Below are 72,089 nucleotides of genomic sequence, written 5' to 3'. Positions count from 1 at the left end.
TTTTTACTAGAAAATTAAATATTTGAACTTTTTTTTCAAAAAAGTTAATATTGAAATTTAATTAATTTTCAAAAAAAAAAAATCTTTTTTGCGAATAACTATAGATTTTTGAAATTTTTCACCCAAAAATTTAATAAATGAAATTTTCTGGCAAAAAATTTCATATTTCAAATATAATCATTAAAATTTTTATTCCAAAAATTTAATTTTTTGTGAAAAAATATGGATTTTTGATTTTTTTCCCCCCCAAAAAATTAATTTTTTGAGAAAGGTCATGGATTGTTGAAATTTTTTACAAAAAAAAGTATTTTATTTTTGAATGAGCGATGATTTATCTATTTTTTTTTTTTGTCAAAAAAAAAATTCATGTTGCGGATACCCCTGGGCTTCTATATCCTGTTTACTCAATATGCCGCCATATTGAAAAGTCCCAAGGATTCTTATCAGTGAACTGCAGAAAGCAAAAGTCTTTGGCTATAAATTTATTTTATCTCTCATTCAGACGCAATGGTCTACTAATTCTAGGCTTTTTAGACCCTCCACAAGCTTTCTGACATTGTTCACTGTAAGGCGATTAACCTTCAGCCTCCTAATCCATTCTCTGATAACGTTGCCCAGAAGCAGCAACTCTTCAAAAAGTATTATCTATTATCAAAAAAAGGATGACCTTTATCGGGTCAATATGTATTTTGGGATAAATATTGATGCATTTTAGCATCGGACTTTGACTATTGTTTTAATCCTTTCAGTTTCAATAACCTTTATATATTTCTGTCTATGAAATTGTAAGTAAATTATTTGTTAATAGAATAATAATATAAATGTTGTTTTATGAAATGAAATTCTTTGTAGTATTAATATTAATTAGCAATAATTTAATTTCGATCATAAATTTTAAATATGATATGTGCTTTATATACTTTCTAATGTTGTGTTAGTTTTTAACATTTTTTAAATTATATTATTTTTTTTCTTGGGATATGTTTCTTATACTCAAAAAATCGCAAAAACTTATTAGAAAATTTTATATTTCATCTATTTTTTAACTCATGAGAGAAAGGGTTCAGAATTTCATATTTGCTCTGGCCAGCGCAGACCAATGTGGGAATCTATAGCCTTTTAGCTTCCATATTCATTAATAGTTAGCATAAAACAATGTTAGATCTCTTTTTCGTTAGCAAAGAAATCCTGCTTCAGCTGATATTAATGGAGAAAAAAAAAGCTTTCATAACTTTACAAAACCTCTTAAATCGTGATCCTATAGCCCAGGGGTTCCCAAACTTTTCAGCCTGCGACCCCCAAAATAACGGTGCCAGAGACTGGCGACCCCCAACAACACTGGAGGTGGATTATAATGTTGCGCACAGCCACGCGCTCAGGTAGCCTCTCCTTCTCCGCTAGCCTGTCCTGTTCCTGTGGCCTCCTCGATTTGGTTGGTATTAACCAACGTTTCATTGTGACTGTCAATAATTTTCAGCTGCTTTCCAAAAGAGTTCTGGCCAGCTACCGTGTGACTGGTGCTGCTGTAAATGTAACTGTCGCTAACCTGTGTCATAAGATAAAAAAAGGAAATGTTCTTTTTGTGGAGGAAAAAAAGGGGAGAAAAAAGAAAAAAACTGATGGGAAATGTGTAAGCTATTTTATTTAGTGACTCTTATTTTGAAGAGGGGTTTTACCGGAAGGATGTGCTGTACTAAACGGCTGCTATGTCTCCTGTGTCTTCTTTAGGCTGAGGCCTTATTCAATACAACAACTAAACGCTCGGCTACAATTGCATGGTTTAACTCTAATATCAACTCATATGTATATGTTATACAAAAAAAAAAAATTATAATTCTTTTTTTTTTTTTTTTTTAAAAAAAAAAAAAAAATTGTATTTGTTTTTTGGAATGCATTTCGCGACCCCGCATCTGTGTCTCGACGACCCCCGGGGTCGCAACCCCCACTTTGGGAACCCCTGCTATAGCCCATGGAAGACTTTGGGACTGTTTTGTATAAGTAAACAAGGTTCATACCTCATTATCATGTTTGAATTATCTGGATCACCCAGTATTTATACCAATATAACTACATAATAATTGCAAACATACTGATTTTTTATCGTCCTTGGCTTTAATAAAGAAGAAATAAATAAAAGCCAGATTTGTCAATTTTTAACAAAAAATTATGTTTCTATTTTTATAGTATAATTGACGTAAATACCTCCTACTTAAAACGCAATAAAGGTTTATTAGGAAGTGGGGGGGGGTTCCTTCGATGTTCAAAATTCATTTTATAGATATGGGTAATTTCAAAAAGAATATTCACGAGTTTTGCTCTAAACTAATTTTTGCAATTAGAAAAAGATAAAGGATTGTCGTGAGTGTCCTTTATTCTTTTTTGCGTATTATTTGCAATGAAATAAGCAAAGACATAATCAAGAATTAGTCCGATGTTGATCCTCAATTCTACACGTAGTCCAACAAGGACTTACATTATAACTTGGCAACAGATCATCAGGGTTAGTTTCTGTCTTTTATGAGCACATACGAATATTAAATCAGGTTTTGAATATAGTAGAATGTAATAGATAAGTAAAATATTACATATCCACTGATTTTTTATTTAAAAACTTGCAATCGAATCAAATTTCTAAAAATTGTATTCCATTTTCCTATTAACTCTTGCAATCTTAGTTTCAAATAATTTATCCATCATTCATAGATAGTAATTCATATTTAAATACACTTAGTAAGGAACCACATTATTCAGGATAGCCTAAAAAATGAAACGGCTATATAAAAATATTTATCAGTATTAATTTTGATTATAAGAAAATTCAAACAGGAATATAAAAATACTATAAAAACACTTAAATTCTTTGAGGGATTATAGAAAATATTGACTGCAGTGAATTTATGTATGTACATAATTAAATCTGAGGAGTTGTTTATATGACATCAATATTTTTTTTTTCTCAACAGCAAGGTCTTTATTAATAAATATTTATATGTACATAAATAAAAATGAACTTATAAAATTTGCATTTGTATAAAAAATATAATTTAACATTAAAGTTAAAATGAATTTCCTTTTAAAATACCTAAAAGCTCAAAATAGTCAAACTAATGTATACAACATTTCATATAATCACTTATACATAATCAAATACTGTTACTCAAAGTGCTTAAAAAAATAGAGCAAAACGCCTCAAATCAATTAAAATGAAAAAGAAAATTCCGACTCACTTCCTATTTTCTTTCTTATACTTCTTAAGTCGCCGAATAATCAACCTTAGAGTATATTCATACTGAAGTGATATTCATGGAAATCTGATAAATTCGGCGCATAATTTCACAAGGAGACTTGCGAATGCGGGATCCTCAGAGGTAAAGCGATTTATCTAGCTGCAGCCGAGTTTAAGATAGTCCTTAGACTTCTTCTGTCAATCAGCTGTTGAGCAATAAAAGCCAATTACTGACAGCCACACTAATTGTTTTTTACTCATCTGAACTCTTCTTCCTGTTGAACAAGTTATTGTTAATGTCTATCCACAAATGGTTCTAATTAATTCGTTGGAAAAATTCATCGGAAGTAAAAGTTGATACATTTTATAAAATTCCATATGGGGTCAAATTAAGGGTGCATTTCATCTTTTTTTTCATCTTTTTTGTTCAATTCTTAATAGATCGTAGTGGTGCTAACTCGTCCCTCTGAAGGAAGCATTCTTGCCTATCTTTCTTATGAGTTGTTTTAAAAATAATTAATAAAAGAAATGTATAGTAATTGAAATATAATTAGAACATTTTACATGCACTAATGTTGTTTTAAATTTGAAGGCAATCCTCTCCATAGCAGTTCATTAACAATAAAGGCATATAACAGGCAGCTGATAGGTCTTAATTCAGGTGTAACATATGTTTTGTTCCATCCTTCTCTTTAAAATATTTTTTTTCATTAAAGAAATATCAAGTGTATTCATAAATTGTTAATTTAAATTAGCTTTAAATTTCGAGATGTATAGATATCTTAGAATTAATTAGATTAGTGAACTCAATAAAGATAAAAATACTCTTTTTTATAACTGCAGAATCAACAGCTGTTTGTTGTAAGCCTGAATAAACTTTCTGAAGTCCCCAAAAAAAAAAGATCAAAACAATTTCTTTAGGAAAAAAGGAAATACTTCATAGAAAAATAATTTTTCCTGATTTTCTATATATTCAAAAGGTTGGACGCATAATCCGTGGTGATAATGAGGAGTCTATCAAGGCTCCTGAAGACGTTAAGCAGTATTTAGTTTGTTTAAAACTATCACTACTAATCGAAGGCATTTAATTTATAGAATTAAATATTTCAAAAATCTTGATTTGTCGATATAATATAGGAAAATTTATCAATATGTTCTAATAATTATAAAATATCACTAATTTCTCGATCACGATCCGTACACTGCGCCTGAATGCCCTTGCTAACTCGTGCGGATTCAGATCCGTCATAGTATTGACGATGGAGGCCTTCAAAACCTCAACTGAGGCATAATTATTCTTGCAAGCAATCCTCTCTACCCTTGCCCACAAATAAAAACCAAGGGAATTTCGGGCTGTTGGCTGGACAATAAATATAGGTCCAAAATCTGGCACATTTTATACTAAGAACTCTTGGACAATCTTGGCCTTATGAGCAGGAGCTGAGTCTTGTTGGAATGTATATGGCTTCCCATCAGTAACTTCATTCATCCATGGGATGACTATGTCCTTGAAAACGTCCTTGTAGACTTCCTTGGTCACCGTCTGGCCCTTTTGGAAGAAGTGAGGCGCATAACTTATCCCTCCGCGCTGATGACCACTAAGACTATCATCGACGCTGGATTCTTTATTTTCATGACTGGTTGGACCTCATCAGGGTCCGGACAGATCCTATTTATTTTTTTACGTTTATGCTTGTCATCAATGGCGAAGATTTTCTCGTGCAAAAAAAAATCCGCACGTAACCACCTGTGCTCTTCATTTGGGTTAATAAGAATCTTGCCGTTGCTCATTCTGTCTGCCTTATTCTGCTATGTTAGCAGATGTTTTGAGGCTTTGGCCCTAGATAAGAAATGCATGTCAATCCTGAGGGTATTTTTGATTTAGTTTGGATTTCATAAGATCTTGTTGAATGAGCTTCCCTCTCCGTCTTTCCCTCCTCATCAAAGGCCTTAATCACGTCATAAACTGTTGATTTTGGATGTTTGAAGAAGGAAATTATTTCTTGTGCAGAGTGTCCCGCGCGGAATGCATCGATGATAGAAATTCTCATTACTATTTCTATGCTTGAACGACGAGATACTCAAAAAAATCTGTATTAAATTCGGCAGCTAAAAGATTCAGATTATAACAAGTATTAAATTTTTTCTCGTATAATCTCTACAATTCTCATAATTAGCCGTTAAATTATTCCGATTTCCCTTGTCCACCCTTTACATCCAATTTCAGAGTTATGACGTCAATCGTTTGATGATGTCATAAATATGTTGATTTAACAATTTCACACCGTAGGCAAGTATGAAACTTGAGAGCCTTGAGAACTTCACATTTTATAAGGATTTGCCTCCTGGATTATAAACTACAAGAGTATCTTATAAGTTTATTTAAAAACACAGAAAGTTCCTCAACCGTAAATATATTATATCTCATTATAAATATTTTTTAATCATATGTAGATGATGAGATAGATAGATAATATATATTTTTTTTTTATATCATCTTATAATATATTTGTACACATAGTAAACTCATTGTCAGAATGTGTACATTACTCATAGTATGTAAGTCAACCTTCAAGGTTACCCTTGAGGTAAAATCATGAGAAAATTCATAGTTTTGGAATAAATAAACTTATGTATGGAATTATAACATACATGTGTGCGCGTCTAAAACTGAACACTCTGAAATTTAAAAAAATAGTTAAATAATTCTGTAATTTTTAAAGGGGTCGACGAATTAACTTATTTAACATGAAAGATGATGAGAGTCTTAGCCACATGTCTATTCAATATGGCCGCCCATGTTCTCCCCTACCAACTCCAGCCTGGACCGGAACTTGCTGCATGACTTGGCGATGAAGCTCTGGTCGAGGTTGGCTCAGGCATTCTTGAGGGGAGACTTCAGCTGGCCCTTGGACTTGTATTGGACTCCCGACAGCATCCCCTTTAAACGCTCAAGCACTGCGAAGTCAAGCGGCGAACAATCAGGAGAGTGAGGCGGCCAAGAATTCCGATTGAAGAAGGCTGGATTCTCGATCTGAAGGAACTCTTGGATAAAGTTGCTAGTGTGGCAGCCGGCACCGTCCTGCTGTCACAACCACCTGTCCCCGTAAGTAGCCCTGGCCCAAGGAAACACTTTGTCCTTCAAGTATTGGCAGTACGTCTCAGAGTTAAGCCTCTCGTGGTCCTCCAAGAAGATGAGATCACATTTCTCACTTTTTCACGGCAACAACCATTTCGTCTGACCTTCGAAGCCTTGACTTAGATCTCGTTGTCGCCTTAGGAGTCCCTTGGGGTACCATGCTGTAAACGGTGGTGCGGCTGCAGTTCAGAACCTTGGCAATTTTAGTGGGAGTTTTTCCCCGCGTGGAAAGTTCCAAAATTGCGACTTGACGTCTCTCCATATTATCGGTTGTTGTTTCACTGTTACTATTTAGATTTTGCTGGAGTTTTGTTTATAACTAGTCAAGACCCTTGCCTCGAAGTATAACCCGGTTTCAACTCAATAAAATCACGAATCTGTGCATGGCGTAAAATTTAAAGGAGTGTTCAGTTTTAGACGCGCACACCTGTATAAGATATTCATTTTTGACTCGAATCCAACAATACTATACATCTTTTTCTTGACTATTTTTCCAAAATTTTGTCCATTGTGACCAATGAATTTATTTATGGGATTTTTTACATATTATTAAGGTCTACTTGGTTTTCAGCTGACTCCTTCTTCTCTCCAACGCAAATAGATTTGGTTTGAGTCCTAACCCTTCTTCAGCCACCACATGGTTTGTGAATGTCCCCTAACACAAACTACACTCAATGCAGAATACAAAAACTCGAACTTGATCGAACTTGAAATTTTTTTCGCGAATCCAACACTACACTTAATCATCTTCTTTGTCTGAGTAACTGCCATTGTTGTTGTCTTGTGAGTAAATACACTTTGCAAATGTCCATTTTGAATGATGAATACTTGAGTTCCATTTACCTTTGAGGGATATGTTCAATGTATATGTTATTTACATTTTTGTCAAATGCCAATTTGTTGGCATTTGACAAAAAATAAGACATCAATATGTAAAGCCTTTATCTAATTAAATAAGGCCTATTTTTTATGGTCAAGTAGTCGTCAAAAAGCATTTATTATTCCAATTTGTTTCATTAATGGGATTCATATTTATTCAGAAATAACGGTCCTATGTCATTTTATAGAGATTAAGGATCATTCATAAACCACGTGGCTACTTAGATAGGAGGTTCTAAGGGCTAAAATGCCGTCTATTCTCGTTGGTCAACTTAAAACAAAGTAAATATGAATAATTATAACAGTATAATTATTTCGGTTCTAATATTACAACAAAATATCAAAAAAAAAAAAAAGATTCTAGTGGAGACTGGTGGGTGATAAAATTATGCAAATGGTTTATACAGAAATATTAGAGAATTTAAATTATCTAGAAGAAGAAAAACCTAAGGGAAACTCTCTGGGAAAATCATTTATTGAATTGTTTCATTATATAAATTTCATTTAATTGTATAACTAGCAAAGGTTTACTCTGGGTTGCTCGGACCAAGGAAGGAGCGAGAAATCATATATACAATTTGCTGAATATTAGATTTTTTTAATGTTTACACCCCTTCGATGTCGGCGAGCATTATGATATATGTATTATTATGAATTTCTTAAAAAATATTGAGTTATAAGTTTATTTGTATAGATGAGAAGTTCATTTGTTATTTTTGTCAAAAAATCGGCAAATCGTAATTTTGTAGAAGAAAAAAGAAGAAGTAAAGAGAATTGATTGGAATTGTAAAGAGGTAATAAATATAACCTACAAAGAATTTTTTCGTACATAGAAAAAAAAAAGTTATGAAGAATAATGTCATGGAAAAAATAACAGTCGATAATTGGTTCATTTTTTTTTTTTTTTTTTTGAATATTTCAAAAATTATGGAATATAATGTCCTACAAATTGAAAATACAACATCATATATTAGGCTTTTTTAAAATTTTATCTTCATTATGCATCGTTTTGAGTCATTTTTTTCTTCAAAATTGACGATTGATGGAAACAAGAGAAGAAAAGAAAAAAAGATTGATAAATTATTCAGAAAATGACAGATGTTTCAGTTAAACATCAATTTATATCTAAACGAATTTCCAGACAAATTTCTACAAACTTTATTTTCATCACCTAATCCAATATTCAATTGAAAATACATTTTTTCGCTCCTGAAAAGAAAAACTAAAGTCCAATTTTCCTCAATTTCTTATTTGCACATAACTTTTTTGATTTCGAATAAATTTAGACAACTTTTTTATTCGTATAATTGTTTTGTTTTTAAAACGCCTGTCATTTTGATTTATAACGGAACTCCCTATTCTTGGCTCCAAAAAACAACTTTTGTATTTTGGTTATATAATAAGCCCCCTTACATGACATCCCTCCCCCTTAAAAAAATGTCATACAACATTTCAACCTACTAGGGCGCTCATAATGAACCTACTCACATAAACTCTATTTGAAATATACTTGATTTGTAAGCTGTTTCATGTCTACACAAAAGTTCTGCATTTGAAATATAAGGATTATATGTTTTAGAAGCAAAATTTTAGATATTTTATATACAGGGAACGGGGATCAAATTGTCGCCAAAATATTTTTCTACAAAAAACAACACAAAATATAAATTTTTTAACTTTTTTATTGAAAATCAAAATTATGACGAGCATATAGGTATAGAGTAACCATTCATTCGATATAATCACCGTTGGCATCAATAACGGCCTCAATACGGCCTCTGAACCGGCCGCAGGCTCTTCTGACCATCTCATTGTCCATGTTGCCGAAAACCTCCTTGATGGAGTCCATCAGGCTGGCCTTGGTGCTATGGGGATGTCCGGGACTATGTCTCTCGACATAACCCCAGACAAAATAGTCCAAAGGATTAAGGACGGGAGAGTTAGGAGGCCACAAATCCTTGGTTACGACGTCATAACAGTTCTCGGTTAACCACTGCATGGAGATTTTGGACACATGGCAGGGTGCTGAGTCCTGTTGCCACACCCAGGGCCTGTCTCCGGCCACCCCCGGACCAGGTAGGGTCATCCTCAACCATCTTCTTCACCTTGTCGACATAGTCGGTGTCCCTGACCTTCCTGTCGGCACCCTCCTTGGGTGCCCTCTTTATGGTGGCATCAACATCCCAGGTGTCCTCTAGCTTCTTACAGATACGCTGACCAGTCCGTAAATTCACTCCTAAGGTTGAAGCAATCGTTGAATTAGAGATTTCACCTCCATTATTAACCAATGCAATGAATACGGCGGACCTCGAAAGCTCCTCGTTCCACTTATAGCTCTTTATCTCCTCATATGAAAATGAATTTTTTGTGGGCCAATTGTGGGTGTTTTTCATGCATCTCAGTTTTCAAACGGTCCAATAACAATGAATAATATGTATTTGAAACAGTTCTAAACTTTTCCAGATATTCGATGAGGAGAATTCCTTGCAAATCAAACAGAAAGTCACCATAATCTTTCTGACCGATTCCTTGATTGAAATAAAGGCAAAACAGAAAGAAATTTACAGATCTGGCTAAAAATTAGTGTGTGTTCTTCCAAGAGATACTAAAAACTAAAGCTAACCTGTATCTGCGACAGTTGTGCCATCTATTGGACTTTTCAAACAACCATTGTATATTCGAGTGATTCACGAGAATACTTTAAACCCGTGGGTGGGGTTGTGTACTTCAACTGTAGTCCACACCCAATTTGAATAAACAATTTTAGCCTGTTTTTGTGTTGATGGGCCACATATATAAAAGAAGAAAAAATATTTTATTTTTTCAAATTAGTTGAATTTAGAATAAAGTACCTGAACCTTAAACGTTAAAATGGTTGAAAGTTATTAGAGGATAACGAATCTAATATGTTATATTTTTAAATAATTAAATTTCATTTTAATTATAACCGATAAAAACTATTTTTTTAAATTAATAAAAAGTATTATTCAATAATGGCTACTGTCTCAAATTGTATCACTTCTACAGGCTAAGTAATATGCAAAAAGGATATATTTGTGTCAACTCTCTCTCCTACCTACTAGCATTCAGTATAATATCTTTATCAAATATTTTTCATCGTTTAAAATGAGATGCATATATATTTCACGTATCATCTAATGATCAAAATTTTGGCACAATTGACCTTGGAATAAAAGGACTATAAATCATTTACTTTTATTATTATAAAAACGATGAATCTTTCAGTTTCAGCTGGGGATTTGAAGAGGAGATGTTTTTTTTTGTAAAAAAACATCGAAAACCCCCTTTCCAAACCTATATATAATCTTGCGGACGCCCTGTTCAAAGATACCTTTAATGAGGTAGATAATCCCCCGCTATAAAGAAAATTCATATTCTCTCAAAACGAAGGAACATCATGTGAAATCAATAGTCATTTAGAAGATGCCATTGTGTATCTTTTGTATCAGCTACCTTCCTTGATAATAATATTCTGTTTGATCCCATGTCCACTTTTGATCAACATCAATGCAGCGTCATCGCAGTGATACGGTCTGAAATGTAATTCTACCTATGCAGAGAAAAAAATGAAAATACAGCCCTGAACAACATTGTTGATTTTACCATCAATAACAAAAGATTAAACCTCTAATGATTGTTAGTTTGACATAGGTTAAAAGACAGAGAGATGAACGATAAGTAAAGATATGTTTATTAAAGAAGACACAAATTTCAGAAGATTAAAGTTTTTGTCAGTACTTATTAATTCGGTCACGTCCTATCTTAAGAGCGGTCCTTTTGGGGAAAATTAAGAGGCCCATATATATATATATATATATACATTTTAAAGTCCACATATATTGGATGACTTCTGTTTTTTTCAAGTATTCAAATATCACTCGATTGTTAATATTTAGGTTCTCCACATCAATAAATAAATTTTGGATATGTTTACAGAAACCATTATTTTCAGTACTTATTGGCACAAAGAAAAATTCGTCTTTGACTTAAAAAGGTCCTTTGAGAAGGGAAGGCAAAAGTGAATTTAATAAAATAAAATTGAATTTGCTTTGGCATTACCTCGATAACACAAAAACACCCTATACAAACTTGTTGTCAGCCGCCGATTCCCTCCTCTCCCTTGATACGTCATGGCTATTTCATAATGTACTATTTTCGATAAATGAACAAAGTAATAAGTTATTCTATACTTATGCTCCGTTTTCAAATAAACAGGAATAGAATTTCATATTGATCCCTCGTCGTATATATTGAGATGTGATGGCAGCATTTCAAAAAAAAATCCCGATACTCATTTCGATTCTTTACTATTTTAAATCATAGTTAAAAATTCAATTATGCTATCACAGAGGGTTTTTTTTACACATCCACAACTATTCGGATAAAAAAAATCAAAAATCCCTAACTTTTCTCAAAAATTAAATTTTTTATATAAAATTTTTTTTTCTGAAAATTAAAACTTTTAGTAAGAATTCCTTAATTTGGATGGGCGGGGGTGTGGCTATTTTTTTTCATAACCTATAAAAGTAATAAATAGTTAAATAAGGTAAAAATAAGAATCGGAATGGCAATTTAAAAATATTTTCCTGACGTCGATACTTACTTCATAAAAAACACCCGATTTTCCAATTCTGATTAATCGTCCCATAACCAATATTGATCATCTTATTATTTCTATGAAGAAATTTTGACTATTATATACAAATAAAAATGTATTGAAACGCTTATAATTAAATATTACTTGACATTATTATAATACAGTATCAAATTTAATACATTTTACGTAGGATTTTAATATTACAAAAGTTATAAAATATATTATATTTATAGTAATTTATTTTTAAAATGGTGGAGAATAATATGGCAATTATAGTCTGAGAGTACTTAAGAGATAAATAGCAGTTGGTACGATTGCCTTATTTGGCTAAATACCAGATGGGTTCGAGTCTTTCTTCTGTTTCTTTTTTATGAAAGGTTGCGTGATACAATCAATGTTATTATGTGATTAGAGTCAAAAAATGTAATGTGAGTAGGAAAGTTTGAAAAAAAAAAAAAAAAAAACACATCCCCTTCCTTAAAAGGAAAAATCATAGCACTGGCCTTTATTATAGCTTGATTTTAAGTTAACGGCCTCCAACGATACCTGAATGTATTTGCAAGTGGAGTGTCCACTTTTTTTAATGGGGGCATCATAAGGGGCGTTCACATAATAATTTAGGGGGCTGTGCTATTGGGCATTTTTGAAAGAATACTTTTCTTTTTGTTTAAATTTTGAATTTGAGAAACAAATTTTTTTGCATCAGACACAAAACTTTTTTTTTTTTTTTCATGTTCCTTTAATTTTTAAATAATGTTTTACTCATGAAGCATAATTAAACATTATAGCATTAAAATTACTACATCTTACCTAAGAATCTTCTTGGAAGTCCATATACATAGAGATACATATTTCCTTCTCTCAGGAGGAGTGAATATTGAACCTACTCAAAATTAGTTCAAGAGAATAATTTATACATAGCGTGTTGTCCATTGGGCAACGCCACTCCATCTTTTTAGAGGGTCTTAGAGTTAAAATATTTGGAAAGAGACAAATTTTGAACAAATAACTATTTATATTTTTGAAAAGGCAAACTAATTTTACATTTTACTAGAATAGACGGAATTTGTATATTGCAATAACTAAAAATTTTTTGCAAAAGTGAGTGGTTGCCCCCTTTGGCCCCGGCGTTACTACGGGCCATATATCTATGTACTCAAGACAGATTAATCTGATCATAAAAGATCAGTTGTTTTTTTTCTCTGAAGAAAATCAATAATTGGACTAATTTTTTAAGTCCTGTATATTGGTCAGTAAAATCAATTTGATCATTTCGGACACTACCTATTGTACATAGAACCTTTGCATTGTGTAATACTTGGCCTTTTGAAGTACGGATGCATTTCTATCAAGTTAAATAATACGAATCATAATTTATGGGTACTTTGAACCGTATTGGTATTTGCGTGGAGTTAGAGGCAATTTGAACATGTCACGTGCCTTAAATTAGGAGTTATTTTTAAAAGCATTGTTAAAATATAGGTATATATTATGTAGAATAGTCTGCCCCTATTCAGGGTACCTTTTACAACAGCTTTTAATTGCAGAAAATCTTCTTATTTCAAATGTTTAATTGCTTCATATTGGAGGATGAACAGACCAAACCTATAAATTAGGGTAGAATGTGTTCTTTATATGGAGTTACAATCGTTAATCGTTCTACCAGGTCCCGCCCATCTTGTCCTCTTTTTGATCCTTGAAAATTTTCCCAAATTTTAAAGTACCTTCTACAAAGATATCATATTCTCTAATAGTATAGTCAAGTATATCATTTTGCCATTTGAATTGGTTTAGTAAAGTTTAAATAACTTTACTAAACACTTATACATTGTGAGGGGTTTTAAAAGAATGTGTTTTATGAGCCTCCATTTTTATTTATTTTTTCACGATTCCCTCATACATTTTATAAATCAACGTAAACTACAAAAAAAAATTGCAAAAATTATGTGACCATTGAATGGTGATTCCCCCTATTAGCCAGATTAATTAGATAACTCATTTTATTTTGGTTAAATAATCTGTGATAAAAATATTATTATTGTCTGCAATAGAGTAGTAAAGAAATAGCGTAAGAAATCAATGCCATGGAGTCCTGGATGCTCCAAATTATTAATTATATTAATAAAACAATTAATATTTCGATGAACCATGCACAAAATATTTGCAAAAAGTGAATAGGTCAATAATTAATTAATAATTATTATTAGTAAAAACTTTCTTCAAAAAAATCCTACGACATCTAATTCATCGTGACATTTTTGTTTGAGGGTCAAACAAGATAATAAATCCAAAATGTTGAATCTCCGTATCTAAATATATACTAAACGAAAGTACACTAATAATCAAGCAATAGTTAATATATTGGACGGAAGAGGACATTAGAGTCTTCCAATATAAATATTTCTTAGGAACTTTATCATGTGATAAGGATATATGGGTACAAAAATTTTTGACACTCCATCCGGTTTTGTCCTAAATCAAGTACGCCTGTCTAAATTGCACGCAAAAGCCATTCTATTAGTATTGGATCGGTCATAGGACTGATTTACTAATCAGTACCCCCCTCTTTTTCCAGTCTCTTTTTATTTTATCTGTCCAATCTTTTTTACCATTCAAGACAAAACACCAAAACGTCGAATCCCGAGCCTCCTTTCATGAGGTAGCGTGGGGTTCTCGTGTATTATGACCATCCCAAGTCACCTTTCATGGCCCTCCTGATGGTCCTACGAGCCAAAGATAAGTTTTTACAGAGGGGATTCATCGATTTGGTGGGTTCTCCTTGATCTTCTCTAAGCTGGACAGGAACTCTGGATTCCTTTTGAAATTGTGTCCTCCACTTCCTGCTTTCCTGGATAGGTCTTCTCCATCATTCTTCATCTTGACCACCTTGAAAACCAGGCTCTTGGAGTACTTCATAATATGCATCATCCTCGCCACATTAATTTCAGCATCTAGGATATGGGCTCTCTTTTGGTTTCTTGTTCACCCATGATGGCAATATGAAGAAATGTTTATTATAGTTTGTTTATTTATAAAGGACAAGTGAACCAGAGGGTCAAAAAATAATCACTAAACCTTCCTTTATTAATGAGAAAATTAACATTAATTAACAGTCCACGCTTTGCTTCCCAATGCTGCATATGCGATGATAATATAAGACATTAAGTATCTTATAATGATAAGTTTCTTATGGATTTAATAAGTAAAACCATTTATTTAGCTCAACTTTTGATTGAATTCCCTCCATACATTTTATATACCTTGAACTTTGAAAGGAAATTATGTATTAAAATAATTGCAACTGTCAAGTCACCGCTAGTTATGATAATATGTATAACTCAAGTTACTTGGGATCTCTCTTTAAAGGGCTTCATACGGATCCTTTTTTCTCTAAATCAGGCATAAACTTTGTACTCCTTTCATGGAGGAATGTATTCCACTATTAACTATCCTTATCAGTTATCATAATACCATACTTTGAGAGGGAACTGACTCCTCTGCGTGCGCTTATTTTGAAACCATCATCATCGGGAGCGGGCATACCAAAAAAGGCACAATGAAAAAAAAAATAGAATTTTTTTTTAACATAGAAGTTTAAAACTTTTTTTTTCATTACTTTGGTTTCATAACAATTTTATTCATTGAATCGAAGAGTCATACAGAAAAAAAGGAGATATTTTATTTAATATCATTACAGAAAAAAAGAAAAAAAAGCACTAGAGCCTTGCTTATAGAATAGTGATTAAAATATATTTTATTAAATAATGTTGTGATTTGATCGACTTGTATAGAAGGACTTGGACAAGGATTGATATTCAAGTAAGTACCTAACTTATTTTTACTCCATTTAATCCCGAATTTAAATAATAATTTCCTTGCAATTCCATCATCTGCTGTGTGTTCTTTTATAAATGAAAAGTGAAATACAAATTTGTTATTTGGTTAGCATATGGTGATGAATTTTTATCCTTGTTCCCATTTGGTTTTTGATTTCTTTACCTTCGCGTATTATACCTCTCCCAGTATGTTTTCATTGTACTAATATAATATATGATGAAAATACTTATACCATTCCTTTAAAAAAAAAACCTGTTACCGGGTCCAGTTTGACAGGTTACTCCTATTGAAGCATGCGTAGAGAATATCTTTTTAAAGTTATATAAATAGTTATGAATGATGTACAAATATCCTTCTTTTTTTTTGCGTCAAAGAAGAGTACGCGAGAATCAAGGAGGTCAATCTTTACAGTATACAAAAATGCAGCATGATAATGCAGGAAACTGCATTATTAGTGATTTTTTGGGAGACATGTACTATTTTATTATATATTGACACTACTAAATATGTGGGTCCTCAACACGCAAGGAAGTAAGAATTATTTTTCTTAAAATTGAGATTATATTTGTATTTATCAAATCTTCTCAGGAATTTGAGTAAAAAGCCTATAGTTTGAAATATTGGGATATATTTAAATAAAACGTAAGAAATTAAATTGGCGTTTCTTGATTTTTGTTCAAGAATGTATTTTTGTGGTTCCTCATCTCAAATTATATTTTTCTTATTTCTGCCAATTTTTTTGCCATAAATTACATTTGTTTCCTGTACCCTTCATATATCAATTATGAGAATGAATAACCCAGGCAAAGGAGAGTCTATAGACTTTGCTTCCAAGAAAGGATTCTTTAAATAATGAATATATTTATTGTTAATACTTGTATTTGGAATAGAATGTAAATAGTATTTAATTTGGAAAATTTCACTCTCAAAATCTTCTTTTTTGAATACTTACCTATACGCAAGCAAATAATTAGGCTTTGCTTGATCTAACTGGCCCTAATACCTTGCTAATTTATAGGTACATAATAAAAATATTTTATTTTGGGAGTACAGGTTTGAAATTCAAATATTTAGCCTTTATGAATTAAAATGAAATAATTTTTTAATATTGTGAATTTTTACGAATCTTTTTGTAAGAAAATATTTGTGTTTTACAAAATTTGATTCCATTCATTTCTTTCACAAATTATATATCTAACACTGTCTAGAATTAAAGCCCAAGCTTTAGTGGATATTAAAGCTATGTATCGTAAGGACTATAGAAAAGCTATTTTTATCATTCATAATTAATATAGTTATAATATTTACTTAAAAATATGATATGATGGCCAAAAGAATTATCCTCCAGTTTTTGTTTTTTTGTTTTTTTAACAAATATAAAAAACAATCCTTTGTTGATTGACGGATTTTTGTCTTGCTTTTTCATATATTGACCTCCAGTTGTTTTGAAAAGTCCTCTACAGTACTGATATTCACTATAAAAATGATTGCTCTTAAGGGATATTTACAAAGTACATACACAGTTGGGATGCACCAACCTAAGGGGTAATGCACCCCTGCTCTTGACCTCCGGAACCCTACAAATATGTGCTCCTCCACACGTTGAGTTTTTAGCTTCTAATAAAATAGAGGTGACTAGATGGGTTGCGTGAATAAATAATATTCACTCCAATATTCGTTGTAGTTGGTTTGCAGATGTAGTAAAAGGTTTGAAATTGCGCGAATTCAAGCGATAATGTATGCTTATTTTATTAAAGAAATATGAACCAAATGAGAACATGAAGAATGGGACAAAAATGCCAAAAAATAGTCATCATACATTGTACACGACCCCTTACAAACCCTTGCTCCCAATATCGAAAAAAGTTGTTATGTGTCTCAAATGATTTTTCCTTATTGATGTTACTTTTTCCATCTATTTATTTCAATGTTCTTTTTTTGGCCTTATATAAAGGTTAAAATTGGGTTCAAGTTCAGGAAGGCATGACTTAGGAAGTGTTTATGGAGTCGTGAGTGACTCTTTTCACAGCAGGAGTGTGAACTTTTTTCCTTCTTTTTTTCTGATGCGCATCTTCAAACTTTTGTAGGAACGTTATAGCCTTTAAGTACATAGCATCATCTTATTTACATGATAAAACACTTTGAATGCACACGTATATTGTGAGAAAAAATATGTAGTAGTCAAACCATTCATCTTTATATATGTACATTTAGTATACTCATAAACAATTGTTCAATCACCTATCCAAAATGCAATAAATAGCTATCTAAGAGGCCACACCTTGAGCCTCACAAAGGAGGGGCTGCATCTTTTATGTATCTCTGTTGAATGATAGTATGGATTATAAGGGGCGTCCACAGGGGAGGGCTGAAGGGGTTGTAGCCCTCCCCCCCCCCAATTAAGAAATTTTTGAATTTTACTAGAAAATTTAACATTTGAAATTTTATTTTAGGATTTTATTGCAAAAATTTTAGTTTTTTCTGAACATTTCTAAATTTTTGAAATGTTATCCAAAAAAATTACTTTTTATGGAATAGATATGGATTTTTGAATTTTTTTCCAAAAAAATTATTATTTGAAATGTTTTTCTGAACAATTTCATTTTTTGTGAACAACTCTAGATTTTGAAATTTTTCGTGAATAATAGTGGATTTTTGAATTTTTTTTCCAAAGAATTTAATTTTCAGAAAAATTTTAACTTTTAAATTTTCTTTTTCAAAAAAATTCCAAAAACCAAGCCAAAAAAAAATATATATATAATCTTGCAGACACCCCTGATTATGTTCAATAATGACCCTATTTCAATGGAGGAACAGGAGGTAAATTTTATTTTACACAAATTTCAACTAATGGGTTAACTTTTTTAACAGTTGTATCGGTCCCGTTCAATTCCCTCTTTATGCGTCATTGAAAAAGTCTCAAATTTTAGGCACCTTTTAAAGGAACATTTTGTCACAAAATATACAACTAAACTACATCCGATCTTAATTTAATGAATATTAAAACACCCATTAAAAGGCGATATTTTCAATAACATCATACTAAAGTACCCCCTCTGACTCTAGTTTATCCATTCATGGACTGCGTAAGAGGAGTCCAGGAGAACAGTAGAGGCCTTCTTCTTTTTTGAAGAATTTAAAATCATCATATAGCAACAAAAAAATATTTGAAAAAATATACAATTATTCGCCCATTGAGAACTTACAATTGAATTAGTTTACTAAAAATTGAAGTATCTTTAATAACCAAGAAATTTTTGTCATTATTTTGAATAACTTAGCCCCCAAATGAAAGAATTTATTCTCTTTATATCAATGGGGCCTAAGCATTGTTTACTTATTTGTAGTGTTGTGTTAGTACTTCTTTATTCGGTCCAGTCGAGTCTTAGGATGGGTCCCATCAGTCCTTGGGAGCAGTTCTGAAGACCGTTGGTCCTTCGGACTGTGAGTACTATAACTGATCTAAAAAAAGAATAAATGGACAGGGCTATAGTTTTTAATCAGAAGTAGGGATCGATACAAGACTACTTATTAGTAGTTTGTTTAGATAATCAATAATAGTGGCGCCCCCTTGCGTTAATAGTTGTGTATTAATCGTTTGGATACTTATTCATTTTATGGAACTTAGTACATTTGCACCATCTTACAAATATATATTTTTTTAATTTTCTCATACTCTATTAGTAAAAATTGATGTATAATGATGTACCTGTCTATGATGATAACGTCATTTAGCAAAGATTTTCCATGCTAAGGATTTTGCGTCCAATTTGGACGCTCCTCCTTAGGATTTATGGGATGGGACATCCTACACTTTAGGAATGCTTATTCTCTCTGATTCTTTCTACATCTAATTCTTGCTTCTTTGTCCCATGTAGATTGCGATGAGCAAATAATTCACGTATATCAATACATCAAAACAAAAACAAAAAGACGTTTACGGTCCTAAAGAATCAAAATACAAAAACAACACACCATTAGAGGAGGGGAGATTACGAACCAGGAGTAAGAATGATTCAATCTCTCGTGATCATTTGTCTATTAGGTAAGTACTTCTTCACTTTACCAGTATCTTATTGTACATACTATATATATATATGTATCTTGACGTATCATTGAGCGTGCACTCTGAAGGTCAGATTTCGCAATATGTTATGTACTAACATATCCATTCAAGTAACCCTAGTACAGTTAGTATCCTTTTATTTATTTACTGTGAGATAAGAAGTGATCTGGACTCTCAACACGCCTTAGTATATCATGATAAAAGTGGAAAAATAGTTGTTAAATGTACTTTTTCCTTTTATCTTTCATTGATTGGCTCATTTTGATTTTCCCGCTTATAAAAAAGAGACACCATGACACAATCTTTTTCATACTCGTATATATATGGGTTAAACACTGCCTTTATACGTATACATCAAATCCAATTCATACAGGTCATAGAAATTATATTTTATATCTGTGTGCTTAAATTAAGTGTCCCTCAAACCCTTTTTTATATGAATTGTAATGGAAAAATTCTCTCTCTCCGGAAACGGTTTTGTTGGAGCAATTATTATATACATATGTTATACTAGTAGAATTATCAATATTTTTATTTTTTTATCATCCAAAAATCCAATTTTCCCTTTTCTCAAGGAGAAACATACAAAGTAATTAAAATAATTCACGTTCATCATTTGAAGACTTTGAAATCAGGACTTCAAGGTCTTTCTCGTGGTGGGGAAAATATTTTATATGTATTGTGTACGTTTGTATTTAGGAGAGAAAATGAATATCTAAAGGACTTTTTTGTTGATATTTACATACTATTATTTTAAAAACTTTACAATGTAGTCTCGTTATAACCTTAAAAGGTAGATATTTTTGATCTTTGGGAGTGGAGTAACGTGCAAAATAAGAAAAAATGATGCACAAAAATACATTGTTTTGTTGTTTTTTGACAAATTCGTGATGTAGGCGGTGGTTGTTTTAAATATATTTTTGATACGGGCAAAAACATTAGATAAATACAATCCATGAATGACTTATGAAAATGACCTTTTAAAAGTCAACAGGAAGTTGCATATATCAAAGCATCATGATTAATTTTGTTTTATATGCTAAAAGCATTTGTTTGTACACAAAGTCAACGTACATAAGTTACGTATCTGATCATTTTACGCTGCAATACTTCACGGACATAAAAATTTACATTGTATTTGTGATCAACTGTCAATTAGTTTCCTTATTTTCTCTTTATCAATGTTCTGAAAGTAGAGTTGTTGAGTTTGAGCGTTGTTTACTTATATTAGTTTATAAACAAGGCTCCAGAGAGTGGTTTCGTGTGACTTTAAATAATACAAGTGGTAAAATGATACCATCCAATAGAGAGATTCCTTTGATTACTTCATTGTAGCTTGACATCCACCCCTGGAAAGTTCATATATCAATTATCCCCTCCACTAATAGAAAAATAAATTATACTTTTTATAATTATTGCTTCTTTGAAAAGTTGATGATAGAGACTCCATACGATCCCGGACGTGAGTTAGAATCCGTAGCGAGGAGGAAAACTGTGAATTATATATTGAAAGAATCTAAGGAATTGATTGATCAGGACGTTGGATGCAATACATCCCGTCCCAAGGCGGAGTTGGTTTTACGGATAACGGATAAGAATCTAGAGATTTGTGTTCCGAGCTTATAAGGGAGGTTTCCCTTTCTAATTTCTATTTTAATATGGTAATTATCAAAGGGTAGCTTGACAAACAACCCTTGAACGTTCATATATCAAACATCCCCCTCCCCCCAATAGAAAAATGAATAATTACTTATTTGAAATGTTATAAAAGTTAAGACGTGTGATTGGTGAATTCAAATTAGTTTTGGTTAAGTCCTGACAGTCCAAGTTGAGTCTCAAGTCCTTGCTCATAAGTCCAATTCCAGTCCTCGAATATTTTCCTCAAGTGAAGTTCAATTCTACAGAAAATAAAAGAGACATTATCCAGGGCAATAATTCAAAGTACTTTCGAGTCCAATTCAAGTCTTGGGCCTTTGATTGTAAAGCTCAAGTCTTGTAGCAGGAATCAGTGGTGTTTGAAAGTTATACAAGGAAGCCAAGAGTTTGACATTTGTTCCAAGGGAGGGAGCAAATTATATCAATTTACTGTATGTAAAATAAATATATTTATATAATCAATCTCGAGGATCAAGGGGTGTGCCCCTCTACCTATGGTCGCAAGTATTCAAAAAATGACTCAAGTTCTAGTCAAGGCGCAATTTCGAGTCCCCATCTCTTTGTTAAGCTGATTTGAAGGATGCTCAACAATATGATTGAATACTAATTACACGGTTGAGAAGACATGGAAGACATTAGCATATGGGCCTCCTTTTTTGTTTTGTTTCTTTTGGGATGAAAGGTTGCGATATACAGTCACGGTAATGAGGTGGTTAATCTTCTGGGTATTCATAACTAATAGCTTATGTACAATGTGTATAAGATTACATGGAAAGCAATACACCTATAATGGGGTGGGAGGGCGAAAAAAGGTCAAACCTATTATTATATTTATCTTTTTATTCCTCGTCAAAAAAAAAAAACGAAAAGGAGGAGTCCTACTGCTATCAAAACCATATGGTATATTATTAAACAAATAGATCAATACATTTCTCAACTACTGATGTAAATAGATAAACTCATGCTGGGCCTTCCATGACCCTGGCCTTAATCCCTCTTCCCTTGTACATCTTAATTGAAGGAATGCAGCATCTATTAATCATGGTTCAAGACATAAGTTATTCGTTTTCTCTTCATGGATTCATGTACATTATTTTTTGCAACTATAACCTTTTATTGTTACATATTATATATAGAGCAATTGTACGTCACGTCATCTTTCTGAAAGGACGGTCAATATATAGGAGACAAACATAATTAAACGACCAACTTTTATATAAATAAAAATCCTTGATCCTTTTTAATTAAGGAAAATGATGAATTAATTATTGTTGTGTCTTTAACGTAAAACTTAATATAATCGACTAACTAATAGAATTTCACCAACGTTATCAGGGACGTCCTCTGGAGTAATTCATGTCTTTGCCCTATACGGAATGGAATTAGGTTTTTTTTCTTCCTCTCACGGCTGCTTGCAATTGATCTAATAAAGCAGCGATAATGATCTTCAAATTGTCAGGATTACCACTTTCATTTTCAGTTTCTTTTATATTTACTTACCACCAGGGCATGTATCATTGCGTATGACAGTCCTAACATTCATAACCAGGGGAGTCCACAGGGGGTGGGCTGGAGGGGCTGTAGCCACCCCCTAAAAAAATAAAGGAATTTTTGCTTTTTTCTAGAAAGTTTAATATTTGAAATTTAATTAAATTTTCAATTTTTTTCCCAAAAAAATTTTTTTTTTTTTTTTTTTCAAAACATTTAATTTTCTGAAAATAGCTATGGATTTTTGAAATTTTTCTCCAAAAAATTTAATATTGGAACTTTAAGTTTTGAAGTTTTTTGTAAACAGCTGTGGATTTTTGAATTTTTTTTTACAATAGCTATGGATTTTTGAAATATTTTTCTAAACAAATTATTGTTTCAAACTTTTTTCCCCAAAATATTGATTGTTTTTCAAAAAAAAAACATCAAAAAACCAAGCCCCTTCCCCAAAAATATATATAAATACTCTTGCAGACGCCCTTAATAATGTTCCATAGCCACCGTTTCGTTTTTTATGTCATCAAGAAGAGTAGTTAATTTTTACACTCCAAATATGCTCATTCATTAAATATTTATGCCTCGAACAGAACGTTGTTAGGTACTTTCTTATGCAATAAGTATGTAACGTCAGGTAGTACACATAATATATGAGTTGCATAAAAGGAAATCATCTTTTGTTAGCATCAGGTATCCTTGTTTTTATTCTCTCCATTTCTCAAATTGCCCTTAAGTAATGTAATTTAATTAATAAATGTGGAGCATTAAAATAATATATGAGAAAAGGTGTCTAGCCATGAAAAAGAGAGAGAGGTTTGGGGCTCTATGTCCCTCATGTACTTGTATCAAAAGAAGTGGCTCATTTCTCCACATCACCCCGTAAGACAGACATCAAAGAATTATCTAAGTAGGTAATTGTACAGTAAATTACAACTTAGTAGCAGAATAACCTTTGGACGTAGTTATGAATGAGCTTTGTTTCAACCAAAGACATGATGTTCTTTTTTTACATCTCTAGGGAGAATCAATGTTTTTAAACAGAGTGGCGAAACGCGCCTGTTACACTTGAGTAGACCCCTTCTCGTAGTGATACCTTATTCCCCACGTAAGATGTCGCTTTTTATGATACCATCGATGATGTTACTTACTCATTTCCTGTCATTGTCCCTCATGACATATGCAACTTTTCTTACCATTGCAGAATTCACCTTATTATTTCAGTTAAAAGGCTGAATTGACTAAGGTTGCAGAGTTAGTTATTGAGTAACATTGAAGTATATTTTTTACTTCCCTGGCGGAGAAAAAAGTTATCGACATAACCAACATATTTGAAGAATATTGATCCCTTAATAAATGGCTTTGAGAATTATCGTTTTATTTACATTAAGTTTCCAGAACGTTCTCCCACAAATTTTTGTTCTCTTGTCTGTTGGTCTGGCTTTGACTGGTTAAAAAAATATTCATCTGGTTTTTATTTGATATTATCTATGAAAATTATCAATCAAAATACGCATTTAACCGTCTTCAAACAATCATATTTCTCTATGCAAAGGTACCTCAAGACGGTGTCAATTTCGGAGTTAATAAGGGATTCTTTACTTATAATAGGTTGGAGAAAAAGTATTTTGTATTTCTCACTTTATTTCAATGCTTTATTAGAAGTGTTACAATCATTCGATTTAACCCAAGTGTATCCTGATCTATTCTATAACTTGTTTCCAACGAGAATCCAACTGTATTATGTCTTCTCGTAGAAGCCTTTGTCCCTAATGGGAAAAAACTCGGACAACCAATATTCACAGGCCTCTATTGAGGCCAAATTTTTATCCCAAGCCTCTTAACCATAGACAGGAGCAGGTGGTAGTCACTTGGTGCCAGGTCCAGATTGTAGGATGAATGCATAAGGACTTCTCATCCGAGCTCCCGGTGCATAATCAAAGATGATATCCTATTTCCTCCTTTTTACCAATGCTGGCCGCTTCTGCTCTATCGCCAGCTTCAAACGGTCTAGTTGTTCATAGTATAGGATAAAATTTAGCGGTAGGAAAATCGGTCAAACTATTGCTGTGCAGCACGAAACGTATCCGCCCCGTACACATCACAAATTTTCTTGGTAGCTTCGACGCGTTTTTCCCTTTCAGATAGTAAAAATGTAAAATATGGCAAATTTCTTCCTTTGAAATCTCTATACTCGAGGCATGACAAATCACGACTAAACCGGTAAAAGCAATACTGTAAAAAAAAAAAAGAGCTTGTTGTATACACTCACACCTTTACAACACCTTATCCGATCGTATGATTCGATTTGACCAATAATGAACAATATGTACATTGTTTAAAAAAACGGGCGGGAAATACGAAATTACTTTTTCTCAACTACGTGACAGAAAGTGAATGATAAAATTATTGAATATAAAGGATAGGTATATGTTACTCATATAGAGGGCGCTGTGAAACTTGTTCTCAGAATGTGCCTTGTTTATTCCTTCTTTTTTTTACGACAAGTTACAGGACAATATATTTTTTTAGTTTGATCCATGCTCTATTGGAAAAAAAAGTGTGACAGATAGACGGGCGAAGTAACATTCTGATAAATAAGTTAAATGATTAAAATGAGCCACCAAGTGACATGGAATGAAACTGCATGAATTAAGTATGTAAATGGCATGTGTAACTTGAAAGTGTGTACATTTGTCTTTCAATGTCAAGGGCATGAGAAAGAACTTCATTGAAGGTTGTGTCTTCTTCGTAGGAGACGTAGTTGATAAATAGGGCTTTATGAAATAGGCCCTTCCAAAGACAGAAAGAAGGAAAGAAAAAATAATAAAATACTTTTTGGATTTTCTCTTTCATGCACGAATGGATTTATAAAGACGGATGGGAAGTTAGAGGTTATATTGTAGTGCTCTGTCGACTCCAGCAATTATTAAACTCCCTTCGACTATAATTGAGTTGATTATTTTTGATTTTACCAACAATAACAAGAGATTAAACCTCTAATGACCACTGTTTTGACAAGGTCAAAAGTGAGAGAAAGAGGAACGATAGAGAGATATTCATTTAAGAATACACCCATCAAAGAGCTGGTTTCCTTTCCAGACATTGTAAATATCTATATCACGGTGGTACCTCTCAAAAATGTACAATGTATTTGGTTATCAACTATCGATTTTTCTGCTTGTATATCCTAGTCTGTGGTCTGAACGTTGATTGGTTGGATTAGCTTTTGTTAAGCCGTGAACAATTCCCAACAATTATAGGATAATAATTCCATTATTAGGAAGAATTGGCTGGGACGATTTTTATTTCTTTTTTTGGGAAAGGTTGCATTATACAATAAAGGTGATACACACATCAGGCTTAAGCTGTGTAGACCCCAACAATGATCAACTTTGTTTGAACCGAACTTGTTAGAGGGATTTTTCAACTCAACTCAAATAGTGCCAAGACGATTTTAAAAGTTTGAAAAATCCCAAGTAGATTTGACTTTTTATTATTGAGTCTGCTGTGTGTATTTTATCACTAAATCTCATCAAATTATGTTTGGAACTGTTGTTTCTATATGAGTTCAGAGTTACTCAAGAATCACAATCTCTGATAGGATGTTTCTAATCTCTAAAGTGACAGACTAAACTTACATATACTACGATTTGGTAACAAATTGCACGATTTTAGCATAGTTGCTAAGTAATACTAGCCCATTAGCGCTCATAAAGCTAAACAAATTTGCCGCAAAAGTACTAGATGAAAAGTGAAAAAGTAATAGACAAATTATAAACTGGAATAGCTATTAAATGGGCAGTGGACACGCGTAGCTATTTAATTTTTCTAATTTATCGGTTCGAGCTGATCCATAACAACTCGACTCAAGATGACACTACACAATTATATAGTAGGCACTTAGATAGCTTCAGTCTCATTAACACATTTCTTCCCAAACTTTTCATTTACACTGCGGATCTCTATACATTGTTTTCACGTGACATCAGTATTGTTGATGTCAGACATTTTGGGATCCTAAACAACCATTAAGGAAGATAGTGAACTATTGAAAGTCAATATGGGGTCAACTCATAATCGGAATTAAACCTTACTGTCTATTAAAAAATACGCTTATATTGCCTAGTTTTATTATTTATCTGACCCTAAAATGTATAAAGAATATGTTAGTATATTGTTATAAAATCTTATTTCGATATTGTAGATAAAAATTAAGAATTACAATGGAAAAAATGATACATTCTTCTCTAATTAACATACCTTTGTCGTCCTGGATCAATAAAAAAGAAACAAATTTAGTCATTTTTAGTATATTTGAAATAGATATAATTCAATTATCAGTCTGTATCATAGGAAACAAGAATTACTCAATGCAGATGTTAAGTTTTTATTTATTTTTAAAGCCATTTTATGAAGATTTATTGGAAATTTGTCCAATTTATGTTATAAAAATCTCCATTTTGACCCACCAAAATGACATCTCCTTTTTTATGCAATTTATGACGTCAGTAAAAATGCTCGATAGCATTTTTGTAATATCTTGCAGTATAAATGAAACATGTCAAACCAAATGTTTTATTTATAACAGATGTAATCACTTGCAGAGCCTTTGAGGATACATCGCGGAGCACAAGGGATTCGAGGAGCCCTGCTGAAGAAAATCTGCCTTAACACAATAAGAAGAGGGTAAAGACTAAATATACATGATATATATTAAAATGATTGTTGTTTTCTACTCCAATTACAAAAAAATTTACATAAATCGTGAGATGAGTGAACTTCAAAGCTCTGTTAATTACCTATTCATACAAAAGTCTATGTAGATATTAAAAACAATAATGAAGAATGGTGGGATCTACAAAGGCAGTTTTCTTTTTCTTTATCTTAATACCACTTAATATGTGTTATGGGTGTCTATACCATGACCTTGGCATCCAAAAAAATATAACCTTATTTAGTGTAACAATACTTTATATTTAAAAAAGAAGGAAATCCAAGGAACTATTTGTTTGTGAGGTTTTTTTGAAAAAATAATTATCTTTAAGGGCCTTATTAAGCTACCCATTAAAAGGTACCTACATACTTATATATGTAAGTAATTAATTCATTAAAAATGGAGTAAGTATGTTAATTATATACATATAAATGGACCATTGATGAATCCTACAATACTTAAAAACTGTACAAAGAAAATCATCGGAATAATTCATCTTCTTACGCAACCTCTTATAATTTATTTAAAACCGAGAATTACTTTATATGATATACATACAATATACATGGATAGATAAAGATGGATTCACGCCTTTTACGTGGATTATACTTTTTTTTAAACATAAAGCGAAAATGCCTTTGACCTTCTCATAAGTTCCTATGGAATGTCGTCGTCAAAAGGAGAGAAAATGTATCCCCCTCCATATTTCTACGTATTTGGAGGACATGGAGTATAATATATCTAACTTGCTAATGAATCACCGTTTATTAAATGAAATACGTGAACTGTCTTCAAAGTCGTGTTAATAATTATCATATAGCAAAGGAATGCTCTCAAAAATGTACAGTTAATGACGTTCCTTAAATACCGAATGAGCAGATTTAAGAGCCTCGTCAAAAAGAAGCATTTTATCAAATGAAGTTTCATATTATTAATTCATATTACGGGACTCTTACTCAACCAAGTACCACCCCCGCTCCCTATCCCCCATCCCATTAGGTGCTTGAATGATTATGTTTGTAAGGTCATAACCTTACAAAATTAAAACCTACACACTTGTATTATTAAATACATGAGCATTCGAGGCTTCAAAGAAAATCCTATAAATAGGTACATATTTTGAAAACCGTGATTCATTTGTTTATGTATAATACCTGAAAAGGCAAGCACAGTGCATCAGTCCTTATGTAATAACCCTTATTCATTCATTACAACAAACACAATACCTAAAAAATACACGCCATATACCTAACGAAGATAATGGGTGTTTAAACACTCTACCCATAAAACTCCAAACCATGATTAATTAAATTTGTCTTTACACAAACTAATAATAAATATTCATTTGAAAAACACCTACTTTTGGAGAGGGGAAAGATTCAATGAGCCCAAAATATGTAGTCTATTGTGGCAGGTGGACAGACTCTTCTCTATCTCGTTTTGTTGTCCTTGATCATTTTATTTTCTATTTTTATTTATTTTTTAGCAATGATAAAAAATTGAAAAAATGAGAAAGTTTGAGTCTTTTTTTTTTTTTTTTTAAATTATTGGACCTCAATGTCACTCATCATACAAAATGGATATGAGTCGCTAAGTGTTCATAGTCGTTTATTCTATTAATTATCATATAATCCTTGATTTTAACTTTGAAAAACGTTACTTTCAACATTGATTTAATTAACTCCTCGTTACTTCTCTTCAAATCCTTGATTGAGTTGTTTAGACCCTCTATCAATTAATTTTTAGCAATATAAAGCTGTACTGTGCCTCAGTAGTTTTACCTATGATACTAATTATAAGCATCAATGAACAAATTGAATTTTTTTCTCTATAATTCATAATGTGAAACAGTAGTTGGAGAATGAAATTTTGTAGATTATAGAGGATAGATCATCTTTAAATAATAGATTATTATGAAATAAAACATGTTCTTTGACATTTTGACATCTGCTTCGATTAATTTTATCGTAAAAGTAAATGAAAAATTAATAGCAACCCATAAAAAACATTATATGAAACCTCAATAATTAATGCCAAAATTTGTTAATAACTTAATAAAAACTAAGGAACTACCGTCCCATTAAAATTGAAATCAAGAAATAGATTTATTATAAATTAAGAGTTTTCATAGAAAATGGATCGAAAATATGATACCCACAAGATATTACAAGGATATTTTAGTCTTTCGGGTGTTTTAGGACTACATAAACGTAGATATTTAGTTGGTGTCATCTAATAACATGTGTATGAAGAAGCCTAATGGTTTTATTAATTCAACTAGTATTTAAAGAGTTTTGTTGCTCCTATATTATCTTGAAACTTTATTATAGTTACTCACGACTGTTCATTGGCTGTTGGACTGTTAAACAGTATGAAACAGCTTGGTCTTTTCTTAGTCTTCATATATATGTAATCACGATATGAACAGGTTTGTTGAATTAATTGTACGAATTGATTTTAAAAAACGTTTTCGAAGATAAAATCATACAAGTAAGAAGTAAGCTCCAAAATTCCTCTCTATCATTGATTATAATTAATTAATTAATAAAATAGGATGAACTCTGAACAATGAATACATTGTGATTTCGAAAAAGAGGACACTGGATAAAGTATCCGTTTTTAGGAGGGATTTTATTTTATAAAAGGTATTTTGGATCCCGTTTTATTTTGTATTCAAAAAATTTATAAAATTGAAGACTTGTTGGAATACCATCATAATGAATAAAATACACTCAACATCATTTATTTATAATACTGTAGGAAATTTTTGTATGAAGATGATTGAAATAAGGCAAACCAAACATTTTACACTTTAGTACACTTTGTACTAAAAGGCAGACATTTAAAAGACACTTACAACAAGTACTTTTTCTGTACTTTGCATTGGAGTATGAAAGATCCCCCTACGCTAAGGCCATAGTTGAAGTTAAAGCTCAATTCTGATACGGATTATGCTTGTTTTAGATAAATATTTCTACTCATATTTGTGCCTCTGAGATCAAAACGAGTAAACGAGGGTGTATATGTGTCAGATTTTGAAAAACACATTTTGAACGTTATATGGCGTGAGAAGTGGAAACTCTAATACAATGTTCCATTTCATTATTATAATTTGGGTCATAAGATAGTTAACATGGTTCAATCAAACACAAGAGGCTCGGTGGAGGTCAAGGGACACATACAACATGGGCCACAGGATGGAGGCATTAATGTTGTTAAAAACAGGATATTTTTGGATTTGTGATACAATGTGTTTAATAAAATTGGTTGCCCATTGAAAAGTTAAAATATACTATTTTTATGAAGAGTACTCTATAGAAATTGATGAAAGTATTCTTTGTATAGGGGTTCGACCTTTTTTTAATACAATACAGCTCACACCTCAGCAGTTGTGGTTGCAAAATTAATGGAAATAGGTTTCACATTCGAGATGCCCGCAGCACAAGCAATCTCCCACACCTTCATTCTTCTGTTACAAATCACCATAGCATGGATTATATCATTGATTTCAGGAGTAGTAACCTCAACAGTGCCTCCAGATCGTTCAGCTTCACTTGTGCACACATGGTCACTCCCAAAATTTTGAAACCACTTATAAACTGTTTTATTAGAAGGTGCAGAGTCCTCATAATGTTTATCAAGGTAATATACTAACTAAACATAACCTCGATACGCACCATTAGTGCCATCTCTCGGACTTTGTACGTACTTTTCGAACGACCCTCGTACGTTGCAGACATGTGTTCCAACATAATGGTAAAATAAATTAGAGAATCGAATGATAATTGTATTCAGAGGTGTACATGTCATAGTTTTGAATATTTTTGTCGTGCCCTATATGCCTAAGCACACCCTAACCTAATGCAAAGAGATTTACATATATGAATGTGTATTACTTATATTATATTTCCATGAGGAAGGAACGATAGATAAGGATTAAATAGGAAGATGATGGAGTGAGAAAAAATAAAATAGGTCTCATGAGAAGAAGGATTGAATGCGGTCGTGGTTTTCATATTCTTCCACATTCTTGATGGATCTTTATTATATCTAGTACTTCTAATAAACATTATTGTACTTTTTGATTTTTTTTTTTTTTTTTTTGGAGACTTATTCTTCCTGTCTCTTGGCCGCGTGGATACATTTGAACATACGCAAAAAAAAAAAAAAACATAATTACTAAATACATCTTAAATCTTTTTCTTCAAAATCCATGGAAGCGTATCTTTCCATTCATCAACTGGACCGAACCGTGGATAGAAGACAAACATTTTTATTTTAATAAAAGTACACATCTTTACAGTAAAGAAACATTTCAGAAAAAATATATTAAATTTGCCATAGTTTTAATCCCTTTTGTTTCTCGAAGAAACAATTGAACAGTTACAATCATGCAGTGAAGTTCATTACATTCATTATAAAGAACACAACGTCATTAAGTGATATATCAAGCACCCAACGAAATGATGGCACGTTTCTCAAAGGCCCTGTTAACTGCCGAAGGAAAGGGCTCTACGAGCCTAGATGCTCTTGCTTCCATTTCTACAATGCCCCAAATCACAGAGGAAGAAAGGAACTTTGAATCTCCAATTCTTTCGTCATCAACATCCTCCCAGCCATCCTCTACAACATCCCCATCCCCCATTGAAACCCCCACTGTCGTATCTCCATCAACGATCAAGGGTTGTTATTGCCAAATGGGATCTGTTGTAAGAGCCCTACTGATTTTGTTTGGGATTCTAAGTATTGCTGGAGGAGTAGGGTTTTGGGTCTATGATCAGCATATAGCAGATGAATCTCTTTTTAAAAGTGTGAAGCAAGATGTTTCGGATTTTAGGCACTTTAGAAATGGACGTGCAAGAGAATTCAATGTCTCAGTCTCTACCAATCCTCCTTCTTCTTCTTCACCTTTTCCCTTGACTACAACTCAAGAACCCCAGGAGTTTCTAACTCCTAAGAGTAAAACAACTCCAATGCCGTATACGATATTTGTTACTACAAATCCCTATAATGACATGTACTACCTAACAACCACAATGTCTCCTAAAGTACTCTTGACAACCACAATGTATGCTACAGGAGCCCAGACAACCACAAATATCCCTGGACACCAATCCACGACAACTCCGCCAGAGAGTACCACTTTTTTTGTAGAAGGATTAACCCTGGATATTTTCATTTGGGACTCAACTCCTCCAACAACAACAACCCTTGCAGAAACAACTCCAAGGACCTTGGATGAGTCCTTTACTGTATTAGCTACCACAGCTATACCCTTGACGGCTACAACAGAGACCACCGAAGCTAGGTTGAAAGTTGAGAGTGATTCGTTGAGCATCTCTACTCCTATGCCCCTCATATCCCCATTATACGTCCCTAACATCCCCACAACAATTAAAAATCCCTCCAACTTCCGTGATCTCAACATAACTGTTTCTATATATGATCCAATTAACTTTTATAACAATGAAGGTAAGTGTGAACACATCTGATATTTGTCTAAGTAGAGTAAAATAAAATCTTTCCTGATGAGTTAGTGTCCTGCTTGCACAATGATACACTCTCTGAATGTACATATATATTAATAATAATTATTAAGATGATATAATTTAAATGTTGAGAAATACTCGCCATCATCAAAGCTTTGTATATAGTATTTTTATTCTATAACTAATCTCTAAGTATTGTGTGATTTTTTCTCTCTGTCTTGTTCACATATATTTATTGCTTTTAAAACAGACTAATCCGACACACTTTTCTTATAGGTCATGTAACGATCGTTCCCTCGTCTGGGCATTCCAATCCTGATCCTTTATTCACACCTAAACTGAATCCCCCTAAAATTAACTATCCTACTATCCAAACCTACACTGTAGGTCACAATGGTAAGGACTAGGGCCAAAACCATTAGATTCACAAATTACCTCGTAGTTTTTTTACTCATATTTTACCGTTTCACCAACTAGTGCATAAATGCACACAGTGTTGCCATATGTACAATTATAGTATGCTGCATAACCTTGCCTCTTTTCCTGCAATCACATTCATGATTCCTTCCTCATCAGAATTATAGGGTTGTATCAGTCCTTAATATGGGGGTTAATATCGATCCCGTAGTCTCTGTTATCGGTCTTTGAAACACTTTCTAAATGACCCTCCAGAAGACATTAAACGCACTAACATTTTTTTTAGGCTTGGAGGTTTTATTGAGAATATATACGATAAACCTGTAAGCAAAGGCTTAAGTGCGGCCGCTACAAATAGGGTAGAAGAACTGAGAAGTTACTAAATGACATAACATCAGTTGAAAAGGCCAATTGTCATATTTTTATAGAAATAAAAACTAGATTTAATTGGTCAATGAAAAATTCAAGCCTGTGAAATTTATAAATCACAGATTTTACAGAATTATTCAATACCAATATGAAGCTAATCAAAGGCCTCTTTTTTAGGTATAGTTATATTTGAATCTAATGAATGTGAATTTTGCCATAAAAATAAGACAAATGATTAACAAATGGCCTTTTGAGCTTACAGGGGTTTATAAAATTATATGTGTTGAGGAGAGTGAACACACGCCTGCAGTTGCTGTCTGGTTCCTATATGTCATTCTATGATCTACTTGTTATTGGCAATATTGACTATTTGATGTACAAGAATAGCCACTCTATCCAGTCAAAACCGGATAGGAACTCAAATTTTAAACACTAAGAAGAAGTTAAATTCAAATTATTCCGTAGCATCATTTTCTTGTTATATAATCTTTGCTATTTGCTTGAATTTTTAATATTTCCATCTGTTTCAGTCATAATTATCGTTTAAAATCTGGTTGAGTTATGCCGCGATACTAGCGCCATACATCTGCAAACAAGTCGTGCCGGACATTAGACAGTCCCAATATTTAATAAGCAATACTGATCTAGATACTACTTCCAACTCAGGGGTGTCCGCAGGTGTGGGCTGGAGAGACTGTAGCCCCTCCCCAAATTAAGGAATTTTTCCTTTTTAATAGAAAATTTGATATTTGAAATTTTTTTTGAAATAAATATAATATTTGAAATTTAATTTAATTTTTCAAATTTTTTTATTCCAAAATTTAATTTTTTTTGAAAGCTTTGAACTTTTGAAAATTTTCTCCAAAAAATTTAATATTTATATTATCTTTTCAAAAAATTTTATATTTGGAATTTAATTTTAGAAATTTTTGTTGAGCTGGAGTGGATTATTGAATTTTTTTTTTTTTAAATTGAATGTTTTGAGAATAGCTCTGACTTTTTGAAATTTTTCAACAAAAAATTTTGTATAGTAAGTTTAATTTTTGAAATTTTTTGTAAACAGTTGTGGGTTTTTGAAAAAAAAATCCAAAAAATTTTTATACATGCAATTTAATTTTGAAATTATTTCCCTGACAAATTTATTTTTTGATTTTTTTAAAAACAAACTATATATATTTAAATCCCGCGGACGCCCCTGCAACTGGTTTTTCTTTCCTCAAACTTATCTTCTATCTCAACTTTTCTTGCAATCTTAATTGTAGTTAGGTATCTCAGTTTGCCAATTGAATTATATTTTTATTATAATTATTACTTCAACTTAAGAGAGCAGCATTCATTTATTATTCTTAATTTAGGACTAATTATGATATTTATATTCTTATATAAATTGATGAAAATTGATTTATGATGATATTTATGAATACATCATTTAGTAAAGAGTGTTCTATTGAACACCTATTACGTCCTTATAATTTTTGACGGAATTGAAGCGGACGCCCAATTTTAGGACTGGTACATCCTTGTTAATATTGTTGTTTATAGCCTTTGCTCGTCTTTACACATTTCTATTTGTACATAATTAATTAATTAATACATGGTGTATGTGGTCTTTTTGGGATTTTGGGATATTCTCATTTATAAATATTATTGCGTTACATTTTACCTTGGTGATTGTTCTAAAACCACATAATTACATATAATAACTAACCAATCAATTAATTACAACCTAACTTTCCCTGGACAAACACCTTAAATCCAAGCTTCCGTCTCTTCTATCAGTCTTCCATTTTGTATTCTTCCTCATCTGTCTTCTTTAACATCGCACACTTTTAAGCGTTGTTCATCAAAATCATATATATACAATTATAGACCTTGTTGATTCCAGTAGTACAACCACCATTTCAACTGATTCACCCGACATCAACACGAACGCCAAAGATGATATCCAGTCCTTCACACTCTTCTTACGTAGTTAGAGACATTACATTTGTTACTAAGACGGTTACGGGGTTTGTAAGCTTTATCACGCGGATTGGGAACACTCTATTCGTATTTACTCCAAGAGGTAAATACATTATCTCATTCATGACTAGAGTTATAAATTCTAAGCATTTCCGGTATTTCTAAAAAAAATGAATCTGTAACCCTGACAATTTGAATGGATTTCCATTAGATTAGCTACTATGGTCAATGACGAAAGGAAATTAGCATTGAAATAGGAAGGTCTGTTGATATTCCTACTACTCTCAGTACAAAAAGGAGTTAAACTTATGACTTAGGGGCGTCTGCACGATAATATAATTGTATATATAATTGGAAAATAATTTGAGAAATTAAATTTTTTACTTTATATGTAGACGTTCTCTCCTCAAGCTGATGTAAATAAAAGAATATTTTTCAAATTTCCAACTACAAAGAAAAAACTCAAATGCTAAAAAATGCTTAGGATTTACAATTCTATTAATGACCAGGAAGCAAAGTACAGGATGACGACTGCCTTGCCATGTGTATATATTGTAAATATGTATTGTAGAAAATGTTATTGCAACATTACTTTCTTATCTATCTTTCCACAAATCCATTTATCCATTTATATTTGATTTTAGGTGGAGTAAAAGCAACAAGCTCCGTCTCATCTAGTAGCAGTATTGCTTTCACAAAGCCCTCATTAATCAGACCTTCAAGACGACCCTTTGAGGATTCCAAACCTTCTATTGAAATTGAAGAATTGTTTCACACCTTCAAACGACCTTCTTTAGAACCATCATCTAATAAGCCGTTCATTCGGCCAACATCCGTGTTTAGGTAAGTCGATCATTGAAGCTCTCCATTTATTGTACTCAATTATTTATCTCTCTTTCTCTCTTAACACGATACAGAACTGGTTCCTTGGAAAGAATAACTACCTTATCGAATGGATTAATTGAAGTTGATGGAGGAATTGACGAAGTTAAATTTGACAGAGTCTCTGCTGAGCCTACTGCAGAAGCCCTTGAAACATTTAAGGTCCTACCCGGAAATCAAGGGAGTGAAGCCACAGAAACGATTGTAGGTTCCACGACCATTTCCAACAATTTTTTTGCGGATGATGAAGGAAATGTCAAGGCTACTGGGCTTGTGACGGTTGAACGAGGAACAGCGGTCGAGAATGGTATAACAACGGTACACACGTCTCGAGTATTTGGAACCTCTGTGGATGGACAATATGCTCAAATTATTCAAAGTACGTCCAAAGTATTCAAGGATGACGTTCAAGCCACGCCAGGACCAGAAGAAGGACTTTCAACTGGGAATGTGGAGCAGATAGATGAGTCTCAGAGCTCTCGACCTTATGGAGGAAGGCGTTCCTCCCGACTTTTCCGTAAGAATAACTCTGCTATCAATGACTTTAAGAACAGGCTAAAGAATAGATTTAAAAAATTCAAAAAGGAAAATGATGAAAAAGAAACGGAAACTTTTGCAGCCCCAAAAACTACTCCACAAAATGCTGATAGTAGGGAAGATAGATCATCCAGATTTGGAGGAATTAAGAATAAAAAGGAGAAGAAGACAGAGACATCCTCCCGTCCAAGCTCTTATAAACGAAGCCACTTCTCAAGTGGAAGACATAAGTTGAGAAACAGAGGGGGAACAACCATTCCCCCTACCACGACACAAAGTAGTGAAGATTTACAGGCTCAACCCAGCTCAACAAGAGAAGTATCGGTTGAAAAGAACTCATATTCTACAAGGAAAAGAATACGACCAAATCGGTTTAGAAATCGATTCTCTAGTAAATTTGGAAAGAACAAAAAGGAAACGACGACAACTACCCCCAACACCACGACAACAACTACAACCACAACAACAGAATCCTATAAACGTAAAAGTTCTTACAAGTCTAATCGAAAGAGTCTTCAAGTTGAAGATAAGACTAGTCCTCTAGGAATCAAGAAGTTTAACCGGTTCAACCGCCCCAATCTGAGAAAATCCCTCTTATCAAAGATATTGGGAAAGAATGGAGGGAAGGTTGAGAACTATGCCAATCAAGATGGTAGTGACGGGCCCGAAGGCGAGGAAATCCCTACTGAAAAGCAGGACCAAGAAGTTGAAACATACGAAGAGGAGGAAAAGAAGAATGAATATGAATCATCTGCAAAGTTATCCGAAGATATCTATGATGATGATGCATTTGTTGGAGACGAATTGGAAGAAGAGGAGTACTCATATGAGGAAGAGCCCAAGTCATTGTCTTCTTTTAAAAGAGAAAAGGACGCCAATCTCTACGAGAAAGAAGAGGAAATCAGTCCAATTGATTCAAATTCCATTTATCCTTCAGATCCTCTTCAAACTACTCTCAAGGTCTCAACGGAGTATCCAGAGGACTCTGCATATCTTTTACAAGTAGCTACTATCAGATCCCCTTATAGTTTTGACATCGATGATGGTAAAAAGAGTACAAGATTCATTACAGTGACACGCACATTCACATCCGACATGGCCTCAGAAATTGAAAGCACGACTTACTCTAAGAAAAGTATTGGTAGCAGCGTTGTTATATCCCCTTCCAAGACTCTTCCCCTCTTCCAAACAGAAACCATCCCTGCACCTGAGAACATCCTTACTTCCTCCGTTCCTCCTCCAGTACTTTCATCTCTTTCCCATTTGGATGGTTCCTTGGAAACTCTTCCTGCTGTGACATACCACTTAGCTGCTACGAATGGCCCTACGCCTCCACTCAAAACTGTCACGGAAACTTATAGCACAACAGAGTTGATGCTGAAAACGAGTATCCTTCCAATCATTATCGATGGATCTACTAAATATCATTCCTTGGTACAATCCTACTTTGTTACTCGAATGGTAGAGGCAGTTAAGACCCTTCCACCAATGGAAGCATATGAATTTATTCCTACAAAGGCATTCACTGACTTTTCAAACGTTTTGGACGAAGCCGGCTCAGAGAAGAGAGAGCACTTGCTTCCTGGTAAGTATTGACTTCCAAGATATAATAGAACGAACATTTAATTTATTTTTTTTACTACATGCTTAGGTGAGTTGGAGTTTAGTGATCAAGATCAGTATAGCTTGGAAGGACCCCAAGAGGTTCGTGTGCGTCCTCCTCCTGGTTTTAAAGATGATTTAAAACTTATTGGATCAAAATTTGACCCAGTTGAGAGTATGGAAAAGAAGAACAATCCAGAGATTTCACAACTAAAGAATGATGACGAACCCACTCTGAAGCAGCCTAGTCATCCCCTTCAATCCAGTATTAGTCAAAATCCATTTGGAGTCAATCCATTTAATCCGTTTGGTCTTCCACAAGCAAATCCCACCTCTGCCACACCCGGACTTTCTTCCTTTAATCCACTCGGATCCTTCACCCCAGATCAATTACGACAGCTTGCTCTTTTCCAATACTTTAATAATCCATTTAACTTAGCAGGCTATGGTGCTTTTAATCAACAGGCCCAACCCAGACCTCCTCAACCACAACCCAAGCCTATCATCAAAACAGAGACCATCTACGAAACCAACACTATACCAATCATCTTAGGAAACAAGCAAATATTCACGACCCTTACCCGTGCAGTCGGCGTCACAACCCTGACAGAGTATGAGAAATCCGAACAACAAGCAACAGCCCTTCCTCCCTCACCTCCAGCTATTGGAAACCCCATTTTGAACCCCTTTCAACAACCACAAGCCAATGTGGGTTTCACAGTCACAAGCTCTGCCGTCATTCAGGAAACGACAGTTCCATCCCTTGTGACTAAAGAACTTAGAATCATTTTTAGAAATACACCAACAGTCACAACGCTCACTTCCTCAACCATGGTTGCAACACAAGTTACCTCCTACGTCACGAAGACAGTTCCTATTGGAGGAGGAGCTACTCTCAATCCCCTAGCGGCCTTCTTAGGTTAAGAAATAACATAATACATATTATTCAAACAAAACAAAACAAATTTTGAAGAAACTCTATTTTGTGATATTTTCTCCTTTTTAACTTGGATTCTTCTACTGGAGAAGACCCCTGGTCGAGTACTATAAAACCTACCTTTCTGTAAAGCAAAGTATGTGGTGCTTGCTGTAGGTATATGATTGCATATTCAACGAAACCTCTTTTTTCTTCTTCTTTTTTTTTTTTGGGCGCACATTTATTTTGTGTTGTGTTTCCAATTACTGATTTTTAAAAACTTTATTGAGTTAGATTCTAAGTAATGATGTATTGATGAAGCATTGGGTAGGAAAAAAAAATAGAGTAAATTCGTGATATAAAGACTTGTAACTTTTGATTCCCTCAAACTTTTCTCTCTCTCTCAACTTTATCAATGGGATGTAGTTTTCTTTCTTTTTTCTTTTCATTTTACAACACTAAGTTTATATTATATCAAGATTTGTGCCATCCCAACTTACTACTTATAAATTCTTATATTCACTTCCCCTCCCTTCTCCTAGCCTTTAGGAGCTAGGGTATCCACTGAATCTAAATACAGGAGGCATCCTTTAAACGCCTTTGAATTTTTTACTTTTTAAATTTGTAAACAAAATATTTCCAAAAATGGCTTTAATATATTATTATGATGTTATTTGTTTTAATCATTTTAATTTTTTATATTGTGTATATTTCTATGAAGACAAAAAAATCATTTTTATATTTGAATAAATGATGTAAAATCTTCATTCAAGATTACTCATGGATTTCATTTCCCTTTTCGAGGGCGGAAATAGGAGATACAATTAAATTTAGGTGGTTAAAAAATTAATGGGTATGATTATAATCGTAAAATATGACATTCTGCTACATAAACAAACTAAAATGGTAACCCTGACAATTTGGTGAATGTTCGGGAGAAGAGCAGCATAGCTTTCATTACGTTTTATGAAATTAGCTGGGAGCAGCAATTAATACAGAAAATAAGCACAAATCCCGCTCCGTATCTAGCAATGAGATAGGTCGGAATTACTACGATATCGATCCATGATTTTACTCTCAGTCCAACAATGATATGAATGTTCTGTTAGTTTGCTCTTCTCCTACTGAATAAGGCTATCTTATATGTACAAGAATAAACTTTTGCATCTTCTTCCTCCTCCTCCGTTTTTTCTGCCTAGTAACATTTTTTGTTCTACACTCTACTATTAAAAATTAGAAGGGAAGGGGAGATCTTGGATGGCTGCAATTCAAACGAACACTTATGGGATTTACATCTGTTTAATAGTTTTTCAGGTAGTAACATGAAGGGGAGATTGCATTAACCAGTTAATTCGTCTTGTATTGCTACAATTCAAATAAACACTTATAGGAATTTAATCTGTTTAATAAAGCCAAATAATGACATTGTATAAGTGATAATTTGAAGGTCCTCTGGCACATAAGTATTCTATTGGAGCATTGGATATTACGCAGGATACTAATTTATTTGGCGGTAAAGTAATTTTAAAGCTGTTTGGTAGTTGGTGCATGTATTAAGCGATCTTCACTTTAGGTAGTTTAGGAGAATGTTAGTTTATTGACATCACATCACACTTTTATTATCATCCCCCATGCGTCCCTGGAACGGGCAGGATCATACTAGTCAATATTCATTATTTAATTTGTAATATTTTTCAAGTGATTGCAGCGTGCATTCACCGCCTTGATTATCTTTTTTGGTGAGCTTTTTACAGGATAACTAAGGGAAGCTATTTAATTTTGTACGAATCATAGTCATGTTTCATCGGTCGGTTATTCGTACCGTAGTAATGAATATTCAATAGAACATTAGTGGCTCTAGTGTTATTCCCAAAGTTTTAAAGATAGGAATGCTTTAGATCGTCTTCCACATTGATACAGATTTATTTCTCTAACGAAGATGTTTTCGTGAAATTATCCCTTCAAAAGAACAAAATATACTTATAGATACACGTTAAAGTGTCAATTTTAGCTATCAAACGATATCGGGACAAAAACTCCTGAGAACAACTCCTTGCCCCTTAAAACCACACACTGACAAAAAAGCCCATATACATGGGGAGGGGGGAATGCCTTATGGAATTAACCACTGAGCTACTTATGGTTCAGGGGAGTCTGCAGGATTTTATTAAGGTAAAATGTTTTGTAAGAGACTCAATTTTACAGAATGACATTTTTTAAATTGCAAAAAAATTTGTGAGCTTTTTAGATGTAAATTTTTTTCTGAAAAGCAATAATTTATGCAGTTTTGACGATACAACAGGCCCTCCATTCCACAACCTCTAGAACCCCCCTCCACTACGTACACGTCTAGCTTCAGACAAAGACTATAAAATTTAGTGACAAAACCATGACTGACCAGATTATCAATTATCCTCAAATTTAGTTCGCTACGAGAATACTTTTTAACTGAGTGGTGCTCGGGGGTGGGGCTGAGAGTCCAATGAATGACTCTATAAAAATGCGTATGTAACAAGAGAAATCATAAAACTCTTATGATAACTCTTTCTGTGCTATGGAAAATACATAGAGACAAAGTTTAATTTGAGGGCGCTGTTATCGCATGGTTACCTGTTGCTGTACATTGTATTTTGTTGTCAGCTGTAAATTGTTCATTTTATTTTTCATAATCAGTATTCTGAATGTTCATTGGGTGAATTAGAATAACTTCTTTTTAATAAAGAGGCGTGTTAATTTATGAAAATAAGCAGATTAAATTTTAGTCGAACTTATCTAGTGAATACATATATTGGTAGTATTTTAGTCAATAACACAAACCCCGAAAACTATTTTCCAACCATGCTACATGTTTTATTAATCTATTTTTGAATAATAAAAACGAAAGTCATGAATGTTGTGAAAATTAAATCCTTTTTATGTTTAAAGCAATAGATATAAAATATTATAAGTTAATAAAGTACAGTTTTAAGGTCATAAAAATGGTAAGAGGTAACAAAAAAGGTCAAATATTTCTAAATTTTTATTTTAGTGTGTGTAGTAGGGTGTCCCATTTTTAGGGTTACCTATTAATTCGATCTTCCAAAATTTCCAAAAGCGTAAAGAACGTTTGCTTCAGTAAATAAAATCCAACTAACTAACAGACACGTTTTGTTATTTTATATTGCCTATAACTCTGCTTTAGAAAAAAATAAATACATTTGAACAAATTTGAACTCATTCCATTAAAAATAAGTAAAAGAAGAAAGGCTAGAAATAAAAAGCTAGAAACAGCCATTTGCTTAAACGATTAAGTTTCAAAATGGTTTAACATTTTTTTAAATCATCTTTTGTTATGGGGGTGTAATTATAAGAAGTTCACTCACTTTTGAGAGAAGTAATTGAGTCTTTACTGACATTGAGTGGGTTGGAGGAACTAAACATATACATATTTTTCACTCTCTAAATAAACATCTTCAAGGTTAATGTTTCAATTAATAACAAAAAGTATCATGATGAAACTTTATTGATGAACCATCTATTTAGATTGTTATAACCATCGCTATTTTTGTTTAGTAATGAACTTTATTTGGACATTAAAGGTTCATGTATACAAAAACTATCTTATAAAATAGAAAGGATCTTGCAATGGCTTATAAAAATGTGCCGTAAAATATTTTGGTAACTTCTTGTCGATTTTGCCTCATGACATATTTACGACCTTTATGCTTATAATAACGAGTGGACCATTAAAATTTGAACACCTTGAATTTTAAATTTCAACAGGATATAATTTATTAATCAACCATAGAATTTCAACAAAATTAATACTATAAATAGACGTGTGTCTGAGCTTGCTTAATTATTAATGTAGCGGGAATGATGGCCTCCAGGCAGCGGAAGACCTGGCACCCACTACAAATGTAGTCCTCTGTCATGGTGTTATTAATAATTATTTATATCTCAACGGATGAGATATAAATAATTATTAATAATAAAGTAAATGTCAAAATCATAAAATTAGACAATAAATATACTAATAAAAAAAATGTTAGAAATAAATCCATCTTAAAGATTCAGAGCAAAAGCTAAATATGTAGTAATGTCCGGCGATATTACTCCTTATTAAGGGCATCAAAAAAGATTTCTTCCGGTTATTTATGAGTGTATAACAACATACTATTATCATGAAGGATACGCACAATTGCTAATTATAATGCTAAACCTAATGTAACTACCCCGTTGTTGTGACCATTTAAGCAGTTGTGTTTGCCTTTTATGAGTTTTTTGAACACCATTTCTTGGGGCTTATCAACTATAGCTAATCCTTAAGTGATAAAAAAGTAATATTTATTGACTATGTAATATTGGAAAACCTAATGATCATACCCAAGTCTTTAAGTGAAGAAACTAATCTCAGACAAACTAGTTGCGAACCATCCAAAGCTACTACTCCCATTGTTGTGACCATTTGCAATTGCAATTTGTATTTGCAATTTAATGAGTTATGAATCATAATTCTTGATATTTTTAGGTAAAATGGAATCATATTTTATGATTAGATTTATAAAAAAAATGAATACTTACTGTTAGATGGAACAAAATTCAGAGTTCCATTTCGTAATTTGGTGTGGATGACTCTAAACATGCTGAAAATTATCTTAACTTCACAATTTACAATGGGGGTATTTCTATAAATGACATCATTACCAACATCCTCCATTAATTAATGATATTTTCTCGGGAAGGGAAGAATTTACCCGGGTATTTCTCCATAATTTTTTGAACGTAGGATGATTAGCAATGGATAAGGTTATATTACATGTAATAAGCATCTTTGTGAGATCAAAGTTAAAGTCTGACTTATAAATGAATATCCATACTCTTGTTATGAGATGAGGATAATGAGTGGCGTGTAACTCTAGATAGGGGACTAATGGCACATTTATATAGATAAATCCGACAAGCCATCTGTTTCTCATCGGGTAAATATTTCCAAATTTCTGGGTCTCCATTTCCAGAAATCCAGACAGAAGGAGACGTTATTTTATTTTATTCTGAAACTCACCAGTAGCTTCTTGAGGTTGATGATGGCTTCGTTCTTGAGAACGTTGCTTAGACCAGTAGCAGTCTCATTGATTTGCGGCAACGTTGGAAAATCCATTGCATAGTGACTAATCTAAAACTTGCCAACGCTTTTCCCACAAAAATTCACAAATCTTAACCCTTAACATACAATATCATCACAACTCATACACTCTAAATAAAATAGACGTCAGAATATATACACATATGGTCAATTACTTAATAATTACCCACCTGTTACACCAAGGAGAGACGAGACGGGAGTGCGTTTTCGGAGAGCCTCTGTTGACATTTCTAACTCAACAGCCAACAGTGTTGTCACTATTACCTAAACTTGTTTTAAAATGCATTATATCTAATTGTTGTTATTATTTAAAAAAAAAAAAGTCTATAAATGCCTGGGAATTGATCTGATGAGAATGTACCATGCATGAAGGAGGATCTCAACATCATAGCATGCTTCAACTGCCCCCTCATGACATTCGTAGACTATGAGAGAGGCTTAAGTGTTTTCAAAGATCTCGTCACTAACAAGAGAAATACCTAGGCTGATAGAGGACCCATCTGAGGGACCAGATGATAATTCAATCTTTCAGTTCTGCGGTCTAAACTATCTTTTTATTTTTTTTACTTCTAGCTAGGATGGAAGAATATTAGTACCAAGAAAATAATTAATGATAGCTAGAACGTTTAATAATACATGTCAAACCCTTGTACATTTGACTTCAGGTATCATGTCTCCTTGAAAGAGGTTAAGAATTATGATGAAACTTCGGCTACTCAAATGACACGTTAACAAAGAGAGTTAATTTAGAGTCATGGCATCAATTCACAACAATTATTTGGTTGAATTTTTTTTTTTTTTATAAGAAGGTACAACTTTATTTAACTTGAATTGATAAATACATCCAACAAGAATAATAGAGTGTCAAAACAAAGCGGTGTTAAAATTACTTGTTTATAAGTATATTTTAATATTTTTGATCGGTTTATGATTTTCAAAACTGGAAAAAACCGTCTAAATTATGCAAAAAAATATATATAAATTATTGATAAACTTGTCAAAGAAAAATTTAGTGTTGGGTTTTGGTCTGGTTTAGGGTCGGTCGATATCCAGAAAAGGTAGAAATTTGGGCTCTCATTATATATGAGACCAAAAATAATCGGTCCAATAAGTGAGACCGAAAAAAATGGTGGTCTGAGACTCAAGTCTGGACCGAAATTTTGCTGACAATCCCTCTAGAAAAAATCATTTAAGATCAAAACCGAACAAAAAATTCGGTTCTGGACAGAGTCTCAACACTAAAAGTAATCTTGCAGATCTTCCTGATATGATTATAGAAAAATCCAAAATAATAGTTTTTACGGTGAAAAAAAGACTACAGGGATTTTCTTTTATAATTGCTCTCTAATATATAACTGCCTACGTTTTACAAAGGATTAAATCTGCTTTTGATTTAAAGTACTTTAATGAAGTACTTTTTACGTTCCCCTAATTGGATTAAAACACAAGCAAATTTACCTCATAATATCATGTTCAATAAATGAAGATTTTAATATAGCACAGATCCTTGAGAAGAAATTACAAAGAGTATGATTTTTGCTTTGTTGTTAGATTCGTCTTAGAGAAGAATGTTTAATAATCTTTTTTTTTTTTTTTTTTTTTTTTTTAAAGAGTAGACATAAATGCAATTATCGTTTTCAAGGATAACATTTATCAAAACTTATTTTATCTGATATATTACTCATTTGTATGCCATTAATTGTAATTATATACATAAGTATAAGTGGTAGGGGGGTCTAAGGGGTTCATGGCCTCCTTGTAATGAATATTTTAAGGGCGCCAAATTATACAAAAATAAATAATATGTAAATCTTAAGAAGATTCTTTATTTTTAATATACCATGACGTACACACGCTAACATAAATTTCAGCTGTTTACGTGTCTGCTTTTGTTTTTTTTTCTCCTCCTAATCAGTGTTCTGAACGTTGATTGATTGAATTAGAATTAGCTATTCTAAACTGTGAATAATTCCTAACTACAGGTGAGTAATAATTCCACCGTTGGGAAGAATTGACTAACTCTTACCAGGGGCTTCCAAAGGATTATATATATATATTTTTTTTTTTTTGGGGGGAGGGTGCTTAGTTTTTGGAATTTTTTTCAAAAAAAAAATTAAATTTTTGTTGATACATTTGCACCAAACTGACAAATCCTGATCTTCCGTTTATGGAAAAGTTTGCACGTAATATCAGTGGTGGTGAGGCTGATATGCTTCCGTCTAACAAGACTCCTGAAGGTCTAGCCAACTTCTAATGTCCTTCAAGTACTAATGCGGACTTCTTTTAGTACGTTTAGAACTAGCAATACTGTTTGAACTTTCATAAATGTTGATTTGTCGATATATGTAATATAGAAAAATAATGGAAATTATGATAAATATAAAATAACTCTTATTAATTTAAATTATTCTCATAAAGCTGTCTTTCTCTTAAAAACAAATAGCTCAATTTTGATATTTTGGGTGCTCATTTTTCAAAAATGTTGCACTTTTTTTTTTGTTGCTCATTTTGACCAAAAATCCGTTAAAAATCCTGAGTTTACCTATTAACAACTGCCGTTTAATCGATAACCGGCCAAATTGATTGGCTTAATTACTTTTTCGCTCTGAATTTAATCTACATTATATTATTAATAAAGCAAAGTTTATCTATGTGGATGTCTGAAAAATAGCCACAGGGTGCACCTTAGATAATGTGCCCTGATGTATATCATAAACATATTTTGATCAACGAAATAACAATTCTGTAATATTAAGGAAATATTGCAGTTGGGGCATACAGCGTGTATCGAGCGTGTATACAGTGAGCACTGTACACAGTGCTCACTGCTGTATATCATATACATATTTCTGATATAAGAAATAACAATGAAGTCGTATCAATGTTTTGTTTGTTTTCTGTTAGTGAGCTCTCTGGAGATTAAAGTACTCATCAGTCATCCCAACATATTGCTCCAGACTCTTATATATGCGTTGCGTTTAAGAGATGTCTGCCCTTTACCAAGAACAGCAGAGATGGCTCTCGACGAGTTTAAATTAACGCAAATATAGCCGTACTTTTAATTCCTTTAATGCAACTAGAATATTCTGGTCGGGATTGTTGATTTTTTTAGTGTATATTTTTTAACATTATATTGTGTTTTGTAGATAATCTTATATTTATAATCAAAGATGTAAATGCGGTGTGTTTTTTAGCTGGTGCGTTAATTTATAATTGGTAATATAAAAAAGTAATTTCATTTTTCTTAGCAGTTGTCAATATTATTCAATTCCTGAGTAGTAAAGATCCTTTCCTAAAAACGTTCAATTTTATTCAAAATCTATTTGAACGTTCGTGTTTGCTCATGATAGACGGAGTGTAACCCTGAGGATTTGTTGCGGAGATAGAATTGTAAGTCATATTTGGACTCAGAGTAGAATTGGGGATCTAATTCGGAGAAATACTACCAAATGCCATTGTTTATATCCTTTTTTCCTTCCTCTCTTGTGACAACTGATCTAATGAAACGTCATGGGCATTATTCTTTCTCTCCTCCTTAACATTCTTAAGATTATCCGGTTTACCATGTTCTTTTTTTTTAACATGCATATTCCACGCTGGATTTTCACCTTTGATAATAAGGTTTGAGAATATATAATGAGCCAGAGAGTACTTTAGTCTCTAGAGGGCTCACTTGTCACACCAAATCTCCTAACCTCCTCTTTCTGTTGATAATCGAAAACCCAACTACGTAAAGAAATGGGGGTTGGGGGGGGCAGACTATTGACAAATATATGGCTACACTTTTAATGAAATATGAAATTAATATGGTAGACTTGGTTAATGTCTACTATTTTATTTCATAGCGTAGATAAACATTTGTAATCATACAAACCAATTGGAAAGAAATAACACAAATTTAAACATTGATTAAAATAAATTATTTTTTATTAATTAAATATATAAGTCCATATCCACTTCTGAACTTCAACTTCAGTACCGGCCTGTAAATAATAAAAATCATATTTTATCACTTATAGATAAACTATTTTCTTAAAGGAACATTATAAAATCGATGAAAAGCACACCAAAATCCTTAAATAATAATAACTTCGATAAGCTCTTTGCAATGCTACTACAGCCAATCTTAAACTATGAGCTTTAAAAGCTGTGATATTAATACCTGCCCTTTGCATGATTTCCTTTAACCGTCTACCGGGAGTCTAAGTGGCAATGGGATGGCAATCCCCCCTCAAAGTGAAAAATAATTTGTCCTTTTTACCTTTTAATGCCACAGTCTTATTAACATACTCAATGACATATCTAACAGGATCTAGTCTCTCATCTGAGAAACTCGCTAAATTAACCCCACTCCTAAACTTGATTTTTTTAAAGACCTAAAAAGGGGGGAAAATAGACCAATAGCTATTTATCCTGTAGTTCGACCCTAATAAAGTCAAAGAACTATCCCTAGCTATACTATCTCACGTATATGATATCTAGGTAAAGAGGATTTAAGTTAAAAGAACTTTTCACAAATCTGGTTAACTACTTATCTGATTATAAGACCTTAAGTCGTAATTGATTTTTTATTATAGCTGCCTTTGTTGTTGCGAGCGCAATTATATAGAGACGTGGAATGATGCGCTAAATAATCCATTACCACATTGCCTCACACAAAAAAAAATCTGCGTACAGCCCTGAATATATGTGTATAATTAATAAGTAATTATCTGAAATTAAGTAAATAAGGCAATACGAGATGCAGGGTCGAAATTCCGCGAGTGGGAGATCCATGGGACCAGGTATTCCAGTCCGTTCATCCTTGACGTCATCTGATAATTTGGCAGATGTCAGAAAACGAAGTTCTTCCAGGAATCGGAATTCCCAAGTAAAAACACCCATTTCTCAGGCCAAGTTACAGCATATGTCGAGTTCATCGCGGTATTTCTTGAATCATTTCGTTCCATATCTTTTTATTCTAACTGTTCTATTCTCATCTTTGCAGGAAAACAGGCTCCGCATCCAAGAACATAAGATCGATTCTTGTTCCTGATTCGAGACCCATTAAGGAGACTCGGCCTCTAAGAGATAAGAATTGGCAGACGGAACAAGTGAAAAGCCTCATTGATTTCCTTAGAGAACACAACTATTCCAACAGAGAACTCACTTCTAAAAGTTTTCCTTTGAGCGCCTCTGAGTTTCGATGTCTCTTTAATTTTATGTACGGAATTCTGTCCCCTGGATATGTTCTACCACTAAAATTTGAGTCAGAACTTACTTCTTTATTAAAGGTCGCTGTATACAGCCCAATTAATTAATTGACTCCTAATAAATCGTAATATTGTAATTGCTCTCTAGGGACTTGATTATCCAGGAGTAATTTCCAAGTCAACATTCGTCACTATTGGATCACTACACTCATGGCCTAGTATTCTTGGTGTTATTGTTTTCATAAAAGAGATGGTTGTATATTACTTGGAGCGAAAAAGTCAATCCTTCTTTGTGAAGGTGGATGAAAACGGTCAGGAATCCGAAGATATGGAAAGTAAACTCTATTTTGATTTTTATACTAATACCTACAATAAGTTTATGGATGGTCAAAGTGATTTTGAGCAAGAGATCAAAGAACTGGAGTCTAAGCTATTAGATCGTCTAGATTTGAATCCTCAAGACTTGCAAAATCTAATAAAAAACGTGATCAGTTGAAAGAAACTTTTGACAGCATCAAAGCCGAAACGAATCTCCTTGATTCACTTTGTCAAAAGAAGGAACTTATGGCCAAGGATCGTGAATACTTCATGGATTATAAGGCCAAATACATAAAGTACACTGAAAAGAAAACAAATGAATTGCAAAATATGAAAAAGAAAAATGAGACTCTTCTGGATGAGATCAAAACTCTAGAACAAACCATTGAGCTCAAGAATAACGATAGTGGTGGAGAAGAATTGACTCCTAAAAACTATAAAGCAAGATGTGATTCATTGGAGATAATATATTCAAACATCAATAAGGAGATTCGTATAACTGATGAGGATATTTGTGCTCTTGAAATTCAAATTAGTAAACTCAAAGTCAAGTCTGATGTGGTCATACGAGAGTTTAATATGAACATTGAAAAATTGGAAGAGTTTTCATTACCAAAAATAAGTGATCTTGAGGATTTTGACGAAAAATATCATTTTAATTTACTTGTTGCCCTAAGTTCGAAGAAGAAAGAGCTTCTTCAAACCCAAGATGAAGTTGAAACATACTTATCCTCTATAAATACCATCAAACTCGAAGTTGGAATCCAAAAAGAAGAATTAAATAACCTCATGAAAGAATTGGAAGTTCAAAAAATGGAGTTCCAAAATATCGAGAGAGAAATGAAAAAGAAAGAGATTACTTTGGACTCAAAAATATTGAGTATCAAGGATAAATGCCTCAACTTAGAACAAAAGAACCACTCTCCACAGATTAGGTCTCTTACAAATAAATTTAACGAACTGGAAGGGATTCGTGATCAGAAACATGAAAAACTTGAAGGAAGAAAGAAAGAGATTGAAATTTTTTTAGAAAGTGCTCTGAAGATATCTTGTTCATATGTGTAAGTATTTATCTGAAGTCTGATCTTTTTTCTTAATTCAGTTTCTAATTTGTCCATGTTCATATTTTATTTTTATAGTGAAAAAATGACTGAAATGAACACTGTAGACATGGATAAAAAAATTGACTCTCTAAAGTCCTCCCTCGGGAATGATGAAAAATTATTGAAAAAAATGGATAAACATATTCAATATTTAGTAGATAAAGAAAAAATCTATAATTAAATTGTGACTTTTACTTGCTTTTATTGACTGTTATTAACAATTTTAGAACTAGTGCATATTTATTAACATTTATCAATACAAAAAAGACAAAATAGTATTATAATTTCGCTTTTATAAAATTAAAAATATATTAAAGTATTTTTTTTTTAAAGTTTAATTTAACTTTCTGGCACATTTTAGGAAATAAAAGACCTCAAATCATTTGATTCATAAATTGACAGAAACAAATGTTAGATGAAATCTTCACTGCTTTATTTTCTATAAATAATTTTTTTTCTTTTACTTTTTTAGTGCAGGATATTTTGGGCTTTAACAGGCTCTCTAGGATTATTCGGATCGTCATAGGAGGGTTTTTTAGATTTGTAATTATTCAATCTTAATTTAATACAAATTATGGTTTACTTGTAAAAAAATTCTCTAAAAATAAAAGTATAATGGAGTTTTCAAATCTCTTAGTTTAAACTAGTGATGGGACGTTTAATCGGAATTGGTAAAGGAAAAATAATGCTTAGTTTGGGATTTCAATTCTTATTTAGGGTATCCTGTATATATAAGCTACCCCGCACGTCATACTTTCTCGAAATTGGAGACAGCGACAGAGGAAAGTTGAAATTAAATTATCGCAGCCTTTTAATAAAGAGGGGATCTTGACTTTTTCAAGTTATTCTGACAATTAACACTTCGAAGGGTCCCAAAATTATTATTGTTTATAACTGTTATTTTATTACTTTCCTAAGTTATAAAGGAAAAAAATAGCCCTACCCCTCAAATTAAGGAATTTTTGCCTTATACTAGAAAGTTTAAAATTTGAAATTTTTTAAAGTTAAATATTTGAAATTTAATGAAACTTTTTTTCCAATAAAAAATTAATTTTCTCTGAATAATTATTTATTTTTGAAATTTTATCTTCAAAAATTTAAAGTTTGATTTTTTTCCCAAAAAATCTTATATTAAAAATTTGATTTTTGAAATTTTTTATCAAAAAATTTTATCTTTTTGGAATTAGAGAAAAATTTTATTTATTTTGTAAATAGCTGTAGATTTTGTAATTTTTTTTTCAAAATATTTAATTTTTGTGAACTGTGGATTTTTGAATTTTTTTTCCAAAAAATTTAATTTAAACTCATGTTTAGAAATTCATGACGTGCTAAGAATAATAAAGTTTCTGTAAGCTTTGTACAGGATGAAATCATGTTGAAACATGCTTAATAATAATGATATTTTCTTGTTGTGTTTTGTTTTAAATCAAATAACATAGTGTTAGGTTGTTCCATTATCGGTCTGAGTCGATCACGTGGTAGACTTACTCGGTCAGAAAAAAAAAAGGAAGAAGCAATAATGAAACTCTTGTGACGTGACTCGGTCCTGCATCAGTCCGCTTACTGAAGATATAGACCATAAAAGAAAGAAGCTTTTAAAATCATACAACCGGCTTTCGGAGACACAGGAATGCCCTATTTGGAAATAGCAACGAAATGAATTTTCATAATTCATATATATTATTTTAAAAAGGTGTAAGACGTCCCTTGTTTTCTTTTTCTAATTTATATACGTCCAGATCGCAATCCATCGACACACTCAATTTAGACCGATGTCCGATTTAGTTGTTCCGGTTCATTCAGTCCAGACCGACCCAACACTACAAATATATAAGGTAGGTCGTTGTTGCTTCTTTATGAGAAGTTTGACTATAATAAATGTCAATAAATTATAATTGATTTTTACTTATTTTTATTTGTGAAGGCTTATTCATATTCATCATTAATAGACCCCGAGTCTTGTGAGCAAAAAAGGACCATACCCTAATCACATTATTACTTTAATTGGACCTCGAAACTTTTCCTTCAAACAGAAACAAAAAAGGCCCCAAAATCAGTTGGTACCTGTTAGCGAATTCTTCCCAATTATGTAACTATTATTCAACTAGTGGTAGTACTTGACATTAACAGTAGTAATTTGGCATCGACTAAAATACAAATTTTGCTTCAATAATATAAAACATCTAGGTTAATATAAATAAAAGGTTGCACATTAATTTAATCGGGTTTGCTAAAATTTTCAATTGGATCTATCGTACCCACTGCTGGGCAAGAAAAACAGATTTTTGACAAAACACGCAATCAATCATAGTCTAGACGTGAATATTGCTTGAATTTTCAATTTGATGCCTCGTACCGACTGCTGGGCAAGACAAACATATTTTGACAAACCACTCATAGTCTATGAAATACATATTAAAAAGCCTAGTGGAAGTCAAACATCAGTCTTACACGCGTTATCTATAACCTTGATAAAAAATAACTTCTCAACAAATTTTCAGTGTAACTAAATCCGTTTTTCATCAACACACTCAAACATAGCTATTCAATACTTAAGTTTTCTCCTAAGGAATAAAATAATGATAATTAGCATACATGTAAATCCAGCTGGTCCGTTAATTTGTAATTGGTAATATAAAAAAGTAATTTCATTTTTCTTAGCAGTTGTCAATATTATTCAATTCCTGAGTAGTAAAGATCCTTTCCTAAAAACGTTCAATTTTATTCAAAATCTATTTGAACGTTCTTGTTTGCTCATGAAAGACGGAGTGTAACCCTGACGATTTGTTGTGGAGTTGTAATTGTAAACCCTTGCTTGCCTACGATCGGAGTAATTCTAGCAAATGTCCTAGTTTATATCCTTTTCTCCTTCCTCTCTTTTGGCTGATTGTAGATGATCTAAAAAAACTTCATGAACATTATTCATTCTCTCCCCAAAACATTTTTCAATTTGTCTGGGTTACCCTATTGATTTACAGTTTCTTTTTTTTTTTTAACATGCCCATTCTGCACTGGATTTTCATCATTGTTTATAATGTACATTAGGGTGTATCATTAAGAATCGGCGGTTCCTTTATTTTCGTCCATTCGCTTAAAGACTGCTAAGCAGCCTGTAGTTACTGTTGGTCCAACATAATACCAACGTATGTACGTGCACGTAGGCTGAATAAGGATGTATGGGAGACGGGGAACGAAGAGGAAGTGTGGAGGGGGAGCTCCTTCGAACCTACAAAAAAAAAAACAATGTATCGTATTTATGTTAATTTTTAAATAACACAGTGTAAATTTTTGTCTTAGTGAGATAACTCCGTGCAGGAAAGTAACTAAGCGAGAGTCTCCACAAGGCTAGGACAGTGCTCCCAGTGAGATTATATAAAAAGTATTACTGCCATTTACTAGAAAATTCATTAATACTAGGCTGATTAATCGATAATCGGATAACTTCCTTTTCCGTGCATCCTTAAACACTACATTTGACAATTAATTTATGACGCAAGAATTCAATGTCTTAGCTCATTAGGGCAAGCCTGTGACTACGTGACTAAATCCATTAAAAACATTTATTTCATCATATTATAAAAAAAGTTAATTTAAAGGCTAATATTTAGATGTGGAATATCTTTGTTGTTTTTTTCTTTATAAATATATTAGCAAAGGGTCCCCGCGCTGCAGGGTTACATAGAGGGAATAGAAACAAAGAAAGAAGGTAGAAGCAAGGTGACTATATATCAGGTGTGTCGATAAGAAATTTCTTTGCTTTTGTTTAATAGCTATTTTGATGACGTCACAGAGGAGACAATTTTGTAGGAAATTCGATAAAAAAATGGTATTAATACATAACATAATATTTTATATTCTCATCAGACAATATTATTAGTTTAAATTTTTACCTTCAATGATTAAGGTACTAATCTTTTTTTTAACTATTATTTTTAATGAAAAATAGGTCAAAACATAAATTTTTAAATAAATGTACAAAAATAGTGGACACCTGATGGATTTGTACAGGTTACCAGAGCACTAATACGCGTAGTACCTCCTCAAGAAGAAGACATCATTCTTGGAATAATATTAGTTAAAACTCATAGCTCATTAGGGCAGGCCTGTGACTACGTGACATAATATAATTTTATATATTTTGGAGATATTTCTATTTGGAAGCATTTATTTCATCATATTATAAAAAAAGTCAGGTTATAAGTTATTATTTATACGTCTACTTTCTAAATTTCAGACAGATCGTTTCGACCATTTTAGATTCCATATGTAATAACAACAAAAAATAACTTATAAATACGTAAAAGATATCATAATAATTTTGAGGGACTTCATAAACATTTAGGGTACTCAAGCCCCTCCCCCCAAAAAAGAGGAACTAACGACGCCACTGTTCATGTGTACACCCACTCGTAACTTCTCAATATTTACGTCAATTCATATGACGTTTCTCTCCTCAACAATGAAAGAAATAGAATATGAGTTTAAGAAAAAAAAATGAATATGTTGGGATGACTGATGAGTACTTTAGTCTCCAGAGCGCTCACTAACAAAAACAAACAAAACATTAAATCAAAAATATGCAGGCTTCTTGAGATCAGTATATGTCTTGAGACTGCTCTCGAACTGCTTTTTTTATGGTTTTGGTCTCGTCTTGGTATTGGTACCGAGTATAGCACACCCGGTCATGGTATCTGTCTTGATTTTTTTCTCAAACTTTATAACCTTAGGCTTGACTTGGTCTCGATCCTTATATATGTCGTGGGCACTGAACTTAAAAGGAATTTTTGGCACTGCGAATACTGAAGAGTAATTACAGTGCCAAACGTCCCAAAAAGAGGGATTCGGCCAAGCAGGAAGTGGAAATATACCTAGCTGATGACTTTGAAGGTAGAAATGATCTTGGCCTACCGGAGGGCCAAAAAAGTGTCGTGCTTCACAGTAGTGCCAACTGTGAGCGTTTGTTCTCCAAGGCCAAACAAATCCGGAGGAGGACTACGCTGAGGCTGAGAGGCACCAATTTTGAGAATCAGCTCCTGTTAATGTCAAATAAAGAGCTAGATGAGAAATAATTTATGTAGTTAGCATTCACCGCCAGACTATATTGTAAATTTTTTCCTACATATATATTTTATTATTCGCCTATATGTATTTTAGTTTTTTCTATATATAATATATATTATAATTATAATAAAATTTTGTAAATAAATATATTTGAAAAAGGTGTATAAATCGATCATTTAAGTTTAAAAGGTATATATACAAAGGTTTAGTTGTAGGTTGAAAGAAATTTTATCACAATTAAATTGATTGGATTGCTCATCGCAAAGGGACCTGATCATTATATCGCATTGAATTTCAGATTGCAATTTTTGATCAGATGGTAATTTTTTCCCTGATTGCTCACAAGCCAGAAAATATATTTATGATATACATCAGTGAGCACTATATACAGTGCTTCCAGTATACATGCCCGATGCTATATGCACAGCACACGCCTGCAATATTTCATTAATACACCTACATTTTTATTTCTACGATAAAAAATATATTCTTGATAAATAACAGAGTACATGTTATACAGTACACCCTGTAACTGTGTTACATACATTCATACAGATATACTTTGCTTTATTGATAAAATAGTGACTAAGATCTCCATGATCAAATTAAAGGCCAAAGGTTATAATATAGGGCGACGAAATCCATAGATATAGGAAGGGACATTTTAGCTATAGAATTCCTTGTAAAGGGGCGTAGCCCCAATACAAGCAAACATAAGGATAAATTCATTTGCTTCCATATTTTAAATTTTCGAAAATACTTTGTATGTTAAAAACCACAGGCTCAAAAGATATAACCAGTTGAAATTTGGTAGAGAACACTGTTTTTGCTAAAATTGCCAAAATATAGAACTTTATATCTCAGGAACCAATCTTTATATTGCAAAAAAAAAAATAGATTTGCAATTTGTGGATACAACTTGACCCCTACTCATGTATACAAATCAAATTCAGAGTTTTGTATATGAAAACCTGCATTTGATATGTAAAGACCTAGAGTTAAAGTAGAGAAAATGTCATTTTAAATTTTCCTGGAAAAAAAATTTCATAAATCAATAGTCAGGACCTGAGGGCCCTAACTAGGACATAATGTTTTACAGCCATTTTTTTTTAGATAAGACTCTTTTTTCTTTTTTTTTTAAATTGACAAAAAAAATTGTTAATATAATTTTTGATTCTGGGAAAGGGGATGGATGACCTGTTGACAAAACAATCTTAACTTTTTTAATTTTTTGATTGACTTTTGTTAGAAAATACTTTTAAAAATGATCTTTTTGGACAGATTTGGATTAGAACTTTTCATTTTTTAATAAAATTTTAGTTAGGGGTAGGTTAACACCTGTCCCGTTTCTTGTCACAGGCCTACACGGCCTTGCATAAAGACGAAATAATATGGTTATTTTGACCTATATATAAATAGAATATTTATGAGTGTGGTACCTATTAGCGCATCCTAGATCTCTTCATAAAAAGTAAAACTTGAATAGACAGGTATGAAAAAGCAGGCCTGAAATCCCGTTCACCCGGTATTATATTATACACACGAAGCACTCCTCATTCATGCTATGCCTCTGTGTCATTCAGTTGTAATAATAATATAAAGTGTATGTTGTATAATTAAAAATGAACAAATTTGCTGTGGAAGACAAGGTTTGCTTAATTGTGGGTGGCTTAAGTACTCTGGGTGTGAGTCTCGCGGATTTTGTTCATTCACGAAGTGCAAAAGTGTGGATTACAGATACTCTTTCAGACCCTGAAGGAAAAGAGATTCTCAGTGGAAAATATAAGGAGCGATGGGGCTACTCGACCTTGGACGTGAGGAATAAGGAACAATTTGAGGGTAAGAAGGATTTTGTAAATGTTATAATATAACTGTGACCCCTCAACACAAAAGCAATCCAGAATTAAATTTGCATTACAGTTATACTCTAAGACAAATTATCCTCAATTTATACTATCAAACTACTATGTTTAGTCTTTTGAAGATTCTGCAAATTACACTACTTCAAATAGCAAAGACTCATCGTCACAGTTAGAGAAATAAGAGACCCCATATTGGGGCCCAATTAAACTTCATGAAGTTTAATTACTATAGCCAACATTATTGTGTATATCATCTCTTCCCAGAAATTTGGGTAGTAAGTCTATAACTGACTGAAATATTAGAGTTTATGGTAATTTCTCCTTTTCTTGAAGATTATTCTTATGTTGACGCAGGACACAATTCTACATCTTACCACTACAATAAAACTTTATTTTTAAAATTTAGAGGCCTTTGAAAAATGTTGTAATGAGTTTGGAAGACCGGATATCCTTTTTAATTTGACACAGATTTTCGGTGAGGATGATTGGAGTAACATATATGACGTCAATGTGGTAAGATAATCTATGAATAATATAATAAAAGATTTTGTCTTAAAAATTTTTATTTACCAACAAATAAAATCTACAATTGAAGAAAGGTGCATATCTAGGAATTGAATTGGGAATGAAGTTTATGAACAAATCTCGTAAGCCTCATAAATTATAATGATCATGGAATGAACTATTTTAAATTATACTTGAAATCCTGTTTGTAGATAATGGTAATGGAGGTGTGGTATTAAATATATCCAGCTTTGTTGGAGTTTCCTGTCGTGGAGATCATTTTGCAGCGACGCCTGCATTCACATCTAGTCAGCATGCCATTACTGCACTCACAAGAACATTTGGAGTAAGTAGAATATAAGAGGATTTGACCATTTAAATTTATGCAAGGACTTTTGTTTTTTGTAACATATATGCTCCGGTCATCAAGTTAAAAATGTAAATTGAAGCAATGTTATTAGTTAAAGGCAACAAAGCCAGACACAGCAGATGTATTCAGTAACTCTTTTTCTCTTTCTGGTGACGTCATTGGGCGCATTTGTTTGGGTAAAAGTAACATAAAAAAGTAAAAACTGTAGTATCCCTTTAATAACTCAATTATTCTCCATTAATATTCCTCCTGTATTTGGGGTCCCAATGACGTAAGGCTAGTAAATTCTAAAAATCGTTGCTGACTGACCTATTTATAATAAAATTGAATTAAAGTCCAGGATATCATAAGTTATTGGCTAAAGTTTAAGTAGAGTCTATGCAGGGCGTTACTTCAAAACATCAAAATGTAGATTGTATTTTGTTGTCAGCTGTCCATTTTTCTACTCATTTCCCCCTTATCCGTATTCTGAACATTGATTGGTTGAATTTGAATTAGCTCATGTTAAGCTGTTAACAATTCTCAACAATTACACTAAGCATTCAAATTCAGGTCTTGGAACGTCTGCCGGCTATACCCCAAATTTATTATTGTTGCTTAAGCCATAGAACACGAAAAATATTGTTAAAATATTTTACCGTAATAGGTTTGCCCTTCAGAACCTTTGTTTTAAATCACGTTTTTAGATTATTGTTACGATTCAAAGCTAAATTTCGACATGAAAAATATAACTTATATATTAAGCGAATGTCTGTGTGTGTGTGTTTGTCCAAGAATCACATCTAAACCAATGAATTGGATTTTGGATAAATTTGTCATGTAGGTTCTAGTTACAATTTTTTGGCGTTCAAGACAAACAACCGACTACTAAAAAAAAAAAGATAAGACCCTAAAATTCTCTAAGAATTATTCTAAGAATTATATGTTTATAAGTATTTTGTCATACTTTTTTTAAAGGGATTATAAGCTATAAGGTTCAGAGAAGAAAAAAGGAAGAGTGAATAGGACAAAGGATTTTTGACAATTATATGGAAGATGAGTGAACAACGATAACTCTGCTCGAATATTTTTTCTTCTATAAACCATATAATCTTCTTTAAAAAGAAACCAGAAGAGTTCCAAATAAATCTTGATTTCTTAATGCCCGAGGAATGCCCGAGCAACGCCGGACAGACCTACTCTATATCATTATAAAAAAATAGTTCAAAGATCCATCTAACACCAATTTTCAGCGGAAATAATTCTTAAAATTTTAAAATCTTTATTTTTTCTTTTATATTAAGCAGAAAAATTCTTAATTAATTGCCAATTTTTTAATGTCCCGAGCACTGCCGGGCAAACTGTAGTATATAAGAAAATGAAAAGTAATAACAATTGATAAAAAATATTCCAGCCTTCGAAAGATAAAATATTTATTAATTTATATTGAATACAGTTCTTACAAAATGTGTCTAATTATACAAAAACCAAGTAAATAGAAGGATCATATTTGGAAGCTTCTTTTTTTTTATTGCTTTAAATTATAGCTCAAACTAAATAATAAACCTTATACTACAACATAAAAAGATTTTCCGGGAAGAAAAAAAATTCGCTTTTGATTGATTTATTCAGTCAAACTTTAAATTTTCTTATAGAATATTCAAACAAAATAAGCTTTAAATTAGGTTGCATTAATTGTTTTGAAATTAAATATAAATAAGTGGATTAATTATTGGAAAATATTAAGAATTGTCTAATGATTTATTGTTTTCTTTTTTTAACGATTAGATTTTAGTAATATTTTATTAAAAGTTAGCTATACATTTGATTTGACAAATTTTTTTTTCATTGAAATAATAACATAGGCAATATATTATATACAACCGGATTCCTGTCCTTTTGGAAACGGTTCATAAGTAGATTAAAATTATTACTTCGTTTTCCAAGTGAATAAATCATGAAATTGCCCTGACTTGTCAAGTGAGACAAGATAATCGACAGTTGACAACGAAAGGTGTGTTTGTGTTAGCTAGGTAATGCCGTGTCATTGACTCACTCTTTATGTTTATAAATATTAAATGATAAAAAGATATTTAAAAGAACATTATTGATTGTAAAAAATAGTTATAAATATTCCTTTGGAAGTCAATGTTACTCAGACTTTGTTTAATTTCCATTCAAGTAGCTTATTTTATGGACATATACTTTAAAATTCCATATATATCATTTAATTAATTCGTTTTATTTTATTATAGAGTGAACTATACTTTGAACGATCCGGAGTTCGAATCTTATCGGTCGTACCATATTACTTTGAAGGATCGAAAATGGTTGAAAATGGTTTTGAAGCTTTAACATCGGATCTCGATGCGAGAAAACATCTTCAAGAAGCTGCAAAGGGAAAAAAATTCCTCACGTAATAACCATTTAGCAATTGTAGGGGCAAGCTTGAATCCGTTCACGCTTTTCCGTGTATCCGTTCATTACTGAAACATTTGTTGATTTTTTTACTGTTCTTTTTAACGTTAATTTGTTCATTTTTCTTTTCTTTTTCAAAACGAAATGTAGATCAGATGATCAATTTTGCATCATCCGAGTTGCTACGAAAAACTATTGTAAATACCGCAGATGACGTCACTTAGTCATTTGAGCTTTGCTTACTTATACTCAGAATTTTTTTTTTTGTAAAAGTGCGAGGAGAAGGTGGGAGAAAGTCAGCTGGTATTACTAAATACCAGCTGACTTTTAAATGCTTTTGGGGAGCGAAAATGAATTTCTGCTATCAAGAGGAGAACTCTTTACATCTAATCCAGCATTAACGCAGTGAAAATATAATTATAATTTATTATGCATTTTTAAATCAATTTATATTAATGTTAGCGGAGAATTCTGTTTTTTAGAGGTAGATGTTAACAAAGCCACAGCCTATTAAATTATGAAGGAAAAAGAAGAAAGAGCACACGCATCAACTGTTTTTCCTTTTCTAATTGCTATCCTTAGTTTTTTCTTCACAAAGATCCCTTCTTTACGTATATTAGTTTGAAAACAATGCAACAGAGAGTAATGCAGTCTTGTGGAAAAAGAATGCTACACTCTGAATGATAATATTATTTGATATAAAATATGTTACTCACATAGATCAATAGAAATGAAGCCCGTTCAATGTTTTAGATTTTTTTGTTTAAACTTTTAAATATAAACGGAAAGCATGCACGGTGTTCATTTTTACACTCATATGGGTACAGACTAGACTCTATTTTAATGTTTGATTGTTTTTATAGGGGTGAGGAAGCATCCTTGAAGATTATCAATGTGCTTAATGCAAAGAATGGTTCTGTTTGGTTTATACGGCCTCATCAATTACAGCCCATCAATATACCAGATAATCGATTACCAAATTAAAGTCATGCAATCAATGCCATCATTCCAACTTTGCCGGACATTTTATTTATTTATTTATGCAAAATACTATGTTAATTTAGATTAATTATTAAAAAACGTTGCTCAATACATAATTTTGATTTAATTATTTGATGACATTATTTATTTAAAGTATAATAAAAAGAATTAACCAAACTGGATTTCAGTGACAATATACTAGAGCTTATAAATTACAGTTTTCACCAGAGAGGCAGAGCCCTTAATAATAATTTCAGTACAACAACAGTATCCACAGGAGGTGGACTGGAGGAGCTGTTATTCCTCACATTAAGGAATTTTTGCTTTTAACTAAAAAATTTAATACATATTTCAAAAGAAAAATCAAAATTTTTTAATTAAAATATAATTTTTGAAATATTTTGTAAACAGAAGTGGATTTTGGAAGAAAAAAAATCGAAAAAATTTAATTTTTTGTGAATTACTGTAAATTTTTGAAACTTTTATGAATAGCTGTGAAATGTTGATATTTTTGAGAATAATTACGGATTTTTGAAATTATTTTGAAAAAAGTAATTCTTTATGAATGGCTGAGGATTTTGATTTTTTTTTTTTTAAAATTTAATATTTCAATTCAATTTTCCAAATTTTTTTCTTGGAAATTAAATTTTCAATTATTTTCAAAAAAAAACTAAACCTTCCGAAATTAAGGATTGAAAAATTTAATTTAATTTTTTCCAGTTTTTTCCAAAAAATTAAAACTATTTGTTCAAAGCTATGGATTTTTGAAATTTAATGTCTGAATTTATTTTTTTTGAAAAAATTTATATTAGAAATTTAATTTTTTGAGAACAAAAGAGGATTTTAAAAAAAATTCAAAAAAAAAAATTTTAGGAATAATTTAATATTTAGAATTTCTTTTGAAAAAAATTTAATTTTAACCGCCCTAAAAATATATATGTCACAGTAGAGGTTGAAATCCAGTAGAATCATTGATTCTTCTAGGGGAATCAATAACTCTACTTGTAGAGATTACCTGAAAAAGAGATTTTCCTTCAAAAAAAAATTCATAAATCAATAGTCAGGACCTGAGAACCATAACTAGGATTTTTGACATAATGTTTTGAAGCCATATTTTTCCTTCTTCTTTTGTTAAAACATTTCAGTTGAATGATATATTCTATTAATCTATTACTAGTCCCAGCATTATCCTATGAATGATGATGATTGTTGTAACTTGTAGGATTCAATCCAGAGTTGAGCTTGAACCAAGGGAGAGTAAGTGGTCCTGGAGAAGGGAGTGAGGGCCCCGAGCAATTAGCTTAATTGTTTACGTAGATTTGAATTGTGGAAAGAGAAAAAAAAATCCATCCCACCTCATAAGTATTTTTTCCCTATTAAAATATTTTCAGAATTTGTTATTTGTTGTGCAACTAACTTCAAATAGGAAACGATAGCTAAAACTTCGTTACCTTTACAGTATATCGAAATCTTTCTTTCTTCAAAAAAAATTTATAAAAAAGGCCTAAAATTAATTGGTGACAGTTAGCCGATTTTTCACAACTTTTTCATTATTATCCAATAATAATTGTTTGCCATTGTTCACAGCTTAAAAAGAGTTAATGCTAATTTAACCAATCAACAACCTTCAAAACACTGATAAACAGTGATGAAAATCCGGTGTATTTTTTAGCTGGCTTCACTAGTTACCTCTCCGCGAAAACATTCTTCAAATTGTCAGGGTTACCATGTTGATTTTTGGTTTCTTTTAAACATGCCTATTCTACACTGGATTTTCATCAAAGCTAAAAAGAGAATGAACATGGAAAACAACAGCTGATAATCACTTAGAGTGTCCATTTATATCCTAGTGAGGTAACACCGAGCCAAAAAATCCCTTTTTTATTTTCAAATAATCATGTAAATAAGGATTTAGAAGTGACAGATTTGACAGACTCAAGATTAAAATGATTTATTGAGATGATTAAATAAATATCAATCAAGGAGTTATAATTATAAATTTGTATGGAATATTGAAACTCGTTTCACTCCTTATCCTGCGTCTTATTTGCTTCTCTTGATTTTATTTCTCGTATGTCAATCAAATTATTAAAATGGGGATGCTCTGTTTGAAGCTTATATTATTTGATTAATCTTAAAATATTAAATTTGTTTTTAAAATATACTTTAGTTCATTACTTAATATATTTATAATAATATAACATTATACCCTTAAATAATATATTAAGTCCAGAACATTATTTTTGAATGATTCGTTGAAAAATACTAATAAATAATTAATTTTATGTTAAGATCTATGGATTTTTTTTTTTTAAGATAATTACATTTTCATACTTTGATCATTATTACTCAATAATGTATTAGCTGTAAAGTACAATGTATCTTTGCAATGCGAAATATAGTATGTAAGGTCAATAGAAAAGAAATAATTGAGAGCCGGTTACAAAATGAACCATTTGAATGATTATAAACAGGCTTGGAGATTGAACGTAAAGAGTGAACGGCCTTCATTTTCCCATTCATTTCTGAAAGAATAAACCATGGAAGAGAGAAAAAAATGAACGGCGTTCATTTTTATTGGTTCCAATTACTATTTTTTCAAAAGGTTACTACAATGTTTTTCTTGATTATAGTTAAAATTATAATTCTGTAAGGTTGCCTAAAATAAGATTAATATATAACCAAAAATTATGGATCTAATTTTGAGTGTACAATTATCAACTACTATGTAAATTGATTACTTTTTATGAAATGTCTCACAACACACCATTTGCAAATCACTGGACTATGGAATTTTCATGTATCAAATAGGTATGATAGCCAGGTTATATTCGAGTTCAATTTTCTACATATCCAATCATTTCTTATTTTTATTTGTAAATACTTTAATAAAATTTGAATTTTATTTGAGGCACAATGATGAATGTATTGTAAATCAAACACATTCATGGTAATGCTTCTAAATATTTAAGGTAGGAATTTTTTGGTGCTCCAAAATGATCTCCAGGGGAGTGATGTTAGGACCAAGTAGGGCGTAATAAATAAGATCTTAAAGTTTTTAAATAACGTCATCAATTATTTTTAGATCATTTACTTCCGATCTTATTTAACTAGCTGATTAAAAGTCGGATTTTTTTTAAACAAGGGAGCCCGAATCTGTTAAAAAGTAGAGGTTGCAGCAAAGTTTCATCAATACTAATTATAATAATTGGTATTTACAGAAGTGCCATATTATAAGAGAACTAATACCATTTCGGCAAGCATGGCATATAATTTTAAGCTTTCCAATCTTCCTCATAATGAACAGGATCCTCACCTTCAAAGGTCCCAGGACGCAAATATATATCTTTTTAGGGAAAACCTCTAACAAGGGTTCTATCTTTAACCTTAATATTAAAATGAAGCAAAATTTGTCCATCTCTCTGATTGTGGAGGACACATTTTGACAAATGTGTGTAGCTAAAGCCCAGTGCCTCAAATTAATAAGAAAAGAGAAGTAATTGTAGACATTGACTAAGTCTACTGTATTAATGTATATTTTATTAAAAGCGTAGCTATACATATATAATTCCGTCATGAAAATAATCTTGAACAAAAATCCAGAAAATAAAAAAATAATAATTTATTTTTTTACATCATATTAACACACATACATTGACATATATGAGTCAATTATAGACATTGCATTCAAATTTGTGGAATGAGTGAAAATACCCAAGAAATTGAAGTATAGCTTAAAACCTTTTTTTGATTTAAAAGACTTATAACGATCCTGATATGGTCTTTCAAATAAAATACATCAATTTCTCATTCTTTCATTATGATAATCAATGTAGGCTACTCTAAGTACAATTAGCGGCATACCCAAGAGATAATGAGAATATTTTATTGATAAAAATGGATGATAATTTGTCGATGAATATAAATGTTATCTAGAATCGATTTTGAGAAAATTCATTCTAGCTTGCTTTTGTCTTGACGGTCCAAATATATAAAATTTAAAAAAACTATCAATGTGACTGTATATGAGGTTTGTCAACAAGCGTGTATAGCTGAAGCACAGCACAAATTAGTATACTTATATTGACAAGCTCTGACATTATTGGATTTGTTGCCATGCCGTAGGGCCAAGCCTGATTATAAATTCAATACAAAATACCTACGAGCTCCGGCCGGGATCAGTTATAGTCTGTGGTGAGCCTGATGCAAATATAAATGACACGAGCCCATTACTTTCTTTCATTTCTTAGAATTTGAATTATTTTTAAAGAAATTTAAAATCTTTCTTTAAATAATTTCAATATTTTTCCGTAAAAAGAAAGGTCAATTCTTTTTTTTTTTTTGATGGCCTTTAAAAAAACATATTATTTTCTTCTTAGAATATATCGTAAGTTGAGTACCAAATGGTTGTAACTCAAAATTTACAAAAGTTCAGACTGTTGAAATTAATTTTTAAGATATATTTTATACTAAAAATTGGAAAACACCATAATTCATGATTAAAAAAATGAAGCTTCCAGGCTTAGTTATCTAAAGTTAATATTGAGATTTGGGTTAAACAAGGTGTATTTCTATTAACAATTTGGCGTTCAACCCAGGATATATAGTCCAATTTTTAAACAAAATCCATCCATTACAGGCCCTCCAAGGGAGTACGGGCTTGGACAAATGTGCCTACTTAAACTGATCTTAGTTTTGGCTCATAAATACTTTATAAAACATAATAAAGTACGTTTATCATACTTAAATAATGTGAATAGGAATGATTAATTAAAAAGTATAATGGATACAATTGTTTCTCAAATGAGTTTAATAAGGAAGTCTATAGCTAAGTATAGATCAAGGTATAGATTTCCTTGATTATAGTAAGAATAATGAAATATTAATAGATTTTCTTTGATGGGATAAATATATTTGGTACCCTTGGCAATGGCTTCCTTTTTTTTCCTTTAAATATATGGGAAATAAATGACGTCATAGGTCTATTTTGAGCCAATGAGGAAGGAGAAGAGAGAGGGAAAAGGGGGAGAAGTGATTTTTGAGTAGAGTTCTGTCTTTTTCTCTGAGGAAGAAAGAAAAGAAGAGAGTCTTGTCAAGCGCCGTAAGTGGATCCAGACCAGTGGGGCTGCAGTAAGAAAAGTTTGAAACGAGGAATATGACGACCACCGGGGTTACAACTTGGGAATTTTGGTCGTCTTGGGACCGGAATGGAAAGTCGGAGTTGTGAGTTTATGCTGCTGCTGCTGATGTTAATTTATGATGTCCACGGCGGGATTCTGCTTTGATTTTCTAGCCAAAAGACGTTTCGAAGCTTCTTAGAGGGAGACGGCGGGGAAAAGGAGATTTACTCTCTTAAAAATGTGGAAAACTTGAAGAGGCTCATCTATGAGCTCATTTGGAAGTATTTAAAAGGGACTCTGAAGAGAGATCAGGTGCTTAATGCATTTTCCGAAATGGTTAGTAGATCGTAATCCCTGAATATCCTTGACATCTTACTGTTGCAATGTTTATTTCTTGTAGATCGGGTATCACAAAGAGGTCGCGAGTCTCATCTGTGACATTCTGGGAGTGGTGGACCTGGAAACGAATCAAAGAGAGGAGCGGGATCGCTATGATGGGCTCTTACATGATGCAGAGCGATATCTATCTGAAGGCATTCTCAAAGAGCGCCTCGAAATTGAGACCTTGGGCGAAAGCGGCATTCTCAAAAACTCGAAAAAGTTTTTTTCAACTGTCATAAAGCTTAAAACTAAATTATTGTAAGTCTCTTTTCTTGCCTTGAAGGTCTAAACATCACTAAAATCCTTCTTTTTTTATTCAACAGCTATAAACAACAAAAATTCAATCTGTTTCGTGAGGAATGTGAGGGCTATAGTAAACTTATCACGGAGCTGAATCAGGATTTGTCTTCAACTTCTCCTGCACAAGTGTTAGAAGTCGTTAAAAGCATTATTGGTTATTTTAATCTTGATCCAAATCGAGTATTGGATATCATTATTGAGTCCTTTGAAACCCAAACGGATGAAGTGGAATTTTATGTATCTCTCATACGCGAGTATACACCAGATGAACGTACCTTGAATGAGCTCTTAGGATTTAAATTTCAATTTTATATTAAACAAGAGGTTTGTTTCTGAATTCCATCCCTTCTCTCACTTCTTTTGACGAAGGAAAATTCAAGCCACACAAAAAAAATCCCAAACCTTAATTTATCTACTATTCAGAATTGTGTTCCGGAGTCGCTATTCAAAGTCACGGCCCTACTCATTCAACATAAGATCCTCATACTCGAAACCATTTATGACCTGCTTGGACCAGAGGATTCTCAAATATTCAAGGATGCTGAAAGTGAATTGAAGTCGGCTCGAGAGTTTGTTCGTAAAAGCGTCGTTGTTTCCACCAACAAAACAGAAGAAATAGATTTAATTGATAGTTCAAGCATTGTAATTTAGCATTGTCCCTCTTCCAGAAAATTTATTTATAAAATGTATATTTTTTTTTATCATTCTTCAGGTTCCGGCTAATCAAAAATTTGGATTACTTGAGGCACTTATTCACGTTGGAGCATGGAGTGAGGCAGAAATAATAATATCTCAACTTCCGACATATTATTCCGTTTCGCAGCCAAAGATATCGCATGCTCTTTGTCGGCTTGTACATACAACTATTGAGCCTTTGAATAGGAGGTGCGTATGATTTTTTTTTTTTTAATGAAGAACATCGTTCATAAAATAAAATAAGAAAATTAGACTCAAATAATTTCTGCCTTTTCCTTCTTGTGCAGCTTTTTTTATTCATGAATTGAAATTTCATTTAAATATTATAGATACGGAGGTATGTCGTCTAGATTACGCTACACGAAGTATGCACCATTGAAAAATAATGAGGCTCCGAAACCTTGTGAAACATTTGAGGACTTTCAAACGGTAGCCATGCCCATGTTACTAGCTCTTGGACCTCATGCCTACACAGATCCTATTTTACTTTACAAAGCATTGAGGATCATTAAATTTTCATTGGGAATCGTAAGATATATGTTTCTTGTATATTTTTAATAATGATTAATTTTCTATCCTTCATCGGTATTTAGTGTTGTGTCAGCTCGAACAATTATCCACTCGACTCAAATATTGAGTCGATTTTCTAATTCGAAAAAACGTGAATCGACTTCTTATTTTTCTAGAGTTGGCTTGATTATTGTAATCACACTAACCATCATCAAATGTACTAAGTTTCGTGTCGCTCTGAGTGATTTATAAATATTCATAATTTAACCTATAACTTTATAGATTGTTAACAAGGAGTTTTAAGACACTTTCTAGCAACTTGAAGGATTCCAAATAATAAATGTGGTAGCCTTATGAGACGTTGTCGTTATATGTGGTTTCCTAACTCGGCTTAAGATGCAATTTCTATGATATACAGGGTGAGGACTCAAAAATTAGAATCCTCTTCGAGGACGTCTAGCCTCAGTTCTAAAAGTTTGACAAATTTGTACTTTTTGCAATTCGGAAAAATTGACAAAAAGCTACAACTTAATGTTTGCTTTGTTTATGAGATTCATGAGATTAAAAATGTCCGAGCAACAAGCAAAACAGCAGAGGGTGTGGGCTCTCCTCCGTGCACAAAGTGATCCCAGAGGATCTCCATTATCAACGTGGCTACCGCGTACAACATCAGGAAGGCGATAAACAATTCTGACACGGTCTCCTGGAAATTAAGAAGGACCCGACGAAGTCCATGAGAAAGGTGGCGAACGAGATGGACATCGACCTCAAGACCATCAGGAAAACCATCAACGAAGACCTGGGCGGAAGAGCCCAGGTCTTCCCCCGTACCCGTGCGAATGCAGCATTTCTGCAGGGAGAACATGGCTGCTTTCTAGCTGGAAGAATTCTGGTCTTCGTCCTCACACGACGTGATCCCCCTGGATTTATCTGTTTCGAGAGTCTTGGAGGGCAATACTTCTCAGCTGAATATCGATACCACGTGATCACGGAGGAGTGGAACAACTTCGTCATTCAGAATTGAAAAAAAGTGTAGGAAATTGTTAATTACGAAATTTTACTTTAAAAGTTTGCCATAAAAATGACACAAAATAAAAATATGGAGAAGTGAAAACGGCTTATCAAATTTCCTAATTTTTGAGTTCTTGCCCTGTATGAAGAATATTATGGGTATTGTGTGACTACCCCTAGCCAAGAAACAAGTTCCATTCATTTTATGCCTTTTCCAACCTATAGAACTCAACCTCTTTATATATATCAATCCTCAGCATATGAACACTATATATATATATTTATTTATAGTGTTCATATATATATAAATATATTATAGCACCTCTCTTTATGCGGTCTGCTGGCATCAAATGATCCCACTCAAGTTTCAAGACTATGCTGGCCAACAAAAGAATGATGTTTTTGTCTGTTCTAATTAATATAGCTGAAATACAGGCATCAACTTTCTGTAAAACTTCAAAAATATGCCTGAGTACATGTTTGAACAAGTAAAAATCTGTGTAACTGGTTTAGGATAATTAAAAAGACCATGGCTCCAAAACTTTGTTTAGACGTAGTGCTTAATAAGGTACACAGTTTTTGGAAAACTAGGTTTGAATATTAGATAATATTTTACGACAAATTCAAGATGCTGTCAAAAATGGATTAATGAAGACATTTTTCATCAATGAAAAACTAAGACAACATTGAGAGAATGAAACAGTCAATCTATAGCTGAAAATTATTATTGATTTTGTCTTTTACTTTTTTTTCTTATCTTATTTATTGGGTCAAGTGGATCCTTATCGACTTGACACAACACTATCGGTATTTCGCCAATCTGCCCAATAGTGTTTTTAAACTCTCTCTCATCATCCATATTTAATTTTTAGTCTGTCGAGGAGAATGGAAGGCATTTAATGAAAAATAGTGACCCAAAGTCTTCTGTTCTATACTATGATGCACTCACAATTATGGATGAAGTATTTTTGCCCTCTTTATCCTTGATGGACTGCAACTGTGGTCTTGCAGAGGAAATTTGGACAGTTCTTAAAGTTTATCCTTATCATTTCCGATATCGTTTGTTTGGCCAATGGAAAAATGAAACTTTTAATATTCATCCATTACTTTTGCGAAAAAAAGCTAATATTCAAAAAAGTATTAAGAGAATCATGCAACGTCTAAGTAAGGAAAATGTAAAACCTGTTTCGCGTCAACTTGGGAAGCTCACTCATTCTAGTCCTGGTCTTTTATTTGATTATGTAAGATTGAGTTTTAATTACTAAGGTGTTTTTACGTTAATGTCCTTTATATATTTAGATATTATCTCAAATTCAATTATACGATAACTTAATTGGTCCTGTAGTTGATGCCCTTAAGTATTT

General features: G+C 32.3%; 5 protein-coding genes and 1 long non-coding RNA gene across 7 annotated transcripts in view; 5 read left to right on the top strand and 1 right to left on the bottom strand.

The window, feature by feature from the left end:
* The first annotated feature begins 15,458 nt into the window (after positions 1 to 15,458).
* LOC121119390 (uncharacterized) lies at positions 15,459 to 40,571 on the top strand. Of its 2 annotated transcripts, XM_040714047.2 has the most exons (6): positions 15,488 to 15,681; positions 19,578 to 19,744; positions 33,386 to 33,505; positions 36,502 to 36,700; positions 36,775 to 38,861; positions 38,928 to 40,571. In XM_040714047.2, exons 2-6 carry the CDS (start codon positions 19,711 to 19,713, stop codon positions 39,800 to 39,802), a joined length of 3,315 nt encoding a protein of 1,104 aa, XP_040569981.1. In that variant the 5' UTR covers positions 15,488 to 15,681; positions 19,578 to 19,710; the 3' UTR covers positions 39,803 to 40,571. The 2 variants fall into 2 exon arrangements, with proteins under 2 accessions (XP_040569982.1, XP_040569981.1); XM_040714048.2 differs by lacking the exon at positions 33,386 to 33,505 and having other exon boundaries at positions 15,459 to 15,681.
* A 1,877-nt stretch (positions 40,572 to 42,448) lies between these two features.
* LOC139905627 (uncharacterized) lies at positions 42,449 to 45,031 on the bottom strand. Its single transcript, XR_011780551.1, has 3 exons — positions 44,358 to 45,031; positions 44,160 to 44,290; positions 42,449 to 44,097 (listed from the first exon to the last, which is right to left on the bottom strand). It is a non-coding gene; the product is annotated as an uncharacterized lncRNA (long non-coding RNA).
* Positions 45,032 to 49,475: 4,444 nt separating this feature from the next.
* Positions 49,476 to 51,953, top strand: LOC121120433 (uncharacterized). The gene is made up of 4 exons (XM_040715298.2): positions 49,476 to 49,842; positions 49,907 to 50,192; positions 50,260 to 51,490; positions 51,569 to 51,953. Exons 3-4 carry the CDS (start codon positions 50,676 to 50,678, stop codon positions 51,711 to 51,713), a joined length of 960 nt encoding a protein of 319 aa, XP_040571232.1. The 5' UTR covers positions 49,476 to 49,842; positions 49,907 to 50,192; positions 50,260 to 50,675; the 3' UTR covers positions 51,714 to 51,953.
* LOC121119284 (kinetochore protein NDC80 homolog) lies at positions 49,661 to 50,607 on the top strand. The gene is made up of 3 exons (XM_040713918.1): positions 49,661 to 49,842; positions 49,907 to 50,198; positions 50,260 to 50,607. Exons 1-3 carry the CDS (start codon positions 49,661 to 49,663, stop codon positions 50,605 to 50,607), a joined length of 822 nt encoding a protein of 273 aa, XP_040569852.1.
* Positions 51,954 to 58,133: 6,180 nt separating the features above from the next.
* Positions 58,134 to 62,834, top strand: LOC121120455 (15-hydroxyprostaglandin dehydrogenase [NAD(+)]). The gene is made up of 6 exons (XM_040715326.1): positions 58,134 to 58,432; positions 58,862 to 58,968; positions 59,051 to 59,102; positions 59,172 to 59,305; positions 61,564 to 61,724; positions 62,590 to 62,834. Exons 1-6 carry the CDS (start codon positions 58,216 to 58,218, stop codon positions 62,708 to 62,710), a joined length of 792 nt encoding a protein of 263 aa, XP_040571260.1. The 5' UTR covers positions 58,134 to 58,215; the 3' UTR covers positions 62,711 to 62,834.
* A 4,867-nt stretch (positions 62,835 to 67,701) lies between these two features.
* Positions 67,702 to 72,089, top strand: part of tho2 (THO complex subunit 2-like protein) — a 7,627-nt gene continuing 3,239 nt past the window's right edge. The window contains exons 1-9 of the mRNA XM_040715925.2: positions 67,702 to 67,930; positions 68,001 to 68,163; positions 68,228 to 68,466; positions 68,532 to 68,832; positions 68,932 to 69,150; positions 69,221 to 69,393; positions 69,534 to 69,732; positions 71,598 to 71,966; positions 72,025 to 72,089. The exon at positions 72,025 to 72,089 is cut by the window's right edge and continues 302 nt beyond it. Coding sequence (XP_040571859.1) covers positions 67,863 to 67,930; positions 68,001 to 68,163; positions 68,228 to 68,466; positions 68,532 to 68,832; positions 68,932 to 69,150; positions 69,221 to 69,393; positions 69,534 to 69,732; positions 71,598 to 71,966; positions 72,025 to 72,089 — 1,796 coding nt within the window. The 5' untranslated portion in view covers positions 67,702 to 67,862. The remainder of the gene's footprint in view (positions 67,931 to 68,000; positions 68,164 to 68,227; positions 68,467 to 68,531; positions 68,833 to 68,931; positions 69,151 to 69,220; positions 69,394 to 69,533; positions 69,733 to 71,597; positions 71,967 to 72,024) is intronic.

This window comes from Lepeophtheirus salmonis, chromosome 6, assembly GCF_016086655.4.
Source record: "Lepeophtheirus salmonis chromosome 6, UVic_Lsal_1.4, whole genome shotgun sequence".
Taxonomy (NCBI): Eukaryota; Metazoa; Arthropoda; class Copepoda; order Siphonostomatoida; family Caligidae; genus Lepeophtheirus; species Lepeophtheirus salmonis.
This window is presented reverse-complemented; position numbering and strand designations above follow the sequence as displayed.

What these genes read in the sequence shown, in the direction of transcription:
- LOC121120433 (XM_040715298.2), top strand. Translation starts at nt 50,676, where the DNA reads ATGGCCAAGGATCGTGAATACTTCATGGATTATAAGGCCAAATACATA. An exon ending in AAGATATCTTGTTCATATGT is followed by an intron (nt 51,491 to 51,568) that starts GTAAGTATTTAT and finishes TTATTTTTATAG; the next exon opens with TGAAAAAATGACTGAAATGA.
- LOC121119284 (XM_040713918.1), top strand. Translation starts at nt 49,661, where the DNA reads ATGCAGGGTCGAAATTCCGCGAGTGGGAGATCCATGGGACCAGGTATT. An exon ending in CATATGTCGAGTTCATCGCG is followed by an intron (nt 49,843 to 49,906) that starts GTATTTCTTGAA and finishes TCATCTTTGCAG; the next exon opens with GAAAACAGGCTCCGCATCCA. An exon ending in CTTCTTTATTAAAGGTCGCT is followed by an intron (nt 50,199 to 50,259) that starts GTATACAGCCCA and finishes ATTGCTCTCTAG; the next exon opens with GGACTTGATTATCCAGGAGT.
- LOC121119390 (XM_040714047.2), top strand. Translation starts at nt 19,711, where the DNA reads ATGATTCAATCTCTCGTGATCATTTGTCTATTAG. An exon ending in CGGCCAACATCCGTGTTTAG is followed by an intron (nt 36,701 to 36,774) that starts GTAAGTCGATCA and finishes AACACGATACAG; the next exon opens with AACTGGTTCCTTGGAAAGAA. An exon ending in GAGAGAGCACTTGCTTCCTG is followed by an intron (nt 38,862 to 38,927) that starts GTAAGTATTGAC and finishes CTACATGCTTAG; the next exon opens with GTGAGTTGGAGTTTAGTGAT.
- LOC121120455 (XM_040715326.1), top strand. Translation starts at nt 58,216, where the DNA reads ATGAACAAATTTGCTGTGGAAGACAAGGTTTGCTTAATTGTGGGTGGC. An exon ending in GAAGTTTATGAACAAATCTC is followed by an intron (nt 59,103 to 59,171) that starts GTAAGCCTCATA and finishes TCCTGTTTGTAG; the next exon opens with ATAATGGTAATGGAGGTGTG. An exon ending in CACTCACAAGAACATTTGGA is followed by an intron (nt 59,306 to 61,563) that starts GTAAGTAGAATA and finishes ATTTTATTATAG; the next exon opens with AGTGAACTATACTTTGAACG.